Source organism: Lactuca sativa, chromosome 9 (genome assembly GCF_002870075.4).
Source record: "Lactuca sativa cultivar Salinas chromosome 9, Lsat_Salinas_v11, whole genome shotgun sequence".
Classification (NCBI taxonomy): domain Eukaryota; kingdom Viridiplantae; phylum Streptophyta; class Magnoliopsida; order Asterales; family Asteraceae; genus Lactuca; species Lactuca sativa.
In genome coordinates, this window is record NC_056631.2 from 34,864,286 (window position 1) to 34,935,746 (window position 71,461).

At 34.6% G+C, this 71,461-nt stretch overlaps 6 protein-coding genes and 1 long non-coding RNA gene across 18 annotated transcripts; 4 read left to right on the forward strand and 3 right to left on the reverse strand.

Moving 5' to 3' along the window:
* Positions 1-335: 335 nt before the first annotated feature.
* Positions 336-6,036, forward strand: LOC111879443 (anaphase-promoting complex subunit 5). Of its 4 annotated transcripts, none has more exons than XM_023875908.3 (21): positions 336-489; positions 611-799; positions 1,379-1,538; positions 1,774-1,895; positions 1,981-2,218; positions 2,288-2,465; positions 2,530-2,608; positions 2,779-2,864; positions 2,980-3,109; positions 3,195-3,227; positions 3,328-3,576; positions 3,686-3,763; positions 3,851-4,113; positions 4,196-4,255; positions 4,346-4,422; positions 4,505-4,610; positions 4,707-4,848; positions 4,996-5,094; positions 5,173-5,437; positions 5,530-5,597; positions 5,675-6,036. In XM_023875908.3, the coding sequence occupies exons 2-21, from the start codon at positions 629-631 to the stop codon at positions 5,834-5,836; spliced, it is 2,766 nt and encodes a 921-aa protein (XP_023731676.1). In that variant the 5' UTR covers positions 336-489; positions 611-628; the 3' UTR covers positions 5,837-6,036. The 4 variants fall into 4 exon arrangements, with proteins under 4 accessions (XP_023731676.1, XP_023731679.1, XP_052623376.1 ...); XM_023875911.3 differs by having other exon boundaries at positions 4,355-4,422; XM_052767416.1 differs by having other exon boundaries at positions 355-489; positions 621-799.
* A 4,352-nt stretch (positions 6,037-10,388) lies between these two features.
* Positions 10,389-11,998, forward strand: LOC111879405 (uncharacterized). The gene is made up of 3 exons (XM_023875865.3): positions 10,389-10,731; positions 11,284-11,548; positions 11,624-11,998. Exons 1-3 carry the CDS (start codon positions 10,491-10,493, stop codon positions 11,856-11,858), a joined length of 741 nt encoding a protein of 246 aa, XP_023731633.1. The 5' UTR covers positions 10,389-10,490; the 3' UTR covers positions 11,859-11,998.
* A 4,307-nt stretch (positions 11,999-16,305) lies between these two features.
* On the reverse strand, positions 16,306-18,935 carry LOC111879424 (rhomboid-like protein 20). Its single transcript, XM_023875881.3, has 9 exons — positions 18,684-18,935; positions 18,495-18,595; positions 17,908-18,048; positions 17,766-17,832; positions 17,526-17,677; positions 17,340-17,441; positions 17,119-17,232; positions 16,823-17,002; positions 16,306-16,714 (listed from the first exon to the last, which is right to left on the reverse strand). Exons 1-8 carry the CDS (start codon positions 18,706-18,708, stop codon positions 16,835-16,837), a joined length of 870 nt encoding a protein of 289 aa, XP_023731649.1. The 5' UTR covers positions 18,709-18,935; the 3' UTR covers positions 16,306-16,714; positions 16,823-16,834.
* Positions 18,936-40,474: 21,539 nt separating this feature from the next.
* LOC111879382 (uncharacterized) lies at positions 40,475-43,023 on the forward strand. Its single transcript, XM_023875824.1, has 7 exons — positions 40,475-40,655; positions 41,742-41,831; positions 41,919-41,981; positions 42,074-42,121; positions 42,269-42,322; positions 42,454-42,511; positions 42,756-43,023. The coding sequence occupies exons 2-7, from the start codon at positions 41,772-41,774 to the stop codon at positions 42,797-42,799; spliced, it is 327 nt and encodes a 108-aa protein (XP_023731592.1). The 5' UTR covers positions 40,475-40,655; positions 41,742-41,771; the 3' UTR covers positions 42,800-43,023.
* Positions 43,024-43,214: 191 nt separating this feature from the next.
* LOC111879381 (histone-lysine N-methyltransferase, H3 lysine-9 specific SUVH1) lies at positions 43,215-46,644 on the reverse strand. Of its 7 annotated transcripts, none has more exons than XR_006187393.2 (5): positions 46,491-46,644; positions 44,512-46,382; positions 43,841-43,946; positions 43,477-43,588; positions 43,215-43,407 (listed from the first exon to the last, which is right to left on the reverse strand). XR_006187393.2 is itself a non-coding variant. In XM_042898518.2 (3 exons), exon 2 carries the CDS (start codon positions 46,231-46,233, stop codon positions 44,557-44,559), a length of 1,677 nt encoding a protein of 558 aa, XP_042754452.1. In that variant the 5' UTR covers positions 46,234-46,382; positions 46,491-46,644; the 3' UTR covers positions 43,215-43,588; positions 44,512-44,556. The 7 variants fall into 7 exon arrangements, 1 of the variants encoding a protein (XP_042754452.1); XR_006187394.2 differs by having other exon boundaries at positions 43,766-43,946; XR_006187392.2 differs by having other exon boundaries at positions 43,735-43,946.
* A 14,806-nt stretch (positions 46,645-61,450) lies between these two features.
* Positions 61,451-63,787, forward strand: LOC111879387 (uncharacterized). 3 transcript variants are annotated; one of them, XR_002846095.3, is made up of 4 exons: positions 61,459-62,214; positions 62,351-62,493; positions 62,603-63,023; positions 63,372-63,787. It is a non-coding gene; the product is annotated as an uncharacterized LOC111879387 (long non-coding RNA). The 3 variants fall into 3 exon arrangements; XR_002846094.3 differs by having other exon boundaries at positions 61,451-62,214; positions 62,351-62,511; positions 62,603-63,787; XR_002846093.3 differs by having other exon boundaries at positions 61,465-62,214; positions 62,603-63,787.
* Positions 63,788-65,303: 1,516 nt separating this feature from the next.
* Positions 65,304-68,643, reverse strand: LOC111879372 (histone-lysine N-methyltransferase, H3 lysine-9 specific SUVH1). The gene is made up of 3 exons (XM_023875813.2): positions 68,506-68,643; positions 65,774-67,990; positions 65,304-65,619 (listed from the first exon to the last, which is right to left on the reverse strand). The coding sequence occupies exon 2, from the start codon at positions 67,925-67,927 to the stop codon at positions 65,831-65,833; it is 2,097 nt and encodes a 698-aa protein (XP_023731581.1). The 5' UTR covers positions 67,928-67,990; positions 68,506-68,643; the 3' UTR covers positions 65,304-65,619; positions 65,774-65,830.
* Positions 68,644-71,461: the final 2,818 nt, after the last annotated feature.

Here is a 71,461-nt window from a genome sequence, read left to right on the forward strand (position 1 = left end):
CTATGCCCTCCAAAATTACTGTTGTTAGGCTTAAACGATACTTTACTTCAAAGTTCCTGATGAAATATATGTCAGGGAATGTAACTTCTATAGTCAGGAGAGATGAAGAAAAATATTTAGGTTTAGATGATTTTTACCAATCTAAGTTTGTTCATTATCACTTATCAGTTAGATTAGTTATTACGATTTTTAATGAATAATGTTTTTTTTAACCATGGCTTACACAGGTTTAAACTTAATAATCAATAAATTCATAGCATTGTAAAGCTTTTTCTATTTACTGTATGCCACGACCACTGGTACAACAACAATAAATTACTTAAAATATTGAAAATTTGAAATGTAAAATTGGTAAACATTCCTGCAACCATTAACAAAACCGAAACGACGGCGTTCCTTTTCCAAACACAGGTTTCCCTCGCACATTGTTATTCCTCACTCCTACTGACCTGAACGCCGACGAACAGCAGCAGCACCCAGTAACCATTCGTATGCCTTTTATCTTTCCGGCTTCTGTGTAGTCGTTCTGTTTTCTTGCATATCGACACCTGAATTCGTAAATCCTTTGACTTGATACTTCTTTTTAATTGCATTTTCTCTTTGCGAAAAGGGTTTTGTAGTTGCAGAAATGACAGGGATTGTGAAGCCACAAAGCGGGTTTGTAATCACACCCCACAAAGTATCGATCTGTATACTTCTTCAGGTCTATGCTCCTTCCGGTCAGTTTTCAGTACCATTCCCTTTCGCCTCAATTTCCCAGCATAATCGTCTTGGATCGTTCTTAATTGCACTTACAAAGGTATAATCTTTCTTCATTTTTCTTCAGTTTTATACATATAGAAATTTAAGGAAATCTTTGTCTTTCTGATACGTAGATCACCACAAGTTATCCCTAAAATCATTTTTTTCACAGAATATTATGGAAAAATGATCTAAAAAAACTCAGTATTAGTAGTTGATCTTCTATAAAAGTTAGAACAAATTAACCACAGTAAAGGATGTAGTAGTAACCAGATTACCAGAATGATTCATTTAATATCGGACAAAACTGAAAACCAAAAGGCTCATATAAACTAGGGCTTTTGAGGGTGCTTAGATGTGCTTTGTCAAAGTGATTATTGTGACTGAGTAAAAATTAGATTATCTGCCCCTTAAAACCAAGGATAGTTAGGTAATCTTACATAACTCCTTACCTGATCAACCAAAATGTTACTAACTTACTATTTTAACAGTAAACAAATAGAAAATCAAAATCAAAATTCGTTTACTTAGACACTCAAAAAATGATAATTATGATTTCAAATCACATTAATAAGATTAACATCTTCTGTTAAAGTTGTGTTTCTCAATATGTTTACTTTCCCTATCTGCTTTGAAGTCATGTGATGATATCTTGGAGCCAACATTGGATGAATTCTTGAAGCTACTCAAGGAATTTGGTGGATTATTAGATAATTGGCTAAGTGATCATGTAACCAGTAGGCTGTCTTCATTATCATCACCTGATGACCTCTTTACCTTTTTCAATGAGTTACGAGGTGAGCAACTTTTTTCTCTATAACTTGACATGACATGACATGACAGACTGTATAGTGTTTTGTATTCATTGGACTGGGACTGAGACTGATGTCAACTAGACAAAAAAATACAATTGTTTGTCTCACACAACTAGACTCGCTCTGATCTCTTTTATGTGCAAAAGACGTAAATGCCCTCCCCATCCTCATCATCACATATATTATGGTCTAAGAGATTTTGATGTAATGGTTATAGGCATCCTTGCGGGTCCTGAAACAAGCATTGTTGATGATGACCAAATAAATTTGGATCCAAATAGCAACCTTGGAATGTATATTCGTCGTTGCTTGCTTGCCTTTAATATTTTGTCATTTGAGGTATGCTTTTTCTTTTCCCCTTAGTTTTGTAAAAAAGTAAATCTAGTTAATAAACGTTTCTGTTTTTCTCATTCTTTACATGCAGGGCATGTGCCATCTTTTAACAAATATAAAGACATATTACAAAGAAGCATTCTCAAACTGTCCTCCATATGAAATGACTCATTTGGATGATCCTAGTAATGATCCAGAGGCACCATTAGAATATGAAAACATGGATTTGGAAAACTTTGTACTCCAAAACTTTACAGAAGAACTTGAATCAAGAAAAAGGGTTCCTTTTCATAATCATTCATCAAAAGCACTCTTTAGTCTAATCGAAGGTAAACTTTTTTTTTTGTTATATCATATAATAGTACCAGATGGACTAAAGACACATTTTATAAATGCAGATATTACGGTTTCCCGTGGTCAAAAAGTCAAACATAGTCACAGAAGTCCAGAAGGTAGCCCATATATGAGCTCCCCAACCTCTGCACTACCAAATATTGAATCCTCTGATGTAATCCTACAACGTACAAACTGGCAGATACAAGGATACTTATCAGAGCAAGCAGACATGATTGAAAAGTAAGCTATTTTATAGATTTTATTTTACTAAAAATACTTGATGTATAAATTTGTGTTTTGATAGGCTTGGAAGCTCTTTTCCTATGAGTGCCTTTGAATCTGTTTTAAAGCTTCTCCAAAAAGTAGCCCCAGAGTTGCATCGTGTATGTTACTTTGTAATTTGTAATCTATATATATATATATATATATATATATATATATATATATATATATATATATATATATATATATATATATATATATATATCCATTTCATCTAAGTCAAATCTGTAAGTCACCAGTCAATTCATTAATTTATATTAAACTTTTACAGGTCCACTTTTTGCGATATCTGAATAGCCTTTATCACGATGATTATCCAGCTGCATTAGAGAATCTTCATCGTTATTTTGATTATAGGTATCTGTAAAGCCTAAAACTCAAAATTACAAACCAACCCAATGAGCTCTAGATTATTATTTATTTATTAATTTATTTTTTTGAAGTAATTAATACTTGATTATTGACACTGTAGTGCAGGAATGGAGGGATCTGATTTTGTTCCCACATCATTTGGTTGCACCAGTAATGGAAGATATGAAATTGCTTTATTATCTTTAGGAATGGCACATTTTCATTTAGGTCACCCTAAGCTAGCTCTTGAGGTAGATATTTTTTTATATAGGTGTTGACTTTTTGACTAAATATAGAAAGAAACATAATCTGGTGAATCTTGTTCTTGCTGTTCAGGTTTTGACTGAAGCAGTGCGTGTGTGTCAGCAGGTATACTTTTTATGTTTGTTCTATATTATTTGGTAACTAAATGATTTTTTTTATATATTTGTTCCATGTATATTTATTTATTATTGCATACATTTTGCAGCATAGTGATGACACATGTCTTGCCTACACATTAACAGCCATTTGTAGCCTGTTATCTGAAGTTGGTATATCAAACATGACTGGAATTATGGGAGCATCAGATTCACATGTGACAAATATAGGCACATCATTGTCTGTTCAACAACAGTTATTTGTGCTTCTTAGAAGATCTTTAAAAAGAGCAGATTCCTTAAAACTAAAGCGCCTCGTGGCTTCCAATCATTTGGCAATGGCTAAATTTGATTTAACGGTAGGTAACAGATAGAATCAGGGAAGGAATGGAATGGAATGGTTGATTCCATTCCATTCCTTTGTCATTCTATTCCATCCAACCTAACAAACCCTAATTCTGATTGCAGCATGTTCAAAGACCTCTGCTTTCTTTCGGTCCAAAAGCTTCTATTCAGCTCAGAACTAGTCCAACTAATGTTTGCAAGGTAATTTATATCTTAAATTGTTAAATTAAACTTCCCAAAATTCTATTTTAAACTTTTATTGATACTTTCTTTTTCTTACTACTTTAGAAACTTAGATCAAGTGCTCAATTGATCCACCATTTTGAGAATGAAAACTCGGTAATGACAATTGATGGTGCTTTAAGTACTTCATGGCTTAAGAATCAAAGAAAGCCAACAACTTTGTTGGTGTTTCCTCAAGAAAATGGATCTGAGGACAATTTTGACACATTTTATCCATGGTTACAATCAAGTTCTGTTCCTGGATCTGTACTACAGCTTGTAGGTTCTTCCTATTTAATTCGTATAACATCTTGGGAGCTATATGGAAGGTACTTTTATTGATTTTCAAAACTACAATTTGTGTAAAATAAATTTCTATTAATGCTTTATGACCAAATTTGTGTTCCTCAGTGCTTCACTTGCAAGATCAAATGCTCTGCTTTTTGCGACCTGCTTTGCTGACTCATCAAGGTAATGATAATTGAAGAAAGTTTCATCATCATTATTATTATTATGTCCTTTTATGTAATTTTGTCAATAGATGAATTATATCCTTTACAGTTGGTACAGTTCAGCTGATCTTGCTTTGGCATACGGGAAACTCATCCAACATTTAGCTGTCTACAAAGGGTACAAAGGTAATTCCAATTTCCACCACACTTGAAATTTCTATCATTTTTAGATTTCTAATATACAAACACAATTACATTCTATCTACAGAAGCCTTTGTAGCACTTAAAATAGCAGAAGCAAAGTTTTTGTCTGTTTCAAAGTCTGGAATCTTGCCAGTTAAGCTGCAGCTGCTCCATGAACGAGCTTTACACCGGTATGAATATGATGATCTCTTTTTATACATCTTTTTTGTCAATCAAAATTTGTTTTTTTTAATTATATATAATATTATATGGGAATCATCTTGTAGGGGGCATCTGAAATTAGCTCAACAAATATGTGATGAACTTGGAGTATTGGCTTCTTGTGTAGCTGGAGTAGACATGGATCTCAAGACTGAAGCAAGCCTTCGTTGTGCTCGGACATTGCTTGCTGCTAACCAATTTAGTCAGGTATTTTTTTATACTCTCATTACCAATAATAGGCAATATGCTTTATATCTTACCCATAATAGCAACCTACTTATAATAGCAATATTTAACATATTGGTAAAGAAATAAAAGTATGTTGCTATATTAATTATGCAACTTGTGATGCAGGCAGCTTCCATAGCACATTCTCTCTTCTGCACATGTTACAAATTCAATATGCATGTAGAGAATGCAACTGTTCTCCTCTTGCTTGCTGAAATCCACAAGGTAAGAATATGATGTATGAAATCTCAATTCATGAATGATGATTTTTGTTGTAATTTTTTCCTTGTTATGATTCTGCAGAGATCTGGAAATGCTGTTTTGGGAATTCAATATGCTTTGGCAAGCTTATCATTTTGTGAATCGTTTAATTTGGATCTTTTGAGAGGCTCAGCCACTTTAACACTAGCAGAATTATGGCTTTTACTTGGATCAAGGCATGCAAAAAGAGCTTTAAATCTTATCCATGGTGCTTTTCCAATCATACTTGGTCAAGGTGGTTTGGAGCTTCGATCTCGGGCCTACATCTTAGAGGCAAAATGTTACTTATCAGACTCCAGCATTTCAGGTTTTTTTTTTTTATAATGTTTTTCTGTTTATCTTTATTCTCATGTAATAATTTATATATATAAGAATGTCTTTATGTTTTTCTTTTTTCAGTTTCTGAAGATCCTGATATTGTTCTTGATTCTTTAAGACAAGCTTGTGAAGGACTTGAAGCTTTGGAGGTTAGTTAATTCATTTATGTTGTACCAAATATTGAATGTATTGAAGTTGTGCTGATTTTTTAAAAAAAAAAATTCAGTATCATGAGCTGGCAGCGGAAGCATATTACTTGATGGCAGTTGTGCTGGACAAGTGTGGGGAGGTAGAAGAGAGAGAAGAAGCTGCAACTCATTTTAAGGAACACATTATGGCTTTTGAAAATCCTGTAAAACCAGAAGACCCTCTTCATAATTTGCTGTAATGAAATACTGTTTGCTGGAATCCTTGTGTTGTGCAGTAGTAGTAGTGTGTAAATTATGCTATAATCAAACTCTTTAGATGGAAATTGAAGGATGTTAGTCTTTATCTTTTCCATGAAACCTTAGAAAGGGCAACTAGTGAACTTTACATTAAAAGTTAAAACAACTAGCAAGATTGCAATAGAAACGAGAGATTTTAACTTTTATGCATGTCATAGAAACTGTTGGTGATTTTACTACTGTTACTTTGACCATTTTGATTTAATTTGAATGTATAAGAGTGTTAAATGGAGTCAAGTTTTAACTGTTTCTATTTCTGAAAACCGTTATTTTAGCTTTATCCAATCTTTTAAAAATAAATACTTGCAAGTACGGCACCTTGTGGAAAGATCTAAAACAATTATTATACGAACCTCCTACTTTGTTTATGGGAGTTGATTCTTCCACCGGGCATTTTGATAAATCCACTTAAATCATAAATATATGACAACTATGCCCACATTTAAATATGTGTTGTTTTTATTTTGGTATCTAATTATTCGGCCAATTCCACCAAAAAAACATTTAATGGATAGTTTATACTTTGTTACCCTCTTTTCATCTACTCTCTTTATTTAAACCAACATATTTTATTTTATTATAACATTTCACCCCTCATTTTAGTATTTTTTATTCTTTTTTTTTGGTTATTTTTTATATCAACGGCCCTTTTTTAAAAAGATTATGATTCTTGTAAATATTAACGACTATGATTTTGTTTATTCTGAATATAAAAAAAAATTAATTTTCTTGATTATGATTAGGGATGTTATTCGGCCGGTTTAATCAATTATCAATTTGTTCCATTTGGTTTGATTGATTTTTTGACTTCCAATATATTAACTGAGCCGAACCAAATAAGGTTTGATTTAATCGTTTTCGGTTTTAAATGAGTCGATTTAATTGGTTTGGTTTCCGTTAAATCCGAATAACAAACATTTGAACAACTAATCAAGTGAGAATATTTATTAATAATAACAAAATAGTGGTTAAACTAAAAGCCCAAAATAACATGGAATAGTTGAAATTAATAATGTGTATAGTTATATCATATAAGAAGTTTGAATATATTTGATAGACAATATTTATTGTGATTTAATTTGATATGTATGAGTTTGAAGGGGTGTTGTTTTTTCTTGTTAAGTAGTTTACTGTATAATAGTTTTATCATAGTGTGTTTATAAGCTCTTAAAAAAACAAGTGCTGATGATTAAAAAAATCACTAAAGAAGAAAAATAAAATAAGAATTAAAATGAGGGGTGAAATGTCAAAAAGGAAAAATATGATTGTTTAAATAAGCACCAATGAGAAAAACAAAGGGTATAAACTATCTATGGAATGTTTTTTGGTATAACCGGAAGTAATGGGGTCACGGATAATTAGGATCCATAAAACACGAAAATACATTACAAATTTGAAAAGGGTATAGTTGTTAATACTGTTATAGTTTCAGTGAATTTATCAAAATCCTTATGTGGAAGATGTTGGTCGAATGGGTTGAGACCATGGGCTTAATGTCGCGGGTCGACCCATCGGTGTTTTGGAGTGCTGTCCAAGATACGCGTTATATGGAAAGTTTCCTAATTCTTTGTTTAGGAATTGTAATCCAATATGAATTCTAGATCTATATATGTATGCGTTGATCATGTATAGAGGTAGGTCAATTGTTAGAGTTTTTGTGATACTGAATTTCTCTAATACAATCAAAGTGTTAGTTTGGTTGAAGGAGAAGAAGAAAAAGTTTACAAGTTAGCGAAAGCTTTATATGGTCTAAGACAAGCACCAAGGGCGTGGAACATTAAACTTGATGGCATCTTACGAGGAATGGGTTTTAAACGATGTTTGCAAGAAACGGCGGTTTATAAAAAGGCTTCAAAAGGAGAATATATCATTGTGGCAGTGTACGTAGATGACTTATTCGTAACGGGAACGTGTCATGAAATAACAAGCCAATTCAAAAACATGATGTCGTCAAAGTTTGAAATGTCAGATCTTGGCTTGTTGACTTATTACTTGGGCATTGAGGTTTCTCAAGAAAAGGGTTGTGTCACTATAAAGCAAGAGGGATATGCAATGAAAATTTTAAAAGAAGCCGGGATGGAAGAATGCAATGCCACTCAATGTCCAATGGAACCGGGACTAAAATTATCGAAAGCCGAGAATGAACCAGAAGTTGAAGCCACTAATTACAGAAGGATAGTTGGATGCTTACGCTACCTCCTTCACACTCGTCCAGACTTATCTTACTCGGTCGGGGTAGTAAGTCGTTATATGCAAAGCCCGAGAGAATCTCATGCTCGCGCGATCAAGCAAATTCTTCGTTACCTTCGTGGTACAATTTCGCTTGGAATTAAATATGAAAAGTGTGACGAGTTGAAACTTTTGGGTTATAGTGATAGTAGTCATAATGTAGACATGGATGATGGTCGGAGTACTACTGGTCACATTTTCTTTCTTGGTAAATCCCCTATTATGTGGTGCTCGCAAAAGCAAGAAACTGTTGCTTTATCTTCGTGTGAAGCCGAGTTCATGGCAGCTACTTCAGCAGCATGCCAAGCAATTTGGCTAAGGGAGTTGCTCGCGGAGGTCACCGGATTAGAGAAACAGAAGGTGTTGATTCATATAGACAACAAGTTGGCGATCGCGTTGTCTAAAAATCCGGTGTTTTACGGGAGGAGCAAACATATTCACACTCGTTTCCACTTCATTCGAGAGCATGTGGAAAACGAGCAAGTTGAAGTCGAACACGTGGTGGGAAAAGAACAAGTAGCGGATCCCCTAACAAAAGCCTTAGCGCGAGTAAGGTTCGGTGAAATGAGATCGTTACTCGGTGTGTGCGAGTTGCCGTCTCAACCATTCAGGGGGTGATTGCTGGTCGAATGGGTTGAGACCATGGGCTTAATGTCGCGGGTCGACCCATCGGTGTTTTGGAGTGCTGTCCAAGATACGTGTTATATGGAAAGTTTCCTAATTCTTTGTTTAGGAATTGTAATCCAATATGAATTCTAGATCTATATATGTATGCGTTGATCATGTATAGAGGTAGGTCAATTGTTAGAGTTTTTGTGATACTGAATTTCTCTAATACAATCAAAGTGTTAGTTTGGTTGATATAATCCTTTAGAAGAATCAGCGGCCTTTGTTTATTGTTTTTGTGAGAAGTGGCTGGTGTATTTTGGCTTGGTTTGTGTTGTTGCACACTAATAACGAGGAAAATTAAAGAATGATAAAATTACGCGAAAGGTCTTTGTGGTTAAGGATTGAAACATTTGGTCCCCGACTTATTTTTTTATTTTTTTTAGAAGTTTTTATTTTTAATTCGGACCATTCTCATTTTAATTTTGTAACTCGTTTCGTTCTTGTGCTAACATTCTATCATTTTCCTCTGTTAGACACCCAATGTGTCTTGCATGATAGGGGTATTTTTGTCATTTTACATTGTGCTTGTATTACTGTCAATATGAAGCTGAATCATTTATAACCATTTATAACGATAACACTCAACATGATCAGACACTAAAAACACTCACAAACACCGATTGAAAGCCCTTGATTGAGAAAACTCTACACTTAAAGACGACGATGTGCCTTGGAGGATACATGCTACCATGGACGAGACCGGTGTTGGTAATAGATAAGGTAAGTATTGATATTTTCCCTCGGTTATTAATCAGTCAAGAGTTTCCCTTAATAGACATCATTTTCTTCTATCCAATATGTTAATAAGGTAAAGCTAACTTAAAGCATTCATCTTTCCCTTCAACCTACATCTAGACATCCTACAATATTCTCTGTTTGATTATACCATGGTGGCGAGTTCACATAGTTTCATGGAAGAAGGTATATCAAAGGCAAGCAACATTATGTTGATTTAATAGACATGTATACCTTTTCCATTCACGACAATGACGAGACAATGGATGAACTTGGGTATATTGGTGAAGACGTTAGGGAATTCTACTATCATTTTCTAAGACCATTCAACGATTTGAATTTTGGGTTGTTTTGTTTGCTTTGAATTCTGATCATGATGTTCGCGTTTTGGGTACTTTGTTTGTAAATATAAGCTAATAGACGTATATACAAAGCATGAGAAAACCAATTTACATACGTATTTAATGTCCCACAATCAATGTAAGGTTAGAATTGTTGAAATTAACGAACCTCCAACTTGCTGTAAAAGGTTGTTTTGAATTGGCATGAATTCTCAGTTTTAGTTGGATAAAGTCTCAAGGCGGAAAAAAGTATTTGCAATGAGAATCTGCTTTAATGTATTTGAAATTGTTGAAAATATAGGACAAATATACCCCCAACGTGTAAGGCACATGGGATGTCTAATAGAAGAAATCGATGGATTGTTAGCACAAGATTAGGTAGGTTACAAAATTAAAATGTGAGGATGATCCGGGTTAAAAAAAATTTAAGGACCAAACATGTACTTCATTCTAAACAACAGGGACTGTTCGCGTAATTGTCCTTAACAAGAAAAATGGGGAGACACTCGCTCCTTTTGACTGACCCTTCTAACAGGGCTTTTTTGCTTTATCCTCCTTTCTCCTCAATTAACACCATTGAAAGCCGAGTAAGGAGAATGAGAAGGGAATTTGAGAGATAAATATGGCGACTCGGGAAGAATTCAAGGTAGTGGTAGTGCCGTCGGATCGTCACGGCATAGACCCACGACCACTTACATCATCTGAAGCCACCACCGAAGAGAACTGGCACGACTGCCCTTCCGATCTTGCCTATAACGACGACGAGTTCCCAGCTCTTGATGCTTTGCAATTCTTTCGCCTTGAATCTACTTCTGATAAATCCGGCAATCGCATATTTCGAATCGTTGGCAAATACTTCCCTGGTATTATCATACTCTGTTAACTTTTGTGCTAATTGTAAGGGATAACGATTGAATAATTTAATTTCTATCAGGATTTACATCTGTCGATATGTAGTTTCAGTTAGTGGTTTGGGATTGGGGATTATGATTATGATTTTATCTCATTCAGCTTCCACAATAGGTCTTTTAAAGTTACAATCTACCTTTTTGTGATTTGAATGAACCCTATTATGTCCTAAAATTGTTCGACAAAGTAGAATTCGATATACAAATTTGTATTTGTGCCATTATTCGACATAGAAATTTGTACGAAGTTATGAATACTTACTTCCTTTTCACCTTTCTTGCTCATGTGAATAGTCTTAAAAGTTAAATCCCATGGTTATCAAAAAGCCTTGCTATGTTTCAGGAACACCAAATCCTGTAGAGTTTGAAAAAAAAAAGTTTTTCTGCTTTCTTGAATGTGTCTCTTTCTCTTACACCGAATCTGAATGTCATATTCTTTTTAACTTCATCGTGAATGCGCCTCTTGCTACACTTACTATTGTATGTTTGTTAACTTATAAACTCCAGCCCCAGTGATCCATGGCGAATGGCTAAAGAAGTACATAATATACAAAATCTCCACAGAATTGCCACAAGGCCCGTTTTGCATTGTCTACATGCATTCCACCGTTAGAAATGAATACAACAACCCCGGAATCACCATCTTGAGATGGATCTACGAAGAGCTTCCTTCAGACTTTAAGGACCGCCTTCAAGTTCTCTACTTTGTTCATCCCGGAATCCGCTCCAGGCTCCTTATGGCCACCCTCGGCCGCTTCCTCTTAAGCGGAGGGTAAGTGTCACTCTGTCTCTCTATCACTGTCACTGACACCTGACACTGATAAAGTTTATTGTTCCCTTTTGGCAGGTTATATTGGAAGGTGAAGTATGTGAGTAGGTTGCAGTATCTGTGGGAGGATATGAAGAGAGGATCGATTGAGATTCCGGACTTTGTGGCTGAACATGATGAAGTTCTTGAAAATAGACCGTTGACTGATTACGGGATTGAACCAGACCCGCTTCATTTCACGGGACTTCCTTCCAATAGTTTCTCGTATGGGAGGTATGAAGATAGGTGGACATCTCGTGAGCCCATGTCTTAAATCTTGTCTCAATACTGAAAAATTGATAGATGTGTCATGTCATGTGTGTACAACAAGTATGTATGTTAAAGATGTTAGTTTTGTCTGAATTGCTAATGTGGGTAAAGAATAAAGTGTGTAATGTTGCTTATTTTGGGAAAGTTGGTTGCTATTTCATGCAGTTAGTCCATGTACATGTGGTCTCAAAATGATATATGACAAAGCTCTCAAAATTCCGTCTCATGGACTATTTTACTGTGAAACTGAATCTTAATTAAGACTTACATTTCTTTCCCAAATGCTTTTCCTAATCGAGGTTTCCAATTTTAAGAATCAACGACTATCATAAAACCGAGATTACTTGGGTGACCAAATTGTCAATCATAACGAAAAAAAAAATGGAATATTCAAACTATGCCTTTTTTCTCACTTTAATCATTAATTTTATTATTATTATTATTATTATTATTATTATTATTATTATTATTATTTGTATATGTCCTTGAAACAAAAATTTTCCAGGTTTACACATTAAGTTGACCTTTCACTGAATCTTTTTGTGCATTTATGAATCGACTTAACCGATAGACCTGTAAACCCGGTCATAAGGACTAATAAAAGATATATCATTTTCTTTAAAAAAAACAATTTGGTCAATCACTTGTCTACCTAGTCCAATGGTTTATTCAGTTTGTTTCTTATAATCAAAACATACATGCGTGTGAAATAAAGTCGAAATAAAATCATGTGAATAAAGAAGGGTCATTATGATTTCAAGCGTATACGGTTCTAAGATCTTTTGGTCAAACCATAATACGTTTAAAATATTGTTAGTATTCAACAATTGATATTCATGCGATGAGAGTTTGATGTACAAAATTCCATATAGGAGGTGAATATTCAAACTAGGGATGAGCAACGGGCCAAACCCGGACCAGACCGGCCCGAAAACCGAAAACCCGAAGACCAAAAATTGTGAATTTTCTTACCCGAAAACCGGACCGTTTTTGGATGTATCGGGTTGGGGTTCGGTCCGGTCCGGTCTCGGGTATTAAACCGGGTTTCGGGTTTTGGACCGAACTAGGCTTTGAAATTGGTATAATGCGGGACTTTACTTAGATCATGTGCAAATGAGGTGTCTACAAAAAAAATACAAACCTTATTAACATTTGGAACAAATAAAAATTACACTATTTAGCATAAAAACTACACTTTTTATTAAAAAAATGCATGTTTTAACAAAAAAAGAAACAACATTGCTAATAAAAAACTGCATTTTAACAATTTTTTTGTGTAAAAAACAACAAAAAACAACATTATTTATAAAAAACTGCATGTTCTTATAAAAAAAATTTACATGTTCTTAAATTTTTTTTTTGCATGTTTGAACAAAAAATAGCATGCTAGATACATTCTTTCTTGTAAAGTGATAGGAACAAACGTTGATCAAGATTTATAAACAATGTTAAAATAAAAACATCAAGTTTTATACATAATGTTATATATAACATTAACTAATAATTCAATATCCTTATCTATATATTCTAAGGAGAAAAAAATTTCCGGTCCGGTCCGGGTTAAATCCCGTATTCCGGGTACGGTCCGGTCCAAACCCGAAACCCGATTAGTGATAAAAACAAAACCCGAAAACCGGTCCATTAATATGTATATCTGGTCCGGTCCGGGTCCGGTCCCGGTTTTTTTCCGGTCCGGTCCGGTCCAACGGGTCATATGCTCGTCCCTAATTCAAACCCCAACATACCTAAAATATTGCTTTGTTTGGCAATTGTCACCCTATACTTCTACAAGCTTTACGTTGGGTTTACACTTTACATTTTCTTATACACAATTTTTTTTTGTTTGTGTGTGTACCCCTAATTTCCTTTTCTACCATCTCTTTGTCTTTTTGTTAATTTCTTGGTCTTTTTTTTAATCTTTTGTTATTATTAAACAAATTAAATTTATAGTCGAAAGTAAGCATTCAATCGAGCATGATACAACGTAAGCATACGATGTTATTATTTAACAAATTAGAATTTACATTTTATTAATTATATGATACATTAACTCTTTCAATATGACGATTATTACATGGTCTATATGGTGGAACGCAAACATTTAATTGAACGTGATACAATGTTTGTCATCCAGTAAAACGTGTTGATTTGTGCATATTCCACAACCAAGAAACATTAGCCATTGGATGACCCTCTTGTAAATCACCCTTAACATAATACCAAGAGCTAAAGAGGGCAATATTTATAATTGGATGATTTGAGAAATCTTATGGACCAATCCAAAATGGGAAAGACGTTGAAGATTCATCTTTGCTTAAGAAATGAACAATAACACCATACTTATTAGCAATTAGAATATCAGTATAAGACATAATCATCTAATATTTTTGAATTGCAAGTGTTCTATAGCAAGTCAATGCTTTACTAATGGTATTTAACTATTTATGCCATTTTCAAAAACCATTCGTTAATCATTAATGTGCATCAATAACTCTTTGTATAAGTCCGTCCGAATTTGATGCCAATAGTCTTCAATAAAACAAAGAGCAACAACTACTATCCGAAATCCATAGTGGTCATCTCATTTTACATTTTTATGTGTTCCTTTTACATTTTTATGTGTGACATATATGGTTGAAATTCACTTGAAATTTCGTTCATAAGTGCATGGTCAAAGTAGGGTCTTTCAATCGTTGTAGAAATATTGATTTAGACAAAGATATGATATATGGAATTTTCGAATGAATTCAATCGATCGAGCGTATTATACACGTATTAATAGAAGAAAACAAAACATCAAAATAATTTCTTTATTATTAAAGTTAAAAAGACATCAAATCAAATTAATAATAATAATAATAATAATAATAATAATAATAATAATAATAATAATAAGAAGAAGAAGAAGAAAAAAAAAAGATTATTTTGAATCAAAATAGGTTTAAAGACAACAAAATGACAAAAAAAAAAACTAAAGAATGATACATGAAGAAATTTCATGAATTAGAGGTACATACGACACCTTTTAATATAGGGCGTGTTCGACATGCAGCTTTTGGGAGCTTCTAGCTTCTAGCTTTAAAGAAAACGTTAGTTAAAAAGAAAAAGTCTCGTTCGGCGACATGAACGTTTAGCTTTTAGTTTAAACAAAAACCTCCAAAATCAAAAGTTACTTGCTACCCGCTACCAGCTAGTTTTGTCAAAGACGCCCATAGTCTTCACTAAAACCAAGAGCAACAACTACTATTCGGAATCCACAATGTCCATCTGCTTTTACATTTTTATGTGTTCCTTCTACATTTTTATGAGTGACCTATATGGTTATTCATTTGAAATTTCGTTCATAAGTGCATGGTCGAAGTAGGATTTTTCAATCGTTGTAGAAATATTGAATTAGACAAAGATATAAGACATGAAATTTTCGAATAAATTCAATCGATCATTCGTATTATATACACGTATCTACTCTAATAAATGAAGACTTTTTTTGCCACATGTCATCTTCTCATTCATTTGGGCACATGACATTTTATTGTATTTTTCATTTTATTAAATTAAAATTTAACATTTAATATGTAACGTAATATACATGGAAGGTATTTATTAAAAATAGTGTATATATGTAATGTATTCAATATATTAAAGCATCATTAATTTTAATAATTCAAAAAATTTCTCATTTTTCTTATAAATTCAAAATTTTCAAATTGTTAAAATTTCATATTTATTATTTTTTAAATAAACTCATGTAATACATGAGTCTCACCCATAATTAATAGAAGAAAACAAAACATCAAATTAATTTTTTATTATTAAAGTTACAGTTAAAAAAAATCAAATCGAATTAATTATTTAATAATAATAATAATAATAATAATAATAATAATAATAATAATAATAATAATAAAAAAGAGTATTTTGAATCAAAATAGGTTTACAGAAAAAAAAAAGATTTATAGATAAATTTCATGAATTAGAAGTACATACACACCTTTTAATAAAACCTATAAAATTCAAGAAATTTTAGTATTTTACCCCTATAAGTTTGCAAAAATTCTGGAAAAAACAAAATATAATCCAATTACAAAACAAAACACCAATCACCGTAATAACAGTATTTATATAATTTACCAACAATAAAGTACAAAAAAAAAATCATATTGCGAATGTATTTTTTACCCAATAATAACTGTATTTATATAATTTATCATAAAAAAAATAATAATTATTGCATTATTTACTTTACTACTTAACCGTAATACACTTTTTTTTTTAAATTATAAAAACAACACCACAACAAACTTGTATATCCTTATACATTATAACATACTCACATTCTCTTCAACAACGTTAACATTAAACTCTAAGCAGTTTAAACATTTCAAGTTAAGAAAACAAGTATAGATTCTCTTGCTATTATGAATAAAAGATATAGACTAGCTATACCCATATTGATAACAAAACCAAAATACATCAATATATTATATACCTCACAATTCAACATTAACTTTTGTTACAGAAGAGAATCTTTTAGGACTATTTTCAAAGAGAGCATTCACGTCTTTTAGACACAAACAAGAGATCTAAAGCAACCACCTTTTTAGGAGGGACAAAATATTACAATTTTTGGTCCCATTGATAAAAAAAAAATTTGTCAAACCGCATTTTCTAGTGTCCGATAATTGACCCTACATGATTCTAGTTTCACGAGTATACACATCTCTATCATTAGTAAATAAAAAAAAAAACATGACAGTAAATAAAACGAAACTAAACTTTGAGCAAAGCACCATAAACAAGTTTGCGAGAAGAGCAGATTATCCTATTATCTTCAACTCAAAACTGGAGCATAGAGAATATCTGGAAAATAGCAATTTTCAAAAACTTTTAGCATCAACCAACTACATTTGTATCTATAATATATATACATATGATAAAAAAGATATATATGAATAACTCAATATTCACCTGTGAATGTGATTAATGAACTTGTGACTCAAGAAGAATATTTGTAGCAGCATTGATGTCGTTTCTGGCATGAACAAGAGCTTGTCTGGCTGAATTCCTATCAAATCCCATGGAAACCAATGTTTCAATTGAATCCTCCGGTGGCTCAGGGGTAGATGATACTGGGGCACGATAATTACCCTGAAATTAAGCATCATAATCACAACCTCATCATTTAGTTCTAAAACACTTTCTGAGGCATTTTATCAAACAGATAGAGTGCAAAAATGGAAACTGACATAAATTTTCCTGATTACCTCAACTTGACGAGCTGCAAAGGATGGACCATTTCTAGGTGGTGGAGCAGGTGATGCACTCCCCACAGATGGCAAAGAAAGCCTTGAGAAAAAGGAGGCTATCAACTCTGGGAACTGAAATTATCAAAACACCAAAAGAATATTTGTAAAACAAATGGTTAATCCTTTTTATTTAATGTTTTCCTTTTCAAGATTAACAGCAAGAATGAAAAAGTAATAACCTTAAGCCTGCGGATGCGTAGTACATTTAAACGATATAAAGTGCCAGCAAGGATGCCACATAGACCTGGAACTAGGGATCTTTTCCAAGATGATAATAGAAGCTGCATCATTTAAAATAAGTATAATGAAGATAATATTTTCAATAGCCTATAAGTTAAAAAAGCTTATTTTTATATTATAACTACCTGAAGACCAGCTAAATAAATGAAAGATTTGTCTGAGAAACTTAGAGCATTCACACGAAACCGTGTTGAAACAGGAATGTCAAAATAGAATGGAACAAAGGAAGAGAATATAAGGCCATAGGGTCCAGATGTAAGCACACTCAAAGTTGGATCTGCATAAAATAAATAAAAAAATGCAAGGTAGGATACCAAAAGAAACTCTTGTAGTAATCATAAAATGAAGCACACTAAGTAGCTTACCATTAAGAAATGCTTGGCCAAAAAGCTGTAGCAGTGAAGACACAATTATAGAGAAGGAGACAAACACCTGCAGACAAAGATTTGGTTGTTACAGTGGAATAAAATTCAAGTATGTTAATTAATGGGTTGAGAAAATACTCACAGCATATTTGTTAGAACCAATTTGTCTCTCAAACACTCGAAAGTAGTATAGAAGATAAGCACCAAACATGAGCTCTGGTGTAGATGAAAATGTAAAAGTTGAAACAATCAGTTTCCATAATTGAAGCTTCTTCCAGATATCCTGTCATGGGAAAAAAAAAAAACAAATATAGATCAACAATTACCTCTAAAGGCTTATTTAATTATGAGGTTTCAGCACTCCAAACTGTTTATGTGGGAGAGCAATCTTTCCTTACAATTTCTCAACTTGAAATATTTCATCATTCTATGTCATATTGTCATGTCAGATTAGAGATTACTATCATCTATTCCCCTAGTTGATCTATGTTAGGAGATAGAACTATGATTATATGTTAGAATCAGGGTTTTGCTAGTTTTTCTGTATGTGTTCACCAAAATGCCCATCTTGTGCGGCAAGTATTCAGGGAAGAAGGAAGAAGTAGAACTGAAATCATAAATTTGGACAAAGGGTGATCAGTATAGTCGATCACAAAATACTCCTAAGTCCCTTAGAACTGTAAATTGATACTGGTACATTTAAGCGTTAAGAACAAAAAGAATCCACACCTGATAAGACAATCCGAGCTTGTTTGAGCGACCTTGGATCCCAAACACGATCGTGAACACACAACACGCAATGACAAAGGCTCTAGTGATCGGAGCATTATCTGATCAATCAGCAAAAGAATTATAAACAACCGATTAAAATTAGCAATAAGAAAGGGAATTTCAAAGAAATTGGTAGCAAATACATACTGAAACCAGATGGGCCGCCGTTCATCTTCCTTTAAAGTGAACCAACGACCTTCAATCTTGAGAGGGCCTTTTGTCGATTCAAATCTTTGTTCTACTATACCGATCTGCGATGACGACTATAGTTTACTGGCAATTTTTCGGAGGGGTTGTACCGTTGTAACGAGAAGAATTTGGTAGGTTAGGGTTTCACTTCTGTCACAAGCTAGCAATTGTTGGTAGGGGATTACTCTGGTCAAAAAGGATTTTGGTGCTTCTAAAATCATTATAAATAATTATGACATCCATATTTTTGAATTGAGATAACTAAAATATCAAAAATGAATTACGGGAAAAATGACAAGTGATCAACATTTTCACAAAAACAGTCATACTAATCCTAGCAAAGTCGTTTTTTATAATATAAAACATTATACCATAGATTTGATTGATTTGTAAGAGTAATGGGTACAGGTCGATCTCTTAAGGGCAGTTTTTGTCGACGTTGAAGCTTCATAAAACCCTGATAACGGCTGAACATCTCCTCTGATTTTTGTTGTATTCCGTTGCCAACTTAACATCCTTCAACGCCTTTCTTCCCTATGCTTTTCTTCTTCCTTAACAATGATTTTTGTAAACACCATCCCCATTAATGGTATTGTGGAGAAGACAAAGATTTATATTGATGTGGCCCTTTGAACGACGTTGATCATACCGAGTAGCCTAAAATAATTTGTTAATGGTGACTTGAGAATTGGCAACCTCAAATGGATATTGATTCAACCGACAAAGTAAAAAAAAAAAAAAGCAAAACAAAACGAAACAACTCATCATTCGATATCGACATGATTAGTGTTTGGAGTAGACTGAGGGTCGTTACATCTAAAAACGTTGATATATGTAATTGGACCTGTCCATACTCTAGTTAGTGTTATCTTTTTTTTTTTTTTTTTTTTTTTTTGAAAAAGTCACAACTCAGCAAATAGTTAGTGTTATCTTTTGAACTTTGATATATGTAATTGGACCTGTCCTCTGGTTTCTCATTGTTTCCCGTTGCCAACGTAACATCCTTCGATGCGTTTCTTCCTTATGCTTTTCTTCTTCCTTAACAACGTTTTTTGTAAACATCATCCCCATTAATGGTATTGTGGAGAAGACAAAGATTTATGTTGATGTGGCCCTTTGAGCGACGTTGATCATACCAAGTAGCCTAAAATAATTTGTTAATTGTGACTTGATAATTGACAACCTCAAATGGATATTGATTCAACCGACAAAGTTAAAAAAACAAAAAAGCAAAACAAAACAAAACAACTCATCTGTAACGACCCGTTCCCGGTATGTTAATTCATTGGTAATTGTTGTGAGTTTTGCAAGAGGGACTCGGCGAGTTCATAGCCTGACTCGCCGAGTAGGGTCGCGGCTGCGAGCACGCGTGAGCCGGGGACTCGGCGAGTCCATCCGTCTGGGTGAAACCCTAAATCCCCGGGTTGCCCACTATTTAAACCACCTTTTAGCCCCATTCTCGCCTCCCTCACCCTGAGAACACTGTGAGAAAGAACCCTAATTCACCCTTGTGTGAGCTAAGTGTTTTGTGCCATTTTGTGAAGGTGTGAAGAAGGAGAAGAAGAAAGAAGCAAGGAGAAGAGTTGGAGTGCAAAGATCCAAGGGCAAATCTGAGTTATTTGAGGTATTTTCGGAGTTCCCTCTTGTTATATGCTTTAAACTTCCATTAGGGCTCTCCTAAGAGCTAGTTGATGCTTGTTCCAAGCCTTATGTTTGCATGAATGCCTTAATAAGTCGAGATATCTTTAGATCTGAATGATGGGGTGTTGTAGAGCCCAGATCTACTGTCTTTTTGGAGTTACTTTGCATATTAATCATAGATCTACCCATTTTATGCATCCTTTAGCCTTATTTCCCTTATTCATGAGGTTGTGCACGTAAAGTTGGAAACTTTACGTGGTAAATCAGCTTAATGGACTCAGATCTATCAATTGTATGCGTTGGATTCAAACAAAATCGAGTAAAAATCAGTTGCATGGCGGCAACTCGGCAAGTCGGGAAGAACGACTCGGCGAGTTGGGTCGCGAGTCCCCGATTCCTTCATTTTATCAGTGTCGAGTGGATCCTGTGAGTTAGAGAGTGGACTCAGCGAGTTGAGGGTAGACTCAGTGATGGAGGGACTCGGCGAGTTGTTCATACAACTCGGCGAGTCCAAGGCAATCTTCTTAAGCTCAAGAACAACTCGTCGAGTTGTTCATAGGACTCGGCGAGTCGGATGAAGATTTTCTGAGTTCTTGGATCAGGAGAGTACTCGTCGAGTCGAGGCCATACTCGACGAGTAGCAGCGAGTTAAGTCGAGGAGTGAGAATAGGGACTCGGCGAGTTGGCGGCCCAACTCGGCGAGTCAGGTCAACTATGGGTTGACTTTGTCCAAGAGTTGACTTTGACCTGGGGTAAAAGAGTCATTTTACCCAGTGCAGTGTTTAGTATTTGATTGAGTACGTTTATGGCCTTGTAGCCGGGGAGATACCGGAGCAGCAGCAGTTAGCCCTCAGAGCTATTCACTCAGCAGCCAGTTCACGAGGTGAGTCTCCCTTCAGTAGGATCGGGTCTACGGCCACAATGCCGGCCCGTGTAGTTATCAGTAGTCTGGTCTTTAGTTTGATGTAGTAGCTAGCTGGCTTGACGTCTTTGTGATTCAAGCGTATTTGTGTTATGTGTTCCGGACTTCAGTCCAATGCAGTCAGTTCCGGACTTCGGTCCGATGCAGTTAGTTCCGGACTTTGGTCCGATGTAGTCAGTTCCGGACTTCGGTCCGATGCAGTTAGTTTCGGACTTTGGTCCGATGTAGTCAGTTCCGGACTTCGGTCCGATGCAGTTAGTTCCGGACTTTGGTCCGATGCAGGGGACAAGGTCCCGGTCAGTTCCGGACTTCGGTCCGATGCAGCTAGTTCCAGACCTCGGTCTGATGCAGTGGGCCAGGCCCAGTATGTGATTTATATGTATTGTATGGTATGTGGTAGTTTGGGGGAGCTCACTAAGCTTCGTGCTTACAGTTTCAGCTTTGTTTCAGGTACTTCCGCTTGTAGAGAGAGGAGCTCGGGATGATGGCATCGCACACACCACAGCTTCAGCTTTTATCCTGGGAGTTGATTGGTTCTTAATTTTTACATACGGATATGATACAGTTTTCCGCATAGTGTTTTTATTATGATTTTGAGATACATCATGTATGGTTTATGATATGACACTCAGATTATGGTTTTGGTTATGTTGAAAAACGAAATTTTTGGGTCGTATTCTTGGGTCGTTTCATCATCATTCGATATCGACATGATAAGTGTTTGGAGTAGACTAAGGGTCATTACATCTAAAAACGTTGATATATGTAATTGGACCTGTCCATATTCTAGTTAGTGTTATCTTTTTTTTTTTTTTTTTTTTTTTTTTTTTTTTTTTTTTTTTTGAAAAAGTCACAACTCAGCAAATAGTTAGTGTTATCTTTTGAACTTTGATATATGTAATTGGACCTGTCCTCTCGTTTCTCGTTGTTTCCCGTTGCCAACGTAACATCCTTCGATGCGTTTCTTCCCTATGCTTTTCTTCTTCCTTAACAACGTTTTTTGTAAACATCATCCCCATTAATGATATTGTGGAGAAGACAAAGATTTATGTTGATGTGACCCTTTGAACGATGTTGATCATATCGAGTAGCCTAAAATAATTTGTTAATTGTGACCTGAGAATTGGCAACCTCAAATGGATATTGATTCAACGGACAAAGTTAAAAAAACAAAAAAGCAAAACAAAACAAAACAACTGATCATTCGATATCAACATGATAAGTGTTTGGAGTAGATTGGGGGTCGTTACACCTAAAAACATTGATATATGTAATTGGACCTGTCTATATTCTAGTTAGTGTTATCTTTTGAACTTTGTCTATATAAACAGTTAGGGTGTGAACTCTACTATCATTTTCAAACTTGTGATTAATAATATTTCCTCATACTATATGAAGTATAAACATAAGTTATATTGATCGAATCATGTTAAATATTATGTTTTTATGTGTGTGTATTTATTATTGCTTATTCCTAACAATATTAAACTCAAAACAGAAATATATTGTTTGTGAAAAAAATTATCCTCCAATCCACAAAATGCATTAAGTGACGATATAACTAACGACTTGTAAGGATAACTAACTTTAAGTTTTGTATATATTCTCTGACTAAACTTATTTTTATGCTCGACCTATTATTGAAATTCTTCATATTGTTAAAAAAAAATCATCATTTCCGACTATTGTATATTTCCATTTCTATTTATACGTCGAGTCACTAATTTTTTTACATGTTTAGTCACCTGTTTTTTCGTTCAAATTTAGTCACTATCTTTATTTTGTATATATTTTACCCTTAATCTTACATTATCTATTTAAAGAATAACATTTCAAAAAATACATATATTTTCATAATTGGGAAATCTCCAATAATGTCCTAATATTTTAGGTCACTTTACAGTTTAATCCCAAATTCAATTTTGTTTATAAAAAATGACAGAATACCGGCTAAAACTTCAGAATAACCCATTGTGGCCAGTTTCGCAGATTTAACCGTTTTTCTGGCTTTTTTCGTTAATTCGTCAAAATATTGGGACTTTTTCGTTAATTCGCCTAAACTTCGCAATAATCCTTTTATCAATATATTAAAAATGGTATGTTTTTTCAATGAGTGTATTTTTTTCATTTCTTTTTATACAACGTTATATATTCAACTTTTAAGTTATGGAATTTAGAAAAAAGTATATACACAATGCAAAAAACTAACAAACTTTATAACCTTTCTTATTAATACTCATTTTTTTCTTCCTTCTATTGGTTGTTTGAAACCTTAATCCATTTGTTCTCTTTATTCTTCTGTTTCTTTCTATCCATTGCAAAATTAGGAATGATGCGATAAGGAATACATACACACACCCCTCAGATAGATCTTTGTATTTCTTTTTTATATGCGCAGACACGCATCAAAGTTTCTGATTTGGAACATATGTGTGCGTGTGTGAAATGAGGGTATCAAAGTTCAAGCAAATTTGTGTTTTGTGGTCTAGCCAAGGCAAGACTAGCTACTACGAAGATGTTGCTATTGTCCTTGGAAAATTGAGGTAAAAGTTCAACATTAACGTGTTGAAGTGCATGATTCAATAGAAAATGAGTATTAACGAGAAATATTATCACATAGATTTTTGAGTATACCCGATTAGTATTATTACATATGTTTTGTGGTTATCCTAGTACTTGGACCAGTGTTGAAATCAAAAGAAAATATACAATAATTTTGTATAAACTAGATGTTTTAGGGACATAAAGTGAGGATAACGGGAAATGGTAATCGAGTTGAATGTTTTGATGAAAATATATAATTAAAAGAATATGATATCGTGGGTTGAAAATCTTATGTGCTCACAAGGCTCTCAAGCCTGACCCACTTAGTTTCTTGTATCATAGGTAGTGGCATGAGAGCACATATGTGATGATTGATGAGAGATTTATGGATTATAGGATAGTAGAATAACGAATGTTTGTAAGGCCTTTATTATTTCCTTTTAATATATTGATAATGACAACTCAACATTTTTAATATAAATAAAATACATTTATTTAGAAATGTTTTGATAATATCATTATCATATTTTTTAGAACAAATTCCGCAATATTATTCTTTAAAAATGATACTCCGATTTTAAATAAGCATAAATAAATCAGTTTTTTATGGCCGTGAAATTAGCGATGTCACATCGGAGTTCTATCCACAGCTTTCCAGACTTTTGTCAGAAAAATCTTTGTAAGTTAAGCTACACTTATATCACTTTAAGAATAACTTATATTTATATTTATAGTCGTTGTTATGAATGTATAATAATATTTATCAGTGATTTTAGTCATAATGTTGATTTATTTATTTATGGGAGAGGTGTCTAGAATGATCATGTTGGATTGGATGTTGGATTTCAGAAATGCTACATGTTGAAATGGTCTTGTTTCCAAATTGTCTTGTTTGGATGATCTTATTTGATAGAACTCTCAGTATTCATTTGGATTAAAGAAAGATCTAACTTTCATTACCGGATTGTCATGGAGATTATTAATAAGTTATAAAATTAGAGGTTAATATTTACTAGGCGTGTTACCCACCAGTTGGATTGGCTGTAGAATCACCCATATAACTGTCAGTCATCTAAGTAATTATCCGGCTGAGTTTTCTCACTATATTATGTATTGCAGTATATATCCTCTATATGTTAAGACATAGTTACCCTGTAGTATTCAATTAGGCCACTAGACTAGTTTAGTTAGTTATATGTCGTGTGGAACTGTTAGTCTGTTTTATATATATACTAGGCAAATGCCTGCGCGTTACGCATAAGCATCTATATATCTGAAATATTTACAAACATATGTTTTTCTTAATATAACAATAATGTTGTTAAATTTGATATAATAATTTGTATATTAAGTTAATATAATATATTGATTATTTTGAATTATATGATAATATATACATCTATTAAATCTGCATAATCTCAATCTTTTGATTGACCTCTAGTCGCGGGTTACTCATGAATAAAACTAAATATAATATATGGTTTAGTGTTATGTATAGTTGTTGCTATTGTTAATTAATTTTTTAATATTTATTTGTTTAACGTTTTAATTTCTATCATTGTAATTATTTAAAACATCAAACAATTTTTTTTTAATTTTAAAGGTAACTATATAATCATTTATATAAAGTTATTTTTAGCTATTGTTATTGTAAGTTATTTTAAGCAACTTATTTGAAAACTTTTAACGAATATAAAAATATCTTTAGGAAATATTTAGTTAAATTGATATTATAATTTAGTTTTTTGCATTTAGCACTAAAATTTATCACTTTTAACTATTCACAAAATATTCTTTGGGTATTTTAAGTGGAACTGGAATTTATATTGAAGTTGACCTTGTAATGTTATATTTAAATTAACAATTTAAGTATTTTGTCCAAACTATTCAAAAGTTGTAGCTTTAAACTGATAATGATTTACATACAACAACATATTAAATCTAAAAAATTAAGTATAATATGTTAAAAGTTAAACACATAACGTTAAAAGTAGAAGTAAAAATATTATTTTAATCTTGAAATTTAGTTTATTTATGATTACACTTTAGGTTTTATACTTATTTAACCTTATTAACCAACTTATAATAATTATTAGAAAGACACTACAATTTATCATTTTTAACTATTTTCAAAATAATCTTTGGGTTGTTTAAGTTGAACTAAAATTTATATTTAAGTTGACCCTATAAGGTTATATTTAAATTAACAATTTAAGTATTTTATACAAATTGTTCAAAAGTTATAGCTTTAAAATGATAATGGTTTACATACAACAACATATTAGACCTAATAAATTAAGTATAATATGTTATAAGTTAAAAACATAACTTTATAAATAGAAGAAAATATATTCTTTTAATATTGAAATTTAGTTTATATATGATTACACTTTAGGTTTTATATTTATTTAACCTTATTAACCAAGTTATAATCATTATTAGAAAGAAATTGAAAAGTCATGGGAGTTTTAAATGAATGTGGTGAAAGAAAAAATGAACGAGAGTTTCAAATAAATGTGATGAAAGAAAAAAAAAATACTTCCTTTATAAGTATATATATATATATATATATATATATATATATATATATATATATATATATATATATATATATATATATATATATAGGGAGTTGAGGGCAGCCCAACTTTGTTCTGAAAGTCAATAGACTCGGGTAGACTAGTATTATGCTAAAGGTCAAAGTGCGAACCGGTTATATGTTGAAGGCAAAAATGACGAACCAACTTCATGCTGAAAGGCTATTATGTGTATGCATTTTATATGTATTGTAGTGTGTGTGTGTGTGTATATATATATATATATATATACACACACACACACACACTACAATACATATAAAATGCATACACATAATAGCCTTTCAGCATGAAGTTGGTCCGTCATTTTTGCCTTCAACATATAACCGGTTCGCATATATGATATTTTGGAAAACTCACTAAGCTTCGTACTTACCCAGTTGAATATAAATGTTTTTTTCAAGTACTTCATTGATTCGTAAGAATGGCGATGTTCGATTGTACACACGTGCATGTTTAGGATGTCCGAGAATGAAATTAAGATATAAAAATAAGAAATAATTGTGAAATACAAAACTTTCACGAAGGGCTAAAGATCCTAACTTGAAACCTTGTAAAATAACATATGTAAGGTACAATTATGATTTAAAAGTTGTAATGTAAAGATGTGATTATATAAGTAACCCAGATAGAACAGGCCAAAACCGAGTCGTATGAATGAGTTATAAACAACCGAAGTTACGAGAAAATATTTATGTCCATTTTCACTACCAATTCACTTCAATCACTTAGTTAACCATTTTAAGGCGCTAAACTAATTTTCCTAACACTCTTATAACATCAATTAGTAAACTAGTTTCATTTGGAAGGAATCAAAATGATGTTTCTCCATCCATGAAGCTCAAACTCAAGAATAAGCTTCAATATCACCAAATTGAGCAATTAATATTGTTTTCTTTGATGGAATGAACATAGCTTGTTAGAATCAAAGTTTAACACCTACCTAACATCAATTTTACAACCAAAAATCTATGATAATATTTAGATGGAGATTTCACTAACTCAAAGCCCTAAAAGTCAAGATAAGCATGAACAAGGGGATAAGTATACCTTAAGAGATTCCTTTATGGATAGAAGAAGTGATAACAGTCCTAACACTTTGTCACATCACTTTTTGACAGCCACAATATTTTTTTTGTCTACCACCTCGCTATTACCATATACTTAGTATTTCATAGGAAGTGGCAGCACTCCAATTTTTTTTGAATTTTCTTTTTCAAATCTAAACAAATTATATGATTTTTTTTCAAATTTAAATAAATTATATTTTTAGAATTTATGATTTTATTTTTCAAATTTACATTAATTATATGATATATTTTTTTCAAATTTAAATAAAGTATGTTTTCTTAATTTACGATTTTTTTTTAAATTAAAATAAATTACATTTTTTTAATATACAAACATTTAATATTGCATAAATTATATTTTTTTAAAGACAAACACTTAGTGCGTGTTTGAGATTGTTTGTCAAATTAGCTTAATGACTTTAAAAAAAAACTAATAAGTTAAAAAGGTGTTTGGGTTGTTTAAAAGCGTTTTTCAAACAGCTTTTTGGATAGACAAAATAAGATAATTTCAAAAAGCTATAAAATCATAGTTTTTTTTTATGGCTTTTTAGTTTTTTAGTTTTTCCTACCATTTTTTACTCTAAAAAGTTGAGCCAAAAACTTTTTAAAACCAACTTATTAACTTTTTAACTTTTCTTATCATAAAAGCTGACTCAAACTTTTTCAAAGATTTTTTTTTCAAAAATTCATAAGCCAACAAACATTTTTACCAAAAACATTTTTAAAATTAAAAAACACTCACAAAACACCCTTAGTATTAATAAAAAAGATTACAATAATTTAAAACATACAATACAATTAAAAAAATTAAAGCTAGACTTACTATCTAAAAACTTACTTAAAACGTACAAACTTGACTTAAAACCTACAACATGATTTACTACTAGACGTAAAGCATAAATTAAAACTACATCTAAGATGTAAAAATACTATGACTTGTCCCTGTTGTATTTTTTAGCAATATCATTCCTTGCATTGTTGAAAATCTGGTGATCCTCCTCGGACAAGTCCTTTCATGGCTTTAAGAAAAGTTTGCACGCACGGTTCCTTTCTTTTTCCTTTCCCAAATCCAAAAAACCCCTAAGCTTAGCGTCCAACTCTTTGATGTCGCTCCTTATCTCCTACACTTCCCTCGATGAACTTTGTGCTCTTTTTAGCTTTCTTTTTGCTCTATCTCATCTCATAGGACGAATTGGAGCTTTATATGGATATTCGTTGTTGAGGTCAATCGCTACAATACGCGCATCAAAATATTGACTCAGAAGTTTAGCTTCATTTGGACATTCCCGCAATCATCAACACTTTTTAGATTAAGCTAGTTTGGTTTGTCCTTCACAGCACCCTAAAACGCCTCATTGCCAAAAAGTTTTATGAATTTCGCTTTATAAATCTTACGAACGTTTGATAGGACATCCACCTCATTTGCATCGCTTTGGGGGTCACTGGTCACGTTAATGTAGATGTCATTGAAATCCATTAAGGCTTTGTTGGCAGTCCTCCATTTCGAGTAAAGTTGATTGACATTGTGGTACTCCTTTTTCATTCGGACAAAAAAACTAATCCAAACTCTATTTTTTAAGGTTGTCGAATGTTGGCCGTTTCCTATCACCGGATCCTCTGACACATCAAGCCATGCTTGTGCTAATGCCCTCTCCATCCATCCTTTGCATGGAGCCTTCCTTTTTCCTTTACTTTTTTCCTTTTGGTTCGACTTGTAATACCCTGTTTCGAATCGTTTCATAATTCGGGGTCGTGACCCGAAGATCAGTTATCATAAGGCTTCGGCCCTTGGGGGAAAGAGATATTTAGAGCCCTTTGGATATGGGTAATGTATATTAGGTGATCCGAGAGTTCGGTTGGTGCTTTGGAGCCCAATGGTATAATCGTAAAGTGATAGTTCGGGCCTTTAATAAATTTTGGATTTAATTTAGAAAAGTTTAAGGAAAAGGAGAGCTTATAGGATTATAAAGCTTCTCATTACCTTTCCGTGGATATAAGGATCGTCTAAATTGGAGTTAAAACGAAGAAGTTATGACCGTTTGAAGTTAGGGGGTTTTGGGTTAAGCCACGTACGCTAGGCGTACTCAACATGTACGTTGGGCGTACTAGGCATACCCAGAGTACGCTGAGCATACAAAGAGTATGTTGGGCATACAAGATTAGTGTCCAAACTATATTTTCGGGGTTTAAGCCCTATTTAAGCTCCTTAACTCCCCCAAACCCTTTCTATTCTTACCCTCCACCTCTCCAACATCCTCCCTTAAAACCCTAACCCTAGTTTGAGCCTTATGAGCAAAAGAAGGTGTTGATGAGTGCTTTGGAATGTTCTTGGTGCATCTTGTAGAAGAAGGAGCTCATTGGAGAAGTGTTGCTTGCATTGGAGCTTGTAGATCCAGACTTTGTTCACCTTGATCTTTCTTCTAGTGGTAAAAAGCTTGAATCTTGATGATACATTTGTTAGATCTAGCTAGTTTTGGGTGTTATGAGCTTTTGGTCACGTTAGTGCATAAAGTTTAGATCTTGAAAGTTTGTGACCTTGTTATAGATAAAGTTGGAAACTTTATCATATTGATTCAGATCTAAAGGTTGGAGACTTGGAATTAATGGATTAAGTTAAAAAAGATGCACTTTTGGTCCCTTTGAGACTTAAAGACTAGATCTTGGTTGTTTGGACCATTCTAATGGATAAAGTTGGAAACTTTATCCATTACGGAGTCATTAGGATCCGTAAAAATGTGACCTTGGTCCCTAGTTTTCCTCCATGCATGGTCTTGGATGTCTTAATGGGTCAAGAAGTTAGGATTATTGGATGTTGAAGATTTAATAGCCATACAAGACTATAAAGTTGGAAACTTTATGGTTAAGATATCATTTTGTAACATCCCAAAAACACAACCTAAAATTTTTTGTTTTAACATTACTAAAAACCACAACATCAAATGTTATATAATAAAACCATGAATCATATGTCTCAAAATGCCATATCAAATGTACCAAATCAAAACTGAAGTCAACATCATATCAAAATATCTAAATAAAACTTCCAGGATAAAACTGTAACTATGGTGTGTGCCATGCCATCATCCTGAGCTCTTCCCCTTGCTAGCGGAAGTACCTGAAAACAAAACTGAAAAGTGTAAGCACGAAGCTTAGTGAGCTCCCCCAAACTACCACATACCATACAATAACATATAAAGCAACTACTGGGCCTTGCCCACCGCATCGGACCGAAGTCCAAAACTACCAGGGCCTTGCCCTCTACATCGGACCGAAGTCCGGAACTAACCAGGGCCTTGCCCTCTGCTGTAAAGCCCCGTTTATTTATTAATTCAATAAATAAAATAATGAGCGAATAATAGCCCTAAAATAAATAATTGAAAGCTTAAGGGGGTTAAGGATATGATTTCCGAATTTATTATAAAGAATTTTTGAAGTTAGGGACTCCATGGTAATTATTTGTACTTAAATTGTAGAGGAAGTGAAGGGGCAGGGTTTAAATGGTAATTTTTAGACTTCCCATGAAAGGATTTTATGGAGGAGGGGCCAAAACTGTCATTATGGCCAAGATATGTGAGGTACCGGGTATATAACACTTCTAACGGGCAAACCCTAACCCAAAACCCTCCCTTATGTTTCAGCCGCCATCGTCGGGGTTCTCTAGCCGTCACCCTCCCCATCTCCACTTCCGGTAGCCGCACCTCCCTCCGATTCATGTTTCCGATCAACGACGATGCCAAGGACCGCCAGTATCCACCTCCTCGTTCAACTGCCGCCGTTTTTTCAGAACCCTCTCAAGCGCCGTCGACGATGACGACGCTGGAAGCCGCTGCCGTCGTCGCTTGGTTCTTCCTCAACGACTCCCGACGACAGATCTCCTCTCCTCTCCGTTGTATTCTGTGTTGCTGCTACGCCGCCACTGTCGCTCCAGCCATTTTTCCGATGCCAGCCTCCAAGTCGAAGGCTGAAGGCCGCCGTTCACGTCATGTCTTGCATGTATCGATGGGCTGGGCAGAAGATTAAGATGAATCTTCGCCACCACCTCTGTCATCGCTAAGACCCCGTCACTGCCGCCTCTCCGTGACTTTGCATTTTATTTTGATGTGTTATTTTGGGTTAAACATTGTAAAATGTAATCAGAGATTTGAATAATGAAAGAAAATTAAAAACCACCACCTTAGGGTGGTGGCTGCCGCCTCCCGCCGCCACCGGCCACCGTGTCGGGTGGCGGTGTGCCTTGTGTCGATTGTGTTGATTCATTTGGAGGGTTTGAAACCCTAATGGGCCCAATAAGACTTAATGGGCTTAATAAAACCTTAATGGACCCTAATAAAACCCTAATGGGCTTAATGGTATTCTAGTGGGCTTAATAGGCCCAATAAAGCCCTAATTGATCTAAAAGCTCAACAAATTAATTAATGGACTAGTATGGGGTTGGAAACCCTAATTAGAGTTTGGAAAACCCTAATGCCATGAAACCCTAATTTGGAGGAATTAATCGGGACACACAAGAATTATTTAATAACTTGAGATATTAAATAATAAACTTTGGCAAAGATTAAGCTAAGCGATAATGGACTTAATGGATTAAGTCCTTAATGGATTAAGTCCTTAATAGGTTAAGTAGGAAACTTAACCCTAATCATTATTTTATGTGAAACCCTAATTTCACTTGGGTTTATTGTTGGGCCTTTCTATTGGGCCTCGATGTTTGGGCTATTAAATGGACTATCCAAGATCAAGCAAATGGTCTAGAGTAATTTAATGGGCCTAGGGTAAGGCCCATGTAAGGGACTTGGGCCCAATTTGGAAAATTGGGCCATAGATGGGCCATAGTTTGGGCTTTAATGATTATATGATGTTGGGCCTTAGAATGAGACCATGCATAGGCCTAGGCACAATTTGGAAAATTGGGCCATGTGTTGGGCTATGATTTCCTAGTTGACTTTGGGCCTACGGGTTGGGCCTTGGGCTTGAATAAGCCAAGTTTGGGGTAATGTAATTATCCAAAGTAAGTGTTTATGGTTATGTAGTGGGACCCAATTATTAATTGGGTGATGTTTTGATATTGACAGATCGGGAATCTGTCATCCAGCAGCTGGGGTTGAGTCTGCGGGACTTCAGCAAGTGTGGGAATGTGTCTTCGGGACTTCAGCAGTGTGAGGTGAGTTACCTTCCAGTAGCGGTGGGTCTACGGCCACAATGCCGGCCCACCAGTAGGAGTTGTATGTTAGATGATTGTCTTTGTGATATCCTCTAGGTTTGCTACTACCCGATATGTTATATGCTGGCATGATATGTTATATGTGATAGTAGTAGAGTTTGGTTGTTAGGACCGAAGGGTAGGTCAGACACCCCAGATATGTCTGACAGCATGTGATGATATGTTTATATGTTGGCATGATATGTTATATGTGATAGTGGTAGTAGGAAGGGAATAGTCCCCAAGTTCGGTTGTTAGGACCGAAGGGTAGTTCGGACACCCCAGATATGTCTGATAGTATGTTTGTGTTATGATATTTGTGATAGTAGCTGAGTGTGGGCAAGGCCCGTATCTCAGAGATAGTGGAGTGTGGGCGAGGCCCGTATCTCCTAGCTGTTTAGTATATGATTGTATATACTTGTATGCTATGGTTTAGTGGCTGAGTGTGGGCGAGGCCCATATCTCAGAGATAGTGGAGTGTGGGCAAGGCCTGTATCTCCCAGCTCGCGGAGTGTGGGCGAGGCCCGTACCTCCATGAGTGTGGGCGAGACCCGTATCTCCTAGCTGTTCATTATATGATTGTATGGTATGTGGTATGATGGGAGAACTCGCTAAGCTTCGTGCTTACGGTTTTCAGTTTTGGTTTCAGGTACTTCGTGTTTAAAGGAAAGGAGCCGACTTGATCGCAGCGCATCACACTATGGTTTTCCGCACATGAGATCTTTGGGATTACACTTTGATATTGTTTTATGATAACATGTTTGATTATTTCTACTTTGGTTTTGACGTGACATAATATTACAGATGTTTTATTACACTGTTGGTTTTAAAATGACGTAATTAGAAATAAATTTTTTTTGGCCTGTATTTTTGGGATGTTACATCTGCATTGGACCAAAGTCCGGAACACATAACACAAAGACATGCTTGAATCACAAAGACATCAAGTACACCGAACTACTGTATCGAATCGAAATCCCGGAACTACTGCTAACTAAACAGGCTGGCATTGTGGCCGTAGACCCGTTCCTACTGGAAGGAAAACTCACCTCACATTGCTGAAGTCCCGCTGACAGAACCACAGTTGCTCGATGACATATTCCCGATCTGTCAATATCAAAATAACACCCAGTTAATAATTAGGTTCTAACACATATTCATAAATCCATGCTTGGGGTAAAAGACTACTTTACCGCGTAACTTAGCTTGACTCAAGCCCAAGGCTCAATTCAAAGGCCCAAAAGTCTAATAATGGACCAAGGCCCAACTATGGCCCAATTTTCCAAATTGGGCCCAAACCTCTACGTGGACTTCCCTTAAGGCCTAATTGTTTAGTCCAGTCCAACATGTCTCATTCTAAGGGCCCAATATCATACAACCATCTAAGCCCAAACTATGGCCCATCTATGGCCCAATTTTTGAATTTGGCCCAATCCTTCATATAGGCCTTACCCTAAAGCCCAACTAATTACTCTAGTCCATTTGATTATTCTTGGATGGCTTATTAATAGACCAAATACCAAAGCCCAATAGAAAGGCCCAACTCAAAGTCCAAGTGAAGTCAGGGTTTCACATAAAATGATGATTAGGGTTAAGTTTCCTTCTTAACCCATTAAGGACTTAATCCATTATGTCCAATATTGCTTCGCTTAATCTTTGCCAATGATTATTATTTAATATTTCAAACTATTAAATAATTCTCGTGTGTGTGTCCCGATTAATTCTCAAAATTAGGGTTTTATTGGGCCTATTAGACCCACTAGAATATCATTAAGCCCATTAGGGTTTTATTGGGTCAATTAGGGCTTACAAGGCCCATTAGGGTTTCAAGCACCCCAAACCAAACAAACTTAATGAGGTAAGCACACCGCCACCCGACACGACGGCTGGTGGCGGCAGCCACCACCTCACGGTGGTGGTTTTGACTTTCTTTCCATTATTCCATTTGTTACAATTTACAATACCATCCAAACACACACACACACACACAAACTAATAAGCACACACACAAAATTATCACCATACAACGATATACAGACCCTCTATGGCGGTCCTTGAGTCGGTAGCCACAATGGCCGGTAGCCATGGTGGTTTTTCCTTGATCTTTCTCCGACAGCAGCAACCCGAGACACCCACAATGTAGCACCTGGTTCTTGGTACGTATTCTCTTCTTTAAAATATTTTGCATTTTGGCCTTGGACTCAGCGAGTTGAAGGACCAACTCGCCGAGTAGAAGCGGGATGAGACGCGGAGTTTAAGATGTGGACTCGACGAGTCGAGTTCCGGACTCGGCGGGTAGGCCCTGTCTGGACAAAAACCCTAATCCGAGGGTTTGCACCCTATTTAAACACCTTAACTCAGCCTCCTTCGTCCCATTTGCTCCCATAATACCCCAATAGCAAACCCTAGCCGTTATTAAAGCAATCTAAGGCATTTGTAATGATTTTGGTGCTTTTGTGATCCAAGGAAGGAAGGAAAAGCTTGAAGGATCAAGAGGAGGCTTGAGGGATCCGATTTTGAACATCATTTGTAGTCTTCAGAAGGTATAAAGTCTATACCTTGTTTGCTCTTTAGATAGATCCCATTTTGTGGAGTTTTAGGGCTTTTCTAAGCCATTTTGGTCACCAACCATGTTTGCAAGCATGGTTGGGGGTTGATGTTTCGGATCTAGGTCCTTAGAGGGGTTACAAGGCAGAAAGGAGTGACTTTTGCACTCAAAGAAGGCCCCATGCATTGTAAGAGCTTGTTTTAGGACCTTTTGATCTCAAAGTCCCATGCAAGCACGTAAAGGTTGTATCTTTACGTGCTAGATCGATTGTAGAAGCATAGATCTATCTTTTGATCAAGGGTTGTACATCAAAAATCGAAGTTTTAGTGAAGGGATGTGACCGACTCGACGAGTCCATTCTTGGACTCGATGAGTTCAAGGTTTCTGTCCCATTTAGTGAGGGTCAAAAGGACCCAGTTGAGTGTGGAAAGGTTTTAGGGAGTCCCGAGGAGTGACCCAACGTTCTGGACTAAGCCATTGTTTTGGAAATTCATGGGACTCGGCGAGTGCATGAGCAGAATCGGCGAGTCCAAGGCAATCTTCTTAAGGATGAAGATGAACTCGACAAGTTGTTCATCCACTCGGCGAGTCGAGGACAGAACTTGTTCATCAGATGAAGGCGAACTCGACGAGTTGTTTATCAACTTGGCGAGTCGGATAAGTTTTCATGTGATGTTCATATGAGAGAAGAACTTGTCGAGTTGACAGCCCAACTCGACGAGTGGGGTCATGGATGAGGATGAGTAAAGGGATAGGGACTCGGAGAGTTGGCGAGCCAACTCGGCGAGTCAGGTCAACTGCAAGTTGAATTTGACTTTGACTTGGTCAGTGGTAAAATGGTCATTTTACCCTAAGAACAGTTAGCAGTGTATGACTAAGTGTTTTATGGGAATTATAGCCGGAGGATTTCCGGAGCAACAGCGGCAGCAGTCAGAGGATTCCCGCACAGTTCAACAGCTACTACGAGGTGAGTTACCTTCCAGTAGCGGTGGGTCTACGGCCACAATGTCGGCCCACCAGTTGGAGTTGTATGTTAGATGATTGTCTTTGTGATATCATCTAGGTTTGGTACTACCTGATATGTTATATGTTGGCATGATATGTTATATGTGATAGTAGTAGAGTTCGGTTGTTAGGACCGAAGGGTAGGTCAGACACCCCAGATATGTTTGACAGTATGTGATGATATGTTTATATGCTGGCATGATATGTTATATGTGATAGTGGTAGTAGGAGGGGAATAGTCCCCAAGTTCGGTTGTTAGGACCGAAGGGTAGTTCGGGCACCCCAGATATGTCTGATAATATGTTTATGTTATGATATATGTGATAGTAGCAGTAGGGGGTGGAATAGTCCCCAAGGGTCGGTTGTTAGGACCGACGGGCAGGTCAGCACCCCAGAATGGCTTGACACGAGTAGGACGGCACCCCAGAATGGCCGCATGGGTAGGACGGCACCCTAGAATGGCCGTACCGGGTAGGTCGGGCACCCCAGAACTGCCAGGCAGTATGTATGTTATGTGATTGTATGGTATGTGGTACGATGGGGAAGTCACTAAGCTTCGTGCTTACAATTTATAGTTTTGGTTTCAGGTACCTCTTCAGCTAAGGGGAAGGAGTTGGCGCGGTAGCAGCACATCATACACACACATTGTTTTCCGCACTATGAGTTATTCTGGGATTTGTACTCTGACATTATTATGTTTTTACGATTCGGTTTTCAGACACGAGACATGTTTTTATGAAATGATATGGTCGGTTGATATTATGTTATAAATATTTTGCAAATCACTTAATCAAAAATGAAATTTTTGGACGTGAAAAATTGGGTCGTTACACACAATCTTGTGAGACACGGCTGAACACACACACCCAATACACACACACACACACACACACACACACTTAACAACGGCGGTGAGCAGCGACAAAGAATGTCGGCCACAGTGAAACAGCCACGTGGTGGCGATGGCCACATCAATCCAATCAGCGAAGGAAAAAGTGGCGGAGGGAAGCCGCTCGAGCGGTGGTGGCGTCGTATGACAAACAGAACAAAGAGGGGATGAGAAGGTGGTTCGAACCACCGAGTACAACAACAACAACGTCGATGAAGAAATGCCTACCCGAGTCCCCGTCGGCAACTTTGACATCAACAACCATGGTAGCAAGCTCGCTGACATCTATGGAGGAAGGTGGTGGGGAAGATCGGAGGTCGTAGGAACGTAGACGGCAACAACAACTCGGTGAAACATCGGAATGGAGGTAGTGGCAACGATGAGGCTCGACCAGCACCATCGATCGGTCCTACCCGATACAACGGTGGTCTTGGTGGTTTCTTCCGGCGACCCCGACGACCGATGATGCTTCAGTTGACGGCTAGAGGGAGGTTGGAGAAGAAGGAGGGTGGTGGCTGAAGCTTTCACTCTTAGGATTAGTGTTCCTTTCGTTTGAGGGAATAAAATGCAAGGAGGGTGACGGGTTTAATCTCCGTCTCCAATATAGAGTTCGTGCCATTTGACGCATCCAGCCCCTCCTCCCTTATTCTTCTCAAATAAAATCTGAATATTACCATTCAGCCCTCATCACCTCAATTTCATTACAATTTAAGTCCTAATCTTACCAAACATGCCTTGACTTTTTAAAAATCTTTACGAAATAAATCTTGAATTTACACTTTAACCCTCGAAAGTCCAAATTATATCATTTGGCTCCCCGAAACCACTCTCCGCTAAATATTATTGGTTTTAGGGCCATTATAAATTAATATAAATTATAAATTTACCTTTTGGGGTTCCGGTATTGTCATTTAATTACTCTATTTCAAATAGGATGTTACATATTTGAGGGTTAGATCTAGATTTTGGACAAAAGAGCTTAAATGATTAAGCCTTTAATGGATTGGGGGGATGGCAGGTGTGTACGCTGGGCGTTCCAAATGGTATGTTCCGCGTACGTGGTCAACCCTTCGACTTCTGGTCAAGGCGTAGTACGCCCCGCGTACGTGTCGACTTGGTTGACTTTTGACTTTGGCCAAGTTTAACCTAAGGGCATTTTGGGTAATTTGATTTATAGTTTGAGATTTGGGTTCCTATTAATTGTATAGGTGACCGGTAGAGCTAGCTTTTAAAGCAGTGATCAGTACAACTGTGCTTTCAGACTGTGAGGCAAGTTTTCTTCCTGTATATGTGGGTCGAAGGCATCAATGCCGACTTGTTACTTTGCTATGTAGAATGCTAGTTGTCTTTGTGATACTCTCATGAAAGACCAGGATCTGTCCCCTGGCAATTGTATGAAAGACCAAGATCTGCCCCTTAGCACTTGTATGTAAGACCGAGATTTGGCCCTCGTCAATGCAATGAAAGACCATGGGGGTAGCCCATGAAACTTGTATGTAAGACCGAGATTTGGCCATCGACATTGCAAGGACAGACCATGGGGGTAGCCCATGGCACTTGTATGTTATGGTATGTGGTATTTTGAGGAACTCGCTAAACTTTGTGCTTACGGTTTCATATTCATGGTTTCAGTTACTTTCGGCTCGAAAGGGATGGGCTCGGCGTGGCTGCACAACATCCCCCAGAGTTTTCCGCATTGACAATTAATGATATTAATCTGATGTTCAAATAATATATTCACTTTGATCGGTTTTAGAACAACTCGTTGTATGTTTTATCGTTTTAAAAATGAAAATTTTACCTTGGATTTTCGAGATGTTACATGACTCTGGGCTCTTGAAACGACTGTTGAACGGGGCTTTCATTGGAAGAATCGGTTGACTAATCGACTATGCAACGTGGTTAGGATTGAAAGTTAGTTGGGGGTTGAGGTTGTGAAAAGAATTGAGGTTCTTGAACTGTCTCAAACATATCAAGATTGAAATTTAGACGAGGTATTGGTTGGGATTGAAAATTAGTTTGGTGTTGGTTTTTGGTAAAATGACATGAGTTGAGAAGAGTACGAATTAAATGGAAACATTTGTGGAGCCATAGAAGGATAGTAGTAACTAGCGGGTGAATGAATTGGTTGATCAAATGAATGTCAATAACACGGTGGTGATGGAAGGTTTGGAGGTAGAAGGTTTAGTGATAGAAGGTTTGAAGATTTTTTTTTCTTGGGGTTTTGTTTTGGGTAGATGAAGACATTTTTGTTTGGTGAATTGAATGTATTTGTGAGAGAGATAATGATATTTTGTGTATGTGAAATGTTAAGAGTGTAGTTTAATTTATAGTGATTGAATTATAATTTGAAAAATTGAATTTTAAGTGGTAAAAACATTTTTTATATTTTATTTAATGAATGCAGGTTAGAAAATTTATCGAATTAGGTTTGCATGGTCAAGAATCCGGTCAAACACATATCAACCAATCACATGCAAGCTTGCCCTTCTCTCCCTTCTCGTTAAGATGGTAACTACCTGAGCATAGCGAACGTTAGGAGGCGGTGTTCCAATTCCTTGGCGAGCCTTAGTGAGCTCCCTTGGCGACTCAACTATGTGTAGCCTAATTGAAAGGATGAAGAACTTCAACTAGATCCATCAAACTTTCAATGATGAAAACCATATTTGTTCCTAAAACTAACAACTTATCTCCTGCATCTTTCTAAAGTCGTTCAAATGAACACGAGAAGAAATCTTATAGGTTGAAGACTTTAGTACTTTCCCTTGACATGGTATTGTGATGACATCAGATAGGTGTAGCTTTCTTGTTAATTTCCCTTGCCATGCTCCTTTTACATTGTATTAATCATTTGTGTTACTACAATATGTTTTCTAAAGTCGTTCAATATGTTCCATTTGTGTCAATATCTATACTTAAAATTCTTATTATAAATTGTAAGAACATAGTGTTATTGTAAATTATAAAAACAAATTATGTTACCAACGGTATTGTGATATATAAGAATATATTGCAAGAATATACTTAAAATTCTTATTATAAATTGTAAGAATATAGTGTTTATGATTTTAAGGATTTAAGTCTCGTATGAAATATCAAAAAATAAAAAGAAAATTAAAGTATTTATTGGTTGCTGTTCTAAGTTCTAATAATAATAATAATAATAATAATAATAATAATAATAATAATAATGGCAATACTTTTTTTGGTCATTATATGTGTTAAAATCATATAATAATCAAATTGTTAAATACTTTAAAAAGCTAATAATCTTATCTTATTCTTATCAATAGAATATAGAGAAAGTAGAAGCATATGTAGATAGTACCATACGATATTTTGATTGTAAAAAGTTGAAAGTGTGTGGGGCTAAACAATTATTAGGTCAATAAATTAATGATTCTCCTCCCCTTCCACGCCACGCACACAGGATTTGTGTATCGTCTCTCTCCTTGATCAAAGGTTGAAGAAGCTCTGAAGCTGGCCTGAACTCCTCCTCAGCTTTGTTTGATCGGTAATGAATTCAAAATAGTCGCCACTTTATAATTTATTTACTTGTTAATTCATTTCGAATTAGATCTTGGATCGTCATTTTATCCAGAAATTGTATTCCCGAATAAGTTTCATGTCTGAATTCTTGACGATATGCCTCCAATAAACAACTAAACTCGGAGTATACGTAGCGATTTGTTTACATTTTTCATGTATATTTGGTGGCCAATCGAAGGATTGGTGGAATTGATAGACCGTATGAATGTTTTGTTATCATAAACGGCTTGATTACCGCAACAACGACACCGAAACATTTTATAATTTCTAAATTAGGTGGCTAAATATGGAATATATATATATATATATATATATATATATATATATATATATATATATATATATATATATATATATATATATATATATATATATATATATATATATATATAAAAGAAGTTTTATCAACGTAGCATTCTCTTAGAGCTTGAGAACATGAAGAACATTGTTCCTTGCTCAACTAGCCATGTGCATTATATTGTGGTGTGAATTATAGTATAGTATAGAATCACTAAGGCATTGTTTGGGAACATGGAATTATAAGTTTGGATTTTGGAATTCAAAGTGATCTTCCATTCTTCCTTCAATCTCAATCCCAAGCCTTGGAATCTGAGCTCTTAAATATACCATCATTTTGTTATCTTCTTGTAGGTTAGCAATTGGAAATACTGTATGTAGGTTTAGCAAGGCAATCTAATGAATTATAGGAATTCCCATGGTCATGTTCCTCAACTATTCAAAAGTTTAAGCTACATAAAGCACTTAATGCCAATGGTTTTCTTATGTGTGTGTGTGTGTGTGCTTTCATCTGTATACTGCTACATAACACAATCTCCAGTGATTTAGGTATTTGTTGATGCATGAAATCTTGTGTCCAGAACTTTTTGCTAGCTTGAGTACTCTCTTAGCTATAACATTTGGTTTTGTCTTTCAATAACCTAGGAAAGCTGCAAAGTGATTATTGTATTTTGTGCATCTAGTAGTATTAAGTATTAACTATAGATGTAAATTGATGGAAGAAAAACATGGTTTGTGAATTGTGATACTACAGCTGATGTGCTCTTGCTAGTTCAAGGAGCTTATGGCAGATAAAGGGTCTGAACAAATGGATGATACATCCATGCCTTCTGCAGGAAAGGAGGTAGCTTTCAAATCCTGGATCTTTGTCCATAACATAACTACTGCATGTTACTTATAATCATTGATTTCATGATACTTTGTCTTTTAGGAAGAAGTCATCAAAAAGAAGTATGGAGGTATTGTGCCAAAAAAGCCCCCACTCATTTCCAAGGTAAAAATAAAAACCAATTCTATTTCTATCTTCTAGAAATATCGGGTCTTTCTTGGTTTCATATTATACTACACAATGGTATTTTATGGCAGGATCATGAGCGTGCATATTTTGATTCAGCTGATTGGGCATTGGGGAAGGTACATTCTTTGCTCTTTACAATGAGCATTTGTAGCTAAGTTTTATTTAGAAGACTATGATAATTAGTAATTAATGAAGCCAAGTTTTGTATAATGTAGAAAGTTTGTTTATTTTATTTACCTAAACCTAAATGTTATTGGTGACAGCAAGGTGTAGCTAAGCCCAAAGGACCACTTGAGGCACTTCGGCCCAAACTAGAGGTACTTAAAGTCTCTGCCACTTTATTGTAACGTGCTTTCTTGAAATTGCTATGTTTTTAAGTAAAAGAACAAGATTCTTGAGCTATAACACTGAATGAAAATTCATTTGTTGTTTTCGGTTTACTTTTTAGCCAACTCAGCAGCAAACACGGTACCGGAAATCTCCTTATGCTCCAGCAGATGGAGAAGGTATGTTTTATATATATATATATATATATATATATATATATATATATATATATATATATATATATATATATATATATATATATATATATATATATATATATATTTTCAGCATCTTAAACCCATATTTGAATAAAATGTGTGTTTGTGTGTGTGTGTGTGTGTCATAAATCATAATTAGTTTACTAATATAAAATTATGGCTACTTTTATGTTGAATCTATAACTTTCTTTGTATTTTCAAATAGATGCTAGCAACTCGCCTTCTAGTGATGCAAGTGCCAATGAATGAGGAACTGTTGTTGGACAGATAATTGTCTCATTCAAATACTTCAGTTCTGTCTTGTTTCATGAAACTATAGCTGTGATACCAGCAAGAACCGTAATTTCTGCATTTGAAAAACAAGTTCTATTAACATTTTTGTCATACATATATGATGTATGATATATCCTATGATCTTTTATGTTTCTAGATGAAATTTAAACAAAGTTGCATTTGCTCTGTTTTGGGCTTCATCTATTGTTTCCTAATTCTGTTTTCTTGGTGCATAATATGAATTGGTTAAAGCTAACATCAAGAATCTGTTTGATTAGATGAAATGTATGAAGGAATGAAATTGATATGAAACAAGTAAGGCAGTGAAATAGGTTCTTATTTTCCATGGTTTGTTGGTTGGTAGAATTTTTATTAAATTTGAAAAAGATGGTTCCATCTCACTTGAGGCTACTTTTATTGCCAAGGACATCACTAGATTGTACATAACACATGTTCTTTATGGCTATTTTCAATGCAAGGACAACAAATATTGCAATTCTCGTCTAATTGACATAAGTCTTGGTTTCAAACAACTTAACCCCAATCGATACACAAGAACCAGCACTCATTTCAAGAAGCACCATCTACATTGTAGAGAACATTATCAAAAATAAGAACAAGTAGATTGAAAAAGTAATACAACAACAACAAACCCCAGAAATCCCATTAGACTCGGGTAGGAGGTAGGTAGATGATGGACAATCATGCTTCTATTGAGAATGTGCGTCACAAAGATGACCTCCAGCATGTGCAAAAAAAGAGAACCTGTACATGAGGGAAAAAGTTGTTGAGAGTAAGTCAAAGTGATCAGTACGACATAAACATGGGTAATCTAAAGAACATGCATATTCACAAGCTAAGACAGTCACCTAATAATTTATTAATAAAAGAAAACCAAGGGCTACACATACCCAATCCCCAAATACAACTTGATGTACTTACTACTAAATTACTACATTGCCATTGCCATTGCCATTGCCATTACCAAACATATATATTATGAGAGAAGAGACCTACTATCATCATCATCCGGTCCTAATGCTTAATAAGAATTTTGGTCACCATCTAAAGCAAAATCCATTTCATTTCAATTCCGCCTACAAATTACTTCTTCTGCTTTAATCTGCAAATAAATAAATAACAGACCATCGTTAAATGCAAGAAATAGCAATGTACTTTTTAAAAAAAAAAATTATATATAGCATCTTACTTTCATTTCTTTCTATTACTGCACTGTATTTTCAGTGTTTTACTTGTACTTTGAAAACATCTACCCAATTATAGCATTTTGCTTTTTTTTTTTTTCATTAGGACATCATACTTTGAAAATTCTACCCAATTATAGCAATGAAAATTTCTGTTTGATTACATGACATTGCTATAACTGTGTAGATTTTTCATTGCAGTATAGCACAATGCAGTAAAAAGGATAATTTTTTTTTGAATAAGATGCTATAACCCAAAAAAAAAAATTACGTTGCTAAATGTTGCATTTAACCAATTGACCTTAGATATTTATGCCCAACTTGAAGAGTGTTAGTATCCCATTAACTTTTATTTTTATGTTTTTGATTGTTATAGCAATTAACCTTCTTTCAAGCATCTCAGTGTCTCAACTTTCAAGTTCATGGAATATTGTGCAAATAGAAGAGCAAAAGCACAAAAAGGGACAAAGAAAGATAGTTTACCTTTAACAGAAGCGCACCATTTGACATGCATAATCCATGCAAACTTTAGTAAAAAGACCCTTTGCACCTTGGTGAGCCACACAAACACTTTTTCCTACGGGGCCCACCCTTATCCACACGTCCCTTTCCATAACTATAAGTCAACTCTTGCATAGGAGGAATATGTTTAATCGCATAAAACCCAACATGAAAATAAGCATCATGTTGATATTCACAAACAACCGGTTGCCAATACACATTAGGTGAGCAGCTATGGTTCATAAACCTTCCCACATTCCCCTCTTTTTTGGCACTAATCACTAAAGGAAATGGAAACTTTGCATGCTCATCACTTGTTACACTTTCCACAGGCTCAAACACACGAGTTGCATCAAAAACATAATCATCATCAGGATCAATCCCTTTTCTACCCTCAATCACTACACCTGCATATTCACATATAAACCCCCCTGAACGAATCGGGTCCCACGACCTCAGTCCCCAACCTCTATCCTTTGTTTTGAACACCTCCAACCGGATCTTCAGACCCATCTGTGAAATCCGATTCCTACAGGTATTAAGGCATCTACAAGAATTCCCACATTCATGAATCACTGTGTTGTGGGTCAGAAGAACACCAAGAGGTGTATACGGCATATACCCTCCATTTTTTTGGAGACAAGGGCAGTTACTGCCAGGCTGGCATCCATCTGTGCAAGTGCAAGTTGAGGAAGATTTAGTCAAAGGAAATGGATTTTTATACTTGAGAGTTCGTGTATATGTAAAAGAAGCGGGCCCCTTTTCGTCATCAACATCGTTTACAAGAGACACAGGTAACATTTCAGCACGTGAAGAAAGGTCGGGGAGAATAACATTAACACCAACTCTTGTAATTGGACCATGACTTTTTTTCCATTGCTGAATTGATTTCCATAATGTAAATGCTTCTGGTTGTCCTGGAACTCTAAACAATTTGTACTTAAAAACATCACAACCAGATTTCTCTTTTTCAATCCAAGATTCGTGTATTGTGTATAACCCATCATAGAGATAAACTTTCCCAGTTGTATATTGACAATCTTTAATACCACGGATGACACGTACCTTATCACCCCTGTGTAAGCTTTTTTCAAGAGCAAGGTTACCTCTTGTTAGTTGTTGATCAGTTTGCGGTTTATCTTTCCTTTGGGCCCCACCTGCCCCACTGTATATCAACACCTCACCATCATCCCCTTCATCTTCATATCCTCCTGCAGAGACTATACTCACAGCTACAGGCTCTTCATATTCAGAGGATGGAACACCCATGAAATCTATTCCAGCAATACTTGGAAAATGTAATCCTACCAAGCACAATTCAAATCGAAAAAAGAAAATGTCACCAATATCAACACCTGGAACAGATTCAAACCTTTTCTTGGTATTAGCACGAACCCCTTTATTCATACAGATAGCACCTGCCCCTAAGTCTGGACGTTTTTTTGTCCCTGGAAGAGCTAATTTTGTCTCATCGATTTGTGTGAGTTTTCTCCATAGAAGATTGTATACCATGATCACGCGGTCAACCAACTCCTTGTCACTGTCGGATTGACGGAAAGGGTCAACTTCCAGGAGATTGAAGGAATTCAAGAGATTAGTAACAAAGGAGTTTATGTTAGAGTCGGAATGGGAAACATGTATTCCAGTTGTACCCTTCGCCTTTTTACGGATTACACTCCTGTCATCATCACCGGCGGTTTCCATAATGCGTACCGAACCTAAAAAATTGGTTGGCCGAGCTTTCACCGAAACTATACGCCGATGGTCAGTGGTCGTTTCGTGATCCAAATTGTGAACAGATCCGTTTTTCTCAACAAAAGGGTTTCTTACAGTTTCTTCTGTTCTCCTGATGACTTTGGAAAACCAAAGCCAAAGACGCAGGAATTGAAACCAGGTTATCAAACAATCATCATAAACCTCTTAATCCCTAATCAACAAATTAATCTAGAGAGAAAACTTACCGTAATTGGATGAGTATACTAAACTACAAAGATGAGAAAACCGTGATCTTTCTTCTTCCCATTAAAATCACATCCTCCATTTCTCTCGTTCAAATAAAACCCTAAAACGTAAAAAAAATGTAAATTTTACTAAAATTTTTAAAAATTAGTCTAATATTCAAAATACCTACTGATTTGAGAGATAACAATTACGTATTCAGTAAATGTCTCACTAATCACCAAAAAATATCGTTTTAAAAAAAGAAAATAAATCTTCAAAGATTATTTCTATAACAAAATACAATTTATATTGTAGCATTAACTTTCAAAAATACAACCAAAAAAAAAACTTCACCAATCTATATATATATATTTTTAAAGAATGAAATCGGTTTTTCAAAAAAAATAAAAAATAAAAAAGATCTGATTTGTAAAAATAAAAAAATAAAAAATAAAAAACATTTTGATTTTTTTTTTGTTGTAAAAATCTTCAAAAGAGCATTTCAACAGCAAAATGAGTTGTAAGCGGTGTATAAATGAAGTTTTTTTTTAGAAAGTTTTAAAATTTTAAAAACCACTTGAAATTTTAAACTCCAATTTCTAATCCTCTAATTAGAAAAAAAAAAAAAAAAAAAAAAAAAAAAAAAAAAAAAAAAAAAAAAAGAATCTAAGAAACCCCTGCCTTGGCTGAGTTCGATGTCAGCTATCCCAAACACAAACCAAAACCCGAATTTGTTATTATCTTCAAAATCAACAAAGAATTGTACAAAAGACTAAGGTTTTTTTTCAAGTTCTTTCACCCAATTGGTCACTGATGGAATTTTGAGTTATCTTTTGTATGGAAGATACTCAGGTAACTGAGACATTTTGATGTTGTAATGTTTTTTGGTTTCTTTATGTCAATTACTGTGATTCAACTAATTCCTTAAATTTGATATTGTAAACAATCATAATTAAACAAGAAACAAATATTTTTTTTCAAAACTTAGAACTTGTTTTTTTATATTAAAAAAAATAAAAAATATAGAAATTTATAACTTTTTATCTTTTTTTCTAATGATATCAAATTCGATAAAAAAATCGTCAAATTCATAGTGTAAATCTGTGTAGATTTATAGTATGAATCTAAATTCACATGGTGAACTCGAAAAATATATAATTTATTTTTTAGCATTCACCATGTGATTTTATTATTTTAGAAATTTTTAGTTTTTTTTTTATGGGTTTTGGTCATAATACATCCTATGTGCTCATACAAACCCTAAAGCTCGGATCTAGGTTTCTCTATTGTACATACTTTGAATCCAAGACTTGAACCCTAATTCTAGCATATGGAAATCAGAATTCACATGTAAATAGGTTTAAGAACATACCTTGATTGTTATATAGCAATAACAATCCAATTCCTCCTTGAATTGACCTTGGAAAGCAAAGAGTCACAAGTGTCACTCCTCTAATGGCTCACAAACACCATAAGCAAGTGGAGAAGGTATAAGGAGAGAGGAGGGTGGTTAGAATTCGTATTTGGGACCTCTTGGGAAGGGATACCCGAATTCATAACCCTAGGGGTGTTTATATAGGTGTAGAGATAGGGTTTCAGTCATTATCCTTATTTAGTTGATTATCCATTAAGCAACCAATAAGATAATCCTTGAATCCTTATCATACTCGAATTCTAAGGCTTTCCAACCTCAAATTCGTTCACCACCCTTATAAGATAATCCTTACCTTATTTTGTAACTATCACATAATTACAAATCAGCCCCTCTAGTTTAATTAATTACATTTGATCACAAAACTAATTCTTAATTAATTATTGACCAATATTAATTAAACAAATATGATTTCTCCTTTAATATATTATCCTTATAACATATTAATAAATCATATTATCCTCTCTCTCTCTATTTATTTCTCCAACCAAGTTGCTTTGGTGAAGGCAACCCAAAAGGACCATGCACCATCGGGTCAAGTACATACCAAAATAGTTATGGACTTAGACACTAATCCAACAGTCTCCCACTTGGATAAGTCTAATAACTATTCTGCGTATGACTTCGGATCCCGATCTGCAATCGTAGCTTTCCAAAGCCGCTGTCAACTCTGATCATATCAAATACGCGTGTCCTTAGATAAGGGATCATATATTCCTCCATTCTAGATATCATATGAGATATGATTTCAAATCATTCTCTTTGTACTCTATCTCGATTCCCGATTTATGACGACTGACTAATTGAACAAATCAAATTAGCCCTAGCCCGGCCGAGCATTTACGTTTGTCATCACTAAACCATCGAGGGGCCCAAAGATATCGCTTTTATCCTACTTTGGATAAAAGGAACGGATAAACTTTGATACAATGCTTGCTTGTACTCACGCACCGAATCACACACAACAATATGTTTTATAACACCAAGTTACTGGTGCGTTTACATATTATCAATGTGCAACCGATTTGCAAGATACAACTCACACATCTCGGTTTCAAGAATATAAGATGTTATCGTCTCACCAATCACTCGTGATACAATTTCATGGAGTGATCCAAGTGAGCGTGGGTCTAATCCAATGCTCAAATCATATTCATAAGCACTCATGAACGTTGCAGCAAACATTTGCTTATGTCTAATACTTTTCTAGACATTCCACACACCAATTCACAACAGTCTTTATTCATATCTACTTCCAACATATGAACGACTGTGGCCCGTTTGAATAATTCGATTATTCTTAATAAACTCAATTATTCTGGAAGTCAAAACATGCAAATGTGAAACACAAGAATAATACTAATCCCATATGGCCTCAAACCTTTGAGTATAAATAAAACTCCTTTTATTTATCACCATATCGATTACTCATTATTTGTCGTTTCGGGTAATCAACTTCTTACTTGAATTCCAACACTTGTCCCATGCTCCTAGCATGCACACAATGTTTACCTATGGTTCTTACTTTGTGAAATAGATCAATTGAACACATTTCCAATCTTTCTCATTTTACAACTCCAAATCCTTTTTCCGTAAGTGTAAGAATATCAATTCTTGCTACTTATAGAATATGCTAGATTCTAACACTTTATGCAATGATCCTTACGTAATTTCACTGCACCAAAGTCACAAAGACTATAGCCAATGATATTACAAAGTCCTCTATCGGAGATTGTTACAAGACAATTCCATAGATGTGATGTCTCTCACTCAAAGTACATTCTTTGAACATCCTTTTGCATAGAAGTTTCTAATCTAATCATAGATTTCTCAATATTCAATTCCCAATATGGATACACTTCCATATGTTCCATATGACAACTCATTCTTAATAGAATCTTATCTATTCGTAATGATGTCGATATGGTCCATCCAATATGGAAACATTTCCATATTTTCCAATATTATACTTCCAACTACTCACAAGCGACCAATCCTCGTCGAACTTGGATTGTCCTTTGATAGTTGTTTAATTATTTTAGTCAAAACCAATTCTAGTCCCTTTTCCCTCTAAATGCGCTCGACATTTGGAAATTTTTAGAATGGTCAAACATTAAAGCATTTGCAATCGATCCTATACCTGAAGCGTATGGGACACGACGCATAATGTTTTATTTGCTATGTTCTCAAAATTCGAATTGTGAAGAGGGATGCCGTAATCATAATCGAAATTTTAAGAACACACTTTGTACCTTTGACTAAATTTTATTAACATTTCTCAACCTAAACCTTTAGATTTGAAATGAAGCATAATATTCTCTCCCTTAATTATAGCAAAACAACCTTTCAACTCTTACAACTTTGCAAAGTATGACTCTTGTTTTCTATAATTAATATTGCTAACCTTGCAATACTTTCCTTAATAATCATACAATCATAACATTTATGCTCCCACTATCTTGATGATTATTATAACACATAACACTTATGCTCCCACTAGCTTCGACATGTATTCTTAAACATCTTAACTTCCAGAAAGACATTACCTATTGAATTTCTTGAGTCCATGTTTCTAATACATAGTGCTTTGATAATCTTTTATCAAGGTTTCTTGAACTTATACACATTTGCCTTCGATAGTCCATATGTGTGTCTTAAACAATTAAGACTAATTGCCAAACCTCACAATTCAAATTATGGAAAGGGATGCCGTAACCATAATTGAATTCGAGAATGCAATTTTACTATCTTCTTAAAATCTTTCTTAGTGAAAGCATTTTCTCACAATCATTTTCATGAAGGAGGAAATCTTATGACACTTAGATTTAAATAGTGTATAAACGTTCCTATCCATGTGAATTTGTCAAAACCAACGTTTACGACAAATTCAAACTCATATGGATCGAACTTTCTTAATCTTGATTTCTTGCCTCATGGTAGCACAGCTGCCCACCACGTCTTCCAAGTAATTAAGCATCTCACCCTTTCTTATCAATGTATCTTTCATTGATTAAGGTGCCTTGCCTTTTATGCATTCAAGATGAGAACCCATAGAACTCATATGCATAATTAACTTGATTGGATTGGCACAGAATCAAAATAATGTAAACACGATAAGTTGTAAACCTCAACTCGTGTGTTAGTGATGATTGATAAGGTTTATTTGATTTGTTCTTGAAACCTTTCAAGACAATTAAGACTCCCACTAACTCCTTGACATATACGATTCTCTTGTCAAAACATTTCTTGACAAACAAATATTCAAGAGTTAGTGTAGCTTTTATCAAAACACTTCATAAATTGGTCCAAGTTGGTCTTTGTCTTATCTAAGACATCACAATCTTACCACATTTAATGAAAGTTACAAACCTTCTTAATACTTATCACTCATTGTCACAATCTTAACTTTAAGACTTGTTTTGGAACGAAGTATGATTGACTTATTGATTTAACCATATCTTCAATTCTTGATTCCTCTTCTTAGACATACAATTGTACTAAGACTCACTTAGAGGATCAATTGAGATATGGTTCTTAATCATTAAGACATATCAAAAAAAACATAAAAGCTACTCTCCCTTCTTCTTAGAATGGAGAAACTTTTATCTTTCTGCCTACTTGATTCTTCTTATTCATTCTGCTATTGATCTAAACCCTTTAATCAATTCAGAATTACACTTAATCTTGTAAGTATAATCATATTTACTAAACCTTTAGTAAATCATGACGAATATCATTGTTACTCTTATGGTGGTCTTGATCAACACGCTACTTTGTGTACTTGATCTCCTAGTCCTTCACTTGACACTTTGTCAACGAATTGGTCTAATTTCCAAATATGAATTTCTCATTCATCATGCAACCAAGTTGCATGATTCCAAATTTCTGTCCGATTGAAACTTTGGGCGATGAGAAACTCTCCCTATTTGGTAAATTCTCGACTTTTCCATAAACACCATAAATAAGAATCATATCCATTTGTTGTAGAAATATGCAAACACCAATTTTCATAACGATTTCATTGCAAGGAAATAAATAAATAAATAAGTCAAATGAAAATTTATTTTATTTATAAAAGCAGCGGAAAAATTTGTCCTTACAATGCAAAATCCATTGAAAACTATGTACAAAAGAAAATTTCTAACAACTCTATCATAACTTTTTAAGCTCAAAATCTAATCTTCAAGTCCATGCGACCGAGATCCATCTCTTGTGATTAGATTCATCTTGCTCTCTTATCAAGCTTCCTTTCTTTTCACCGACCCTACAAAACACTCAAATGTAATCTTATTACATCATGTATTAATAATCAATGAATAGGAACTTAATGGAGTTAGATAGTGGATTTTTGCCTAAAGTAGAGTCATACGTTCTGACTCTCCCATCTCTTAGATCTCTTAGGTAACTAGGGCAACTTCGTCTCCAATGCCCCTTCTCTTGGCAATAAAAGCAAATTGACTCTTTTGGAATAACACATGGAACTACTTCAGACATTGCCTTTCTCTTATGATCAAACTTTTCGATCATTGTATGTCTTTCGTTGCCATTGTCTATATCCATAGAGGTCTTGAAGGTAGATTCACCAATCAACTTTGCTTTTCTATTGCGCCAAACCATTGCTGACTCGGCAGCAATAAGCATGTAGGTGAGATCTATAAGGGTCACGTCGTAGTTCATCATATAGTACTCTCTCACGAACTCACTATATGAGTTGGGAAGTGACTGAAGAACCCAATCAACAGCCATCTCTTCACTAACAACGGATCCCATCATTCTTAGTCTATCAATGCACGACTTCATCCCTAGGACGTGTGCACACACCGACTTTCCTTCTTTATGTTTACTTGCCAAAAGGGCTTGAGTGATATTGAACCTTTCAATTTTACAATCTTGTGGGTTAGGGAGAATAATTGGAGGAGGAGGAGGAAGTGAAGCATGATTTCTTGATCCTCGATCGAATCGTGGAATATCATCTTCATGTGGAATGCTTGTTCCACGGGATTTGGGAATACCATAGTTGTCGAACTTTGACATCTACAAAACGGGAGAAAACGAATTCAAGTTAGTTGATTGATTGAGTCCTTGGTAAATCACCCAAATGAAATTCCAAGGCTAGGACCCAACACAATGTTCTACAACTCGGGAGAGGGATGCCGTAACCCAAATTGCAGAACATTTGAAGGTAAGTGAATGACGATTCACTAATTTCCACCACGAAAAACGAAAAAGAATTTAAGTTTTAAATCTATGAAAACTCCTAGATCCTTTGAGATACATTGAACTTTCAATGGCATGTTTATATCTCGATATGCCCCTCTTGTTTGTGACTGGGATGCCGAGGATCACAAAGCGGGTGTGAATAACCATGCAAACTACATGGTGCCCTCACATGTTACAGTCACCTATTCGATGTGCCGGTAAACCACACACGCTCCACCGAACTATGACAAACATTGAGTCACCCTTTGCTACCTTTGCTAAGACCCATTTAGTGTGCCGGTTAACCACACACGCTCCACTAACGTCTTCGCAAGGGCACAAAGTGTAATTTCATGGAATTGCATCAATTCACTTTTGCCTAAGTAACTAAGATTGGGAATTTTATGAAAACATTTAGTTACTTTAGTAATTCATTATACTTATAATGGAAGGTTTCGTCCTATCCTACCCGTTCGGCTAACGACCCTCCACTAGTCAAGAGTGCGGTGGGTAAGAGTGGATACCCATTCAATCGCCATTTTATAGGCAATTTCCTTAAACACCCCTTATAGACCAGCTTCGTGAATGAGGCCTACTAACGGTAAGACTGACTTTTAGTTATACATATATATAATGTTAGACTTTTTAATGTTATATATAGTATAAGGTGTATTTTAGAACTTTTAAAATACTATGTGGTTAACTATAACAATTATACTTTTAATTAAATGGTTAACCTAAACTTTTATGGATTTATTAAATCTCTTCTAATTATACACCTTAATTAATTAATAAAACCATAAGGGTGTATTTGAACTTTTTCAAAACTAGTGTTTTAGAATTTAACATTCCTAATTAACTTTTAATCAACTTTTAAATTCCAAAACTTGAGGGCAAATTTTGAAACATTTCAAATATTAGGGTTTAGAATTTAAATATACATCAAAATTAAATTATTTAATCAAAATTTAAATTCCAAAACTTGAGGGCAAGTTTTGAAACCTTTTTTCAAAACATTAGGGTTTCAACTATTTAAATTTCAAAACAACAAAACTTTTGGGGTTCAAATTTAAACTATAAAACCTAAAGGGTCAAATATGAAACTTTTCACAACAACAAGGATCAAATAACAAATAATTCAAATTAACATTTAATCACATAATTATCCATATTTGATGATTTCTTGCAAAATAATTTATCAATTTACTTAAAATAATTAATCAATTATCTTATAAGGAAACAATTATCCTATTAATTGATAAATATCTTCAATTAGATTAAAAATATAGTCAAATATATCATATAATCGGATTAATATTAATCTAACATGATAAGGTAATTATCCATAAGCAAAAACAGCAAGAAATCCCGAAGTACCCTCCTTCTGACGAGTTGACTCGTCGAGTCAGCCTTGGACTCGTCGAGTCACCTTGGACTCGGCGAGTTCAGCCATGGACTCGGCGAGTCCAGCCTCCAGAATGCAAAAAATCGAATTTTCCAATTACAACAAGCATCAATACAATAGAAACCAATCATGGCTCTGATACCACTGATGGGTTTTGGTCATAATACATCCTATGTGCTCATACAAACCCTAAAGCTCGGATCTAGGTTTCTCTATTGTACATACTTTGAATCCAAGACTTGAACCCTAATTCTAGCATATGGAAATCAGAATTCACATGTAAATAGGTTTAAGAACATACCTTGATTGTTATATAGCAATAACAATCCAATTCCTCCTTGAATTGACCTTGGAAAGCAAAGAGTCACAAGTGTCACTCCTCTAATGGCTCACAAACACCATAAGCAAGTGGAGAAGGTATAAGGAGAGAGGAGGGTGGTTAGAATTCGTATTTGGGACCTCTTGGGAAGGGATACCCGAATTCATAACCCTAGGGGTGTTTATATAGGTGTAGAGATAGGGTTTCAGTCATTATCCTTATCTAGTTGATTATCCATTAAGCAACCAATAAGATAATCCTTGAATCCTTATCATACTCGAATTCTAAGGCTTTCCAACCTCAAATTCGTTCACCACCCTTATAAGATAATCCTTACCTTATTTTGTAACTATCACATAATTACAAATCAGCCCCTCTAGTTTAATTAATTACATTTGATCACAAAACTAATTCTTAATTAATTATTGACCAATATTAATTAAACAAATATGATTTCTCCTTTAATATATTATCCTTATAACATATTAATAAATCATATTATCCTCTCTCTCTCTATTTATTTCTCCAACCAAGTTGCTTTGGTGAAGGCAACCCAAAAGGACCATGCACCATCGGGTCAAGTACATACCAAAATAGTTATGGACTTAGACACTAATCCAACATTTTTTTCAATAAACAATAAGCTTTAAAACTTGGGAAAAAAATTGGTTTCTTAGAGAACCAATAATTATGGTTCTCTATTGAACCTCTTTCTCTCTCTCTCTCTCTCTCTCTATATATATATATATATATATATATATATATATATATATATATATATATATATAAGGATTATATATTTGTTTAGCTTGCCCTCTAATGTTGATGATGATTATGAATGGGAAAAAAGGAGAATGTGTCAAGTAAAAGAAAAGTTGGCAAAAAATAGATCGGATTGTTAGAAAACTTTTAATGTCATTTGGATTGAAGATGATGACAAATGAAAAAGAAGAATGCTAAATGTAAGTTTCACTCATGTAACGACACCTGTAATTTACCTAAACATGTCACTAGGTGCAAAAACAATATGAAAACATCAAAAACCAAAGATAGGTTGAACTTTATTGTCAAAGTTAGCTAAAAGTACACAACTATCATGTTGAATGTGTCTAAAAAGTCTTTAGATACATAAGACAATCCATCCAAAGAATTACAAAGCTTAAGAAATATATGAAATAGTGTGTTTTATAGACTTATAGTTGAAGAAGTTTTTGTACGATGATTGTCCTACGAGATAGAATTCCACTTACGATTTGTTGAAGGCCTCCTTAGAAATAAGAGAGGCGTCCGTCGAATATCCTATGTCCACGACGGGACTGGAACCCTCGACCTTAAAAAGGAAGGGCACCACCTAATACCGTTGAGCTAGAAGCTCTTTGGTCCCGAGTATTTATTATATAGTTTTTTGAGTTTTTTTGTTATTAATAACTTTTATATTTTTTCTATTATATATTTAATATATGCGGGAGATCGGAAATTTGGATTTCGATGTCATAAAAGATGTGGCAGAGTTTCCTGAAAAGTTCAAGAAAAGAACAAAGATTGTATGTTCATCAATAAAGTCGTTAGTCCATAAGTATTGTATTGTATAACTTCATAAAACATAAATTGTTGTGTACGGATCACTTCCCTAAATAAAACCGTTAGTTCATACATTTTTTCGAAAAGTTTTAGATGTCGACAAACATCTAAGAAATTGGTCAACACAACCAGAATTTTGCCATATATATATATATATATATATATATATATATATATATATATATATATATATATAGAGAGAGAGAGAGAGAGAGAGAGAGAGTTAGGTTCAAATGTTTTCACTATCTATTGTATGCATGTATAATTGATTCTGGACCAATCATTTTAGTTATTTTAAGAAAGTAATTAATGCATATTAAATACTGAAGATGTAATTAATATTCATTATATCTTCAACATGCAATATGCATTAATTACTTTATTAAAATAACTAAAATGATTGCTCCATAATTTTGCCATTATATCTTCGACATGTAATATGCATTAATTACTTCATAGTGTTGTTGAATCCACAATTTAAATCACCATTTATTGCACATGCCTTTTAAGAACATGATCTCGTGCACGCTAAAGAAGAAAACCTGATGTCAAATTCGATCATACAATTAAAGGTGACATCCATTGTTTGAAAGGTTGAAAAGAAATCGAAACATTTATTTATAATATACAAAGAAAATTTCAAAAATTATGGATCGTCTTGAGAAGAAAAACATGAAGAAGTAGTGGTTGTGATGACAATAACATCTTTTTAGGAGATTTCCTAAACGTTAAAGGAACCAGCCTGATTTTAATGGATATCAAGTAAAAAAAAGTATTTAGATGAGCCTAAAGTTCCTTACAAGAAAGAGTTTGATATCTTCAAAGTGGTGGAAACAAAACACGTTGTGTTTCGCTATCATTGCTTCCATTAACAAAGGCAATTTCTAATATTTTTTTTAATGTTTTTTAAGTTTATATATAAAATAATCGACTTATATTTTTAATGGTTTTGATGTTAGATATTTTGGTCATACAAGCCTCAAATGTAGGAATTTAGCACTTACTGTTACATAATAATAGAGGTGGTTGTTTGCATCCATGATTGGTTTTGTATAATTACTTTCGATTTTCATAATATTTTTTGTTTTATTTGTTACAAACCACAAATTAGAATTATCAAATAATAATTACCTTTTTGATGTTGAAATAGAAGAAGCATTATTACAAACAACACGAGAAAGAAGTGTTGTTTATATAGAAATAGAAGAAGCAATATACAAGCAACATGGGAAAGAATGAGAAAAAAGGCAAATTGATGTTTAATTTTTTTTTTTTGGGTGGGGGTGGGGGCGGTTGGACAAACATAATTTTATTGCTTAGTTTGATTTATTGTTTCTTTTTGTGTTGAAAGCACAATATATAAAAGATATGTTGGAACTTTTATTGTTTATTTTAATGTTAGAAGGCATGATACATGAAAGATATGTCAAAATTTCACCATTTCACCGTTTGTTTATAGTTCAACTCTCGTCGGAAACATATGTATATGTAGATTTAGGATTAGTTTACGATTAGATTAGTTTGCCCTTCCAAAAAAAAGTCAAATAAACCACACTCAAGAACATGAACACATGGTTATCATGCGAAAACTGGGTATGCGGATAATGGAACATTGGGACCGATAAAAGTGTGTGTGTCTGATTCTCAGTTCTTGGTTTTGGGCTATTTTGATTTTAGTTCCAATAGGGTTTGAATGGGTTTTTCCAAGATTTATTTTGGAATTTTGGACATTTGCCTAATCTTTTACTATTTCTATTTCTTAGAAAGCGGTAATGAGATTCTCATATTTTGTCTTTTTCTACAAAAATCAGGTTAATTCCAATAAGGTTTTTTCCAAGATTTATGAAAAAATAAAATAATTTTTTTCAAAATAGTTATGAATCTTATTGATGGAAAGTAAGAAATCGCTTAATAGGATGAAAAAAACACTAAACGGACTACAAAATTAGGTGAAAACCAAGGTTTTAAAAATTGGAGACCGGATTGGTCGTCTTACCGGTTTGATGGTTTAACTGGTCCAAGTAGTCCAACCGATTGGACTAGTCTCAAAAATCGAATGAAGTCATAATTACATAATACGTTTTAATTATATAAAAGATTAAAAAAGAAAATATATTTTTTAAAACTCCCGATTTTTACCGATTTTTACTTTTTACTGGTTCACATGTCAAACGGTTTTTTGGCCTCTAAAAACTGGATCCGGGACGGGTTCCCGGTTAAACCGGCGGGTCCGGTTTGATTTTCAAAACATGAGTGAAAACACTCTAAAAAAATTCAAAAAAAAAATGCATTTTTACACCATTTAAAATTCTATTCTGACCAATGACTTTTGAAGATTCATAAAACAAAAAATTAATAAAAAATCTGTTTTGATTAAATTCCTATGATTTTTAAATTTTGTAGTTCACCTGTCACATACTCACATATAATGCTGTATATAAACTACAAAGTTCAATTTCTTTTTTTACTTGACTTTTCCTTTTTTTTTTTGAATTTTGAGAAAAAACCAATGACTTTTGAAGGTTCATACTAGACCTGACAAAACATGACACTATACGAAAACCCGACACGAATCCAACATGAAATTAGCGGGTTAGGATCAGAGATTTCGACACGTTTATGTAAACGGGTTGACACGACACGACACGATAATTAAACGGGTAGGGTTAGAGTCAAGACTTTCAACTCGAAGATGACTCGAAGATGACCCGTTTAATTATATTTTATTTATTATAAATTTCATATTTTTATAAATATATTATATGTTATAGACTTATAGTGGGTCAAACTCAAGAATTAGAAGTAATATTTAAATTTTCAAAGTTACTTAATTTTAGTCACCCTTACCACCTATCTCTTTGCTCCTCAACTTTAACTTCTTTCATCTTCTCTTCTAAACTTATTGTCTTTCTATCTCATAACTCCAGTGTTTCACTTTTTCTTTTTTGCCTCCACAACTCCTACTTTCCAACCTTTAAAATATTTCAATCCGACATGACACAACATATTTACAAGGTCTAAACCTTAACCGAAAACCCGACACGAAACTGACACGAAAATAAACGGGTTGATACGGCACGACACGATAATTAAACGGGTCGGTTTAGAGTCAAGTTTTTTCAACCCGTTTAATGTCTTGACACGACACGACAAGTTTGTCAGGTCTAGTTCATACCACGAAAACTTAATAAATAATGTCTTTGGATGAAAACTTAATAAGTAATGTTTTGGACTAAAATCCTACGATTTTCGTATTTTGTAGAGAACTTCACATGTTAAATATGAAAATTTCTATATATTTTATTTATTTATGCATTTTAAAAGGTTAAAACTACAATATAAAACTTTTTTAATGTGAAAATGGTCTAAAAGATTGTTACCACAAAGAAAGTTCATTTTTCTTGTAATTTCTACAAATCAGACCCGAGAAATCAAAACTTTAAGAGATCAAATGTGAAAAACTCTTTATATTTCCATAGGTTAAAACAACAATGTAAAACTCTTTTTTGACATGGAAATAATCTTTGAAGATTCTTACAACGCAAAAAAAATGTTTTATTTTATAAATTTATGCAGGTCAAACCAGATAAATTAAAATTTTCGCACTTAAGATCTACAGCTTTCTCTGATTTTTTTTTTCACACACCAAAACTACAATATAAAGCTCTTTTTATATAGGGATTAATGTAGAAAAGTCTCATTATTTTGGGAGATTTTTTAATAAAGTCCTAAAAGTTTTATTTTAGCAGAAAAATCTCAATTATTTAACAATTTACCCAAATTAACAAAAAAATCATTTTTTTATTTGAACAACAAATGACAGATTATGTGATTTTTTCAAAATAATGAGATTTTTCTATTAAAAAAAATTAACACTTTTTTGCAACTTTTCTATAGATTTCCCTTTTATATTCAATTTGCCTTTGGAGGTTTTACAATAAAAAATTTCAAAAAATGTTCTTTTAGTTTGCTTTTTTATAGATAAAACCTACATTTTCACGGTCAAACCTAAACTATTACATTGCCATTTCACAGACATATATATATATATATATATATATATATATATATATATATATATATATATATATATATATATATATATATATATATCATCACCATCTCGTCCTAATGTTTAAGAGCATATGGTATGAACAACTTAAAGTAGTGTTATAACAAGAAGCAACAAGAAGAGGGGGTGGTGTTCATGGTGTTATAACACCATGTTAAGAGGAGAGAGATAGATAGAGAGAGAGAGAGAGAGAGAGAGAGAGAGAATTTGTGCAACCAATAGAAAATCACGTTTCATCTAGTCATGGCCACAACAAGAAACAACACAACTAGATACAACAAGAGGGGGGAGGGGGGGTGTTGATGCATCTTAACGGCGTTGAAGATTCTTCACTTCAGCAACAACGAGATTCAACATGGCCCATACCTTATACTCTAATAAGAATTTTTGGCGCCACCTAAGCAAAATGTATTTCATTTCATTTCCACCTTCAAATTACAAAATATATAAGGCATTGTTTCCAATCGAAGAATGCGTCGAACATTGAAGGTCTTGAAACAAATGTGTTGTGCCCGATATTGGTTTAAAATTTAAATTAAACAAAATATATAAGGCATTGTCATCAAGTAGTGATAGTAGATAAACTTTATTCACTCAAATAATTAAATATTATATATCTAGCCACTTTACTTAAAAAGCTTATTTGTCAAATTTTCTCATTTTTATACTACTTGAAAAATTACGTTTAGCAAGCCATATTTGAAAAGTTTTGACTACTTTTTTGTATAAACGTAAAAAAATAAAAAAGTAAAAATCTTTTGATAAAAATAGCCCCACGAAAAAAAAGAGAAAATAAAAAAGCTATAATTAAAAACAAATTATATATATAATAAACCAAGAGGACGCTTATGTATAGTGAAGTTTTGGCTTTTCGAATTCTGCCACACAACTTTGTCCTTTGTTTACTTTTTATTTCTTCCGTTTTTGTCACTTTAGAATTTAGCCACATCATTTTTGGAAGTTGGCAATTTGGTCATTGCTATGAATCACCGCCTTTCTCCTCCAATTACAATATCCACCGCCTCATCCGAACATTCTCCATCTTTATTTTTTTGGCATGAGGTCGTCGACGAAGATGAGCGGCGATTAGAGGTCGTCACCGTTTGCTATCGACATCTTGACTTCACCCGCTCTTCGAGACCGTCCTGTTAAGTCGAAGCAAGTCACTTGGGGTAGTTCCATGCGTCATATGTGCGTTTTCTCCTCTCTTGACGACTTCTGGAGGCTTCGTTTGTATTCCAGTTGCCTTGGAGAGGGATACATCGATTTCTAGGGTTTCTGCAGATCTGAATCATGTTCTCCGGTGAACTAACGGAATTGTTCCACCATCTTCTACACCGGTACGTCTTTTCTATCTATACTCTATTTTCTCAATTTTGTGGCTGCGGTTTTTCGATTTTCCGGTCGTCGTACCTTTTCGCAACAATCTGAATTCTTAAATCAACTTGGAATTGAAGCACGACAGTGGAAGTCGTTATAGAGTTTTTATTTGATCATTGTTGTAGAGAGGTTCTACTGTTGGATATGTATACTATAAGAAAATTGGTTGTATAATGGATTCCTCTCGGTCTTTAGAAACAACAATTTCAATGAATTTTCTGTATTTGCAGTATTTGTTATGAATATTTATGTAGTTTGAAGCATTTTATATAATCTTCCAAAACCCTAAGGAAGCAGGATGGGCTGATGGTTGTCATATTGTTGCTTGCACTCAATCAAGACGGTTGGCGGTGCAGGTACTTATTATCAATGTCCTTTTTGGTTAATGCTCACTGTTATCATATAATGCCTTTTTAATGCATTTACTTTACTTTCGTTTTCACTAAATTTGCACTAAAACTGCGTCTAATGACAAGTTTGAATCATTGCCAGAAAGAATGGGAGTCAAACATGGAGAGGAAGTTGGTTATACTATTCAATTTAAAGATGTCGCAAATTCAGTGAAAGTTTATCTAAAGCTCAATAAATGATACAATTTGTGCAATTATCCTTGGTCTAAACATAAGAAATTACAGGTTCGCCTTGCACCGACGGTACTTTGCTATGCTATTATTGTATTTATTATTATTAAATGAAGTGAATTGTGATATCATGATATTTATTGATGCATATGGATTTTTGCAGACTGAGAAACACAACCTTCTTCAGATGAGGCATGTAGCTGCATATATTTACAAGAAGCCTGGTAGATAGAACCATTCAATTGCATTGTCTAAGAAAGACAAGCTTTACAAGGATGCCATGGAGACAACCTCACAATCCAGTAACCGTCAGTTAGCAGAAGAATTGCTCCTTTATTTCATCGATCAGGTACAAACCTATTAGTTGCGGTGGGTTTTATATTGAATATGATGGTATTTGTGAGGGCCAATTGGTGAACTCAATGTGTTATAATAATATAATTGAGGTTATGCATCATTACAGAAAAAAAAAAGGAATGTTTTTCTTCGTGTCTGTTTGTTATGATCTAATCCGTCCAGATTTTGCTCTTGAGTTGGCCTAGTTGAACAATATGATCGACATTACTCTCCCATAACTGCTTCAGGTATATTTTTTATGGTGGGTAAATACCATTTACTCTCTAAGAATGATGATTGAACTTTTTATATATAAATTGTTAAATGACACTTCTGAAGTTATTACAGCTCATTATAGCTTTCTTTTAAATGACACTTCTACAACTCATTATAGCTTCCTTTTAATTTTTAGGAAATGTAGTTATTACAGGTTTCTTCCTTATATTTCTTAATTTACAATAATTAATTACATTTTTGGTCTCTTTAGTTTTTAATTTAAAAAATGAATGAATTACACTATTGATACCTCTCTTTTTTGTATTAATTACAATTTTGTCCCTGTAATTTTTAGTGACACATTGAATGCGCTTCTGTAGTTGAATTTTTCAGGTTGGATTGCCCCTAGACTCAAAGAAACTGTCTGACTCCCCAGATTACAAATACAAAAGCTTTTTATATTCTTCGGTATATCCACAATGTTGTCATCTATTATCATTCCATTTGTCTTTCTTTTTTTTAGCCTCTTTTTGTGCCATATGATCACAAAAATATGACGTTAGCCGGACTACATTCACAGAAAATGAGATTCATGCTTCAAACATTGAACGACCTTCATTGTGTAGGGAAAAGACTTTAGCATCAAGCCATTTCAACAAAAAAAAAAAAAAAGACAGTCATTTCCATTCCATATTTTTACTATTCTCCTCATAATGTGGCACTGGTTCCTGTATTCACAATGTACGTTTTTTTACTGAATAGATTGTCTTAATGAGAGTAAACGACTTCTTACCCACTTCTTTAAAACTTATGTTAGATAACAATTGATTGTTAGTTCAATAATTGTTATGCATTAAAACAGTATGACAACTACCAATTAAAACTGTATGGCTGTTTTTTTCGGATGAATACATTGTACAAATATAAGTAGATGACCATTTCACCCTTTTGTTTAAAAAGTGTTGCTAATGTTTTGTAGATGTTTAAAAGTGACAGAATCACAAACAAGTTATGAATTTCTATTCCAAAACACAATCGGCTCCCCGCTAACAATATCCAAATAAACTCCAACCCATGCGTAGCATGGGGATATATTTCTAGTTCACTTTAATGGTGATGATAATAATAAAATCTAATAATAATAATAATAATAATAATAATAATAATAATAATTGAAAAAGAAAATCAAATCAAGGAGTACAATAAGTAATAAACGGATGCAAGTATGTAAAATTAAATACAAACAAATAGAAAAACTTGATTTGATGGAATCACAATTGAGTTGATTGATTTTATGGACAGGGTTGTAAAAATCGTTCGACGTTAGTTTGACGGTCGACTAATGTTAATGAATTAATTGGTCTTGGCGAAGATTAATCGTTAGTTTGATGACCGATTAATCCCGTTAAACCCGATTAATCCGCAATTTCCGTCAAACACACTAATCCTAGTTAGTTGGAGAACGCTAAAAGATTAATCATGATTTCTATAACCATGCTTTTGAGAAATAAAACTAATAATAAATGATACAACTAGTAGCACCTTAGGATTTTTGGTAAGAGACAATAAGATATCTTGTAAGACCATCCACAACGGCTCATTTCAACTTATTTTGCAATGCTAGCTGCATCACATGCCACGTGAAGTTAATTCTTGTTATATTTGCAAGCCTTGTAAAGAAATAGTGCCCCACATTTAATAATATGTGATTATTTTATCTATTTTAATCAAACAATAGTTGTAATATGATGCGGAGTAGGCATTTTTTTTGCAGTGACTTGAAAGAACATCGTTGTGGGTGCTCTAATAATCAATTCTTGCATTACATAACTCCATTCAATTTGAAAGAGATGGTTTCATCTTGCTTAAAGAATGACAACCTAAACCATCTCCAACCATATAACACCATTTTTTTCCATTTTTTGTATGATTAATCCCCAACCTTACTATACTTTTAGAGTAATCTATTCATTACTCCAATCGTTGGTGTTGGATTGGAGCATTTTGACTTGATTTATGATGTTCAACACTATGGATGAAGTTGGGTTGGAAATCCCTTAAGGTTGCTTTTGTACCAAAGAATATGACTTGATGATACATAACTAAACAAGCTTTTATGACTATTTTCGATGATGAAAATAAAAAAGGCATATTCAGAAGATCTAGAGTGTGCCTTATATTTAGTCTTAGTCCTAGTTTCAGTCCAAATCAACTTAGAAACAATACGACATGTTGATATTTTGCTTAAAAATGAAGCTAATCTTCTTCCACAGCCCAACCCTAATCAAAACACCATAACAAAGAACCACTCATTTGGAGAAGCACAATCTACATTGCATAATGGAACATTATCAAAAATAAGAACAAGACGATTGACAATCTAAAAGTCACCTAATAATTTAATAATAAGAAGGCTACACATACCCAATCCCAACACACAACTTGATATTCATATACTACTACTAAATTACTACATTGCCATCGCCATTGCCATTGCCATTGCCATTGCCAAACATAAATATTTTGGGCGCCATCATCATCTGTTCCTAATGCTTAATAAGAATTTTGGGCGCCATCTAAGCAAAATCCATTTCATATCATTTCCCAACCTACAAACTACAACTTCTTCTGCAAAAAAACAAATCACAAAATCGTTAGTTACATCAACACCTTTCTCAGTCATAACATTATTAACATCTCCCTATTGAAGTTTCTCCCATGATATTGATAGATATGTGGGGCTAAATAAAAGAACAAAACCATAAAAAGATAGATAGCTTACCTTTTACAGAAGGGCGCCATTTGGTATGCAAAATCCATACAAACTTTATGTAGACCACTAGCAAAAAGTCCCTTTGCACCTCGCCGACCCACACAAACAATTTTTCCTATGGGGCCCACCTTTATCAGCCTGTACAATTCCATAGTTAAATGTCAACTCCTGCATAGGAGGAATATGCTTTATCGCATAAAGCCCAACATGAAAATACGATTCATATTGATTTTCACGAATAACAGGTTGCCAATACACATTAGGTGAGCAGCTATGGTTCATAAACCTTCCCACATTCCCCTCATTTTTTGCACTAATAACCAAAGGATATGGAAACTTTGCAGCTTCATCCCTAGGGCTAGTTTCCACAGCATCAAAAGAACGAGTTGCATCAAAAATATAATTATCATCATAATCGATTCCATTTTCTTCAATCACTACCCCTGCATATTCACATATAAAAGCCCCTGAACGAATTGGGTCCCACGACCTAAGCCCCCAACCTCTATCCCTTGTTTTGAACACCTCCAAACGGAGCTTCAAACCCGCTTGTGAAATTCGATTCCTGCAGTTAGGAGGGCATCTACAAGAACTCCCACACTCATGAATCACTGTGTTGTGACTCAAAAGAACACCAAGAGGAGTGTAGGGTATATACCCTCCATTCTTTTCGATACAAGGGCAGTTATAGCCAGGTTGGCATCCATTCGCGCAGCTGCAGCTTAAAGATTGGGTTGAAGGGAAGGGATTTCTATACTTGAGGCTGCGTGAATACGTGAAATAAGCGGGACCCTTTTCATTATCCACATCGTTTACAAGAGAAACAGGTACTTTTTCAGCACCAGATGTAAGGTCAGGGAGAATAACACCAGCCCTTGTAAGACCACCACCATTTCCAACATCTTTCCATTGTTGAATCGATTTCCATAATGTAAATGCTGAAGGTTGTCCTGCAATTCGAACCAATTTGTACTTAAAAACATTGCAACCGGATTTCCCTTTTTCAATCCAAGATTCGTGTATTCTGTATAGTCCATCATAGACATATACTTTCCCAGTTGTATGTTGATAATCTTTAAGACCACGAATAACTCGTACCTCATTACCCCTGTGTAAGCTTTTTTCAAGAGCAAGGTTACCCCTTATTAGAAGTTGATCACTTTGTGGTTTACCTCTACTGGATACCCCACCTTGCCCACTGTATATCAACACATCACCATCATCCCCTTCATCTTCATATCCTCCTGCAGAGACTATACTCACAGCTACAGGCTCTTCAGATCCAGAGAATTTAACACTCATGTAATCTATCCCTGCCATACTTGGAGCATGCAATCCCACCAAACACATTTCAAAACGAAAAAAGAAAATGTCACCAATTTCAACACCAGGTACAGGTCCAACCCTCTTCTTGATATTAGCACGAGCCCCTTTGCTCATACAGATAGTACCTGCCCTTAAGTCTGGACGTTTTGCTGACCCTGTCATGCCTTCTTTTGTGTCATCAAGTTGTGTAATTTTTCTCCTGAGTAGATTATATGCCATTAGCACACGATCAGCCAACTCCTTGTCACTGTCGCATTGACGGAAGCTATCAACATCCAACAGATTGAAAGATTCCAACAGATGAGTAACAAAGGAGTCAATGTCAATGTCAGAATTAGACACAGCAATTGTACTCTTGACCTTTTTACGGGTTGCTCTTCTTTTGTCATCAACTTCACTGCCAGTTTCCATATCCTTGCCATAGCTGTTATCATAACCATCACTTTGACTATATCCATCCTCATCTACATACATGCGACTCCTGATGCTCTTTTTTGATGTCCCTATGTCACCATTTTTAACATCTGAACCTGGTGTTCTAAAGGAATTTAAAGGAACTGGTGATGGGATAGTGTAAGGCCTAGGATGAGGTGGTTGTGGTTCACTGCCTTGCTTTTGAGATACGTTTGAGGCAAAGAAGGGGAAGAAGGGTGCAGCGCCAGGTGGAAAGGGGCCCGTTGGAGGGACGGATGCGTACTGAGATGAGGGTGGTGCAGAAGGGTCTTGTGGTGATGGGAAAATTGGGACAAGACATCTTAATGGCTTAACAATCAAAATCTTAGTCTTGTCCGCAGGAACAGGAACAGAATCAGAATCGGCTCCGAAAGCTTGTTCCATGGAAATCACAGAGATTCAAAAACTCAATTTTTCACAAAGAGAGAGAGCCACAGCTATCATTACCTGAAAAGAAAAACGTGCATTGCAGATTCATTCCATTAGGGCAACCAAGCTCACAAAATTTTCAATCAACCAAAAATCTGAAACGAGTAAAATGCAGACTTGAACGACAACTTGCAGAAGTAACTATCGTACAGAAACATTCAAATGAACTCGGATACAAAGCATAAATAACATCTAGGTTTCTGTCGATCTCCGGATTTAACACACATTAGAAGAAAACCTCAAATCATTTTAAAACCCTAGACACACAGAGATCAGAGAGCGCATGCAGAAACACATAATCGAGAACTGATAATACAGAATTAGAGATACAAAATTAAGAAGAAGGAACGAAGATCTGAGGGGGAAAGACGAAGAAAATAGGGTTTAATAGTGCTATCAAGGACAGAAATGAAACGAAAACATGGGCATAATTTAGAAAAATATTAGATCCATTTTTTCCATCGTCAAAGCATAAATTATCAAAAACGTAGGTGTAAGATGATCAGAATTAAGAATTGGAATCATGAAATTACCTTCTGGTTTGGAATTTGGGGGAGAGAGGACGAGGGAGTGGTGCAGCAGAAGTTCAAAATGAATCAGGTTTATAGTTTTTCACGTTTTTTTCTCATTTTAACACACCTGCTTTCTTCTGTATCCGCTTTACACAAAACATTTCCCTATATATAAAGCATCTTTGTCTTTTTTTTAGTAAGGTAATTTTTATTTTGTTGTAATAGACCATGTTTTATTCTAAATATATTAAAATTTCTAAATACGAGATTAGTTCAAAATTTATTTCTATGATAAAATAATCGATAAGAGTCATGTCTCGTCAATAAATATTTAATAATCATGTTTCATAAATAAATATTTAATTTTTATTATATGATACTTAATATAAGTTTTTATCTTATACAAAGGTTTTAAATTTTATACAAGTTTAACGTCTTCATTAATCTATGCAATCAAATAGTTTTGGTATGAATTATACAATCATGTTTCAAAATGTTTATATTATATTATATTCTAGTCCTCAAATGGAACGGGGTTTAATGATATTAATTATATTATCATAAATAGCCAAATAAGTGTAACTTTAAAGTTCAAATGAAATCTAAATGGGTTTAATGAGCTCATACAGAAAAGTTTCATAATTTTATCCACTTATACGATAAACGATTTTTAAAATGAATTATGGAACCATGATATCAATGAGTTAAAGATGTTAGTATTTACATGTTTTAAACTTTTAATTAGTGATATAAGGTAAATGACATAAAGGTTCTTAACTTTTTTTTTGACATTTTTTATAATTAAGTCACTATGTTTTTAGTTTATTGTAATTTTGACTAATTAACCGGATGGTCCGATTACCTATAAGTCCATCCAGGTCATCGTCTCACATTATCACCTTCACCATACGAAACCTTTAGCTGCATACGACACCCTTTCCCCACATTCGAAACCCTTCCCCACAAACGTCAAGGTGGAAATGTGTGATGTCCCGATTTCCAACCCAAATTTTTTATTTTTATTTATTTAAATATATCATCGTATAATTATGTGGAAACATATTGCGAATGTGTGTGTGTATAGTGGGTTCTTGCCCTTCCCACGAATCAATGAAGTACTTGAAAAACATTTATATTCAACTAGGTAAAACACGGAGTTTGATGAGTTCCCTAAAATATCATATACCACAATACATATACATGCATACAAACAACGGCTCACAACCTTGTCGATCCACTAATAATATGTGTATCTAGACTTACGAAATACTTTTCATTTTGTCATCAATACTTGGGTCTATAGGCTCCTGGCCTATCTGTAACACTCTAAAAATTTCAACCAATTTAAACTTTTCAAAACAACCCAGTTTCATTAAGTTATTACAAAAAGATTTTCAATACCATTATTTATCAGAGTCTTCCCAGAACCATATCATAAAACATAATCATGAGGAGCGGTACGATCACGCCTTTGTCTTGCCACGGTCTCCTGAAGTACCTGAAACATTTAAACCACAACTGTAATCCCGAAAGCTTAGTGAGATACCCCCAAAATACCAACCATACAAACCATACACATAACATGCCATATCATAATAGAACACAGAACATCCATGCACTTCGGGTCTACTGTGTGACTGGTCCGTCGTACCGGGCCTTCAGTCCACCTGGTCCACCCTCCGAGTCTAGCCATATCCGTCGAGTCTACAGTGTGATTGGTCCACCCGCACCGGGCCTTCAGTTGGCCTGGTCCACTCTCCGAGCCTCGGCACGTCTGGTCTGCCCTCTTGGGGACTACAGCCTATCCGGACCGCTTGCTGGGCCTTTGGGATAACCGATCCGCCCTGGGTATGTTGGCCTACAGCACAAAGCAGGACCTGCCTCAACCCAACCCAAGTCCAACAATCATGTGCACATAAACATTCAATCATATAACAATTCACATCCAATCAAACCGATCTAGCAGATCGCATAACATAATATCATTTTAACCAGGATACCGACCTAACCAGTCAATAACATATCATCATCCTATATACCAGGATACCGACCTTAACCAGGTCTCTAACATATACCATCCTAACTACCAGGATGCAAACAATAACATAACAACGATACCCAGATTACAATCCGATAAAGGGTCGGCCTTGGTGCCGTAGACCCTGTCGATATAGTGAGGATAACTCACCTCGCAACTATTGACTGAAAAGATAAGATCACGCTGCTCCAACCTCCGACACGAACTCCTCCACTGATCAATATCAAAAGACTAAACTCAATAAATACCAATAATTACCAAAATACCCCTAGAAGTCAACTGGTCAACTCTTGGTCAAAGTCAAAGTCCTCGGTCAAAGTCAACCCTCCTGACTAACTTTACTCGCCGAGTCAACCCGCTGAATCGTCGAGTCCCCATGCTCTGAAACTGCCATAACACGACTCAACTCGCCGAGTCTCCCCAAGACTCGCTGAGTCCTACAACTCTGAGTCTAACCGCACTCAACCCACTGAGTCATCCCTTGACTCACCGATTCACGGCTTAACCAAGAAAGGTTAGGACCTCACGACCAGACTTGCCGAGTCTAAGAACAGAATCGCCGAGTCCAAGGCTATCTTCAATCAACTCGCCGAGTTGTTCTTCCAACTCGTCGAGTTGCTGCCTATCTTTATGCAACTCGCCGAGTGCACCCATATGACTCGTCGAGTACCACTAGCTCTTAACCCATACAGAGGCTTTCCAAGCCATGCAGGGTCTCAAATCCATAGATCTACTCTTATACAAGCCATCCATCATGTAAAGTAGCAAACTTTACGTGAATCCAAGGAGATCCAAGCATAATACACTCTAGGGCTAAGGTTTGGGACTAAAAGGCTACTTCAACAACTCTTGAACAGGGACTTTATGCTCTTTTGGATCATCACTACTCTAGATCTGAGGTAGCAACCTCAGATCCAACCTCCAAACTCAAGATAACAC

Excerpts from the sequence above, each read along its gene's own strand:
- LOC111879405 (XM_023875865.3), top strand. The coding sequence starts at position 10,491 with ATGGCGACTCGGGAAGAATTCAAGGTAGTGGTAGTGCCGTCGGATCGT. Across the intron at positions 10,732-11,283 it reads CGTTGGCAAATACTTCCCTG|CCCCAGTGATCCATGGCGAA; the intron begins GTATTATCATAC and ends TATAAACTCCAG. Across the intron at positions 11,549-11,623 it reads CGCTTCCTCTTAAGCGGAGG|GTTATATTGGAAGGTGAAGT; the intron begins GTAAGTGTCACT and ends CCCTTTTGGCAG.
- LOC111879372 (XM_023875813.2), bottom strand. The coding sequence starts at position 67,927 with ATGGAACAAGCTTTCGGAGCCGATTCTGATTCTGTTCCTGTTCCTGCG.
- LOC111879424 (XM_023875881.3), bottom strand. The coding sequence starts at position 18,708 with ATGAACGGCGGCCCATCTGGTTTCA. Across the intron at positions 18,049-18,494 it reads AGCTCGGATTGTCTTATCAG|GATATCTGGAAGAAGCTTCA; the intron begins GTGTGGATTCTT and ends TTCCCATGACAG. Across the intron at positions 17,678-17,765 it reads TGGCCAAGCATTTCTTAATG|ATCCAACTTTGAGTGTGCTT; the intron begins GTAAGCTACTTA and ends TATTTTATGCAG.
- LOC111879382 (XM_023875824.1), top strand. The coding sequence starts at position 41,772 with ATGGCAGATAAAGGGTCTGAACAAATGGATGATACATCCATGCCTTCT. Across the intron at positions 41,832-41,918 it reads TGCCTTCTGCAGGAAAGGAG|GAAGAAGTCATCAAAAAGAA; the intron begins GTAGCTTTCAAA and ends TTTGTCTTTTAG. Across the intron at positions 42,512-42,755 it reads TGCTCCAGCAGATGGAGAAG|ATGCTAGCAACTCGCCTTCT; the intron begins GTATGTTTTATA and ends ATTTTCAAATAG.
- LOC111879443 (XM_023875908.3), top strand. The coding sequence starts at position 629 with ATGACAGGGATTGTGAAGCCACAAAGCGGGTTTGTAATCACACCCCAC. Across the intron at positions 3,764-3,850 it reads GTCCAACTAATGTTTGCAAG|AAACTTAGATCAAGTGCTCA; the intron begins GTAATTTATATC and ends TTACTACTTTAG. Across the intron at positions 5,095-5,172 it reads TGCTTGCTGAAATCCACAAG|AGATCTGGAAATGCTGTTTT; the intron begins GTAAGAATATGA and ends ATGATTCTGCAG.
- LOC111879381 (XM_042898518.2), bottom strand. The coding sequence starts at position 46,233 with ATGGAAACCGCCGGTGATGATGACAGGAGTGTAATCCGTAAAAAGGCG.